Source organism: Pangasianodon hypophthalmus, chromosome 3, assembly GCF_027358585.1.
Source record: "Pangasianodon hypophthalmus isolate fPanHyp1 chromosome 3, fPanHyp1.pri, whole genome shotgun sequence".
Lineage (NCBI taxonomy): Eukaryota > Metazoa > Chordata > Actinopteri > Siluriformes > Pangasiidae > Pangasianodon > Pangasianodon hypophthalmus.
In genome coordinates, this window is record NC_069712.1 from 7,982,501 (window position 1) to 8,034,804 (window position 52,304).

At 37.5% G+C, this 52,304-nt stretch overlaps 5 protein-coding genes across 8 annotated transcripts; 3 read left to right on the forward strand and 2 right to left on the reverse strand.

Annotated features, from left to right (window-relative positions):
* Positions 1-1,163: 1,163 nt before the first annotated feature.
* Positions 1,164-15,003, forward strand: htra3a (HtrA serine peptidase 3a). Its single transcript, XM_026941359.3, has 10 exons — positions 1,164-2,160; positions 6,438-6,537; positions 7,831-8,053; positions 11,144-11,338; positions 11,433-11,465; positions 11,567-11,681; positions 11,843-11,902; positions 12,842-12,899; positions 13,473-13,568; positions 13,670-15,003. The coding sequence occupies exons 1-10, from the start codon at positions 1,740-1,742 to the stop codon at positions 13,839-13,841; spliced, it is 1,473 nt and encodes a 490-aa protein (XP_026797160.3). The 5' UTR covers positions 1,164-1,739; the 3' UTR covers positions 13,842-15,003.
* Positions 15,004-23,135: 8,132 nt separating this feature from the next.
* LOC113543287 (GTPase IMAP family member 7) lies at positions 23,136-24,803 on the reverse strand. Its single transcript, XM_053232869.1, has 2 exons — positions 24,746-24,803; positions 23,136-24,235 (listed from the first exon to the last, which is right to left on the reverse strand). The coding sequence occupies exons 1-2, from the start codon at positions 24,756-24,758 to the stop codon at positions 23,517-23,519; spliced, it is 732 nt and encodes a 243-aa protein (XP_053088844.1). The 5' UTR covers positions 24,759-24,803; the 3' UTR covers positions 23,136-23,516.
* An 85-nt stretch (positions 24,804-24,888) lies between these two features.
* On the forward strand, positions 24,889-29,287 carry LOC113543264 (GTPase IMAP family member 8). 4 transcript variants are annotated; one of them, XR_008301503.1, is made up of 4 exons: positions 24,889-24,997; positions 25,542-26,873; positions 26,973-27,127; positions 27,249-29,285. XR_008301503.1 is itself a non-coding variant. In XM_053232868.1 (2 exons), exons 1-2 carry the CDS (start codon positions 25,586-25,588, stop codon positions 27,056-27,058), a joined length of 1,374 nt encoding a protein of 457 aa, XP_053088843.1. In that variant the 5' UTR covers positions 25,084-25,585; the 3' UTR covers positions 27,059-29,287. The 4 variants fall into 4 exon arrangements, 1 of the variants encoding a protein (XP_053088843.1); XR_008301502.1 differs by lacking the exon at positions 24,889-24,997 and having other exon boundaries at positions 25,084-26,873; XR_008301504.1 differs by lacking the exon at positions 24,889-24,997 and having other exon boundaries at positions 25,084-26,873; positions 27,868-29,283.
* Positions 29,288-33,242: 3,955 nt separating this feature from the next.
* LOC128316999 (uncharacterized) lies at positions 33,243-36,311 on the reverse strand. The gene is made up of 2 exons (XM_026941398.3): positions 36,253-36,311; positions 33,243-35,726 (listed from the first exon to the last, which is right to left on the reverse strand). Exons 1-2 carry the CDS (start codon positions 36,263-36,265, stop codon positions 35,008-35,010), a joined length of 732 nt encoding a protein of 243 aa, XP_026797199.3. The 5' UTR covers positions 36,266-36,311; the 3' UTR covers positions 33,243-35,007.
* Positions 36,312-47,519: 11,208 nt separating this feature from the next.
* On the forward strand, positions 47,520-50,036 carry LOC117596357 (uncharacterized). Its single transcript, XM_053232870.1, has 5 exons — positions 47,520-48,317; positions 48,513-48,630; positions 48,710-48,805; positions 48,905-49,022; positions 49,321-50,036. The coding sequence occupies exons 1-4, from the start codon at positions 48,060-48,062 to the stop codon at positions 48,925-48,927; spliced, it is 495 nt and encodes a 164-aa protein (XP_053088845.1). The 5' UTR covers positions 47,520-48,059; the 3' UTR covers positions 48,928-49,022; positions 49,321-50,036.
* The last annotated feature ends 2,268 nt before the right edge of the window (positions 50,037-52,304 follow it).

Below are 52,304 nucleotides of genomic sequence, written 5' to 3' on the forward strand. Positions count from 1 at the left end.
ATCATTTGTTGTATGATGTGAGTTCCTGTGAATGCTCCTCATGTTCACTGTGTGTGAGAGTTTACTGGAAATGACACACACATATCAGCTTGGTGTTACATTCAACACACGGCTGTGGCTAGAGACCGTGAAGGCGAAAGAGCAAACTAAGCATTAAGCTGTGGTCACACTGGATTTTTGTGTTTTTGGAGCTGGTGATCATGAACAGTTCTGGTGTGATGTGTTTCTGGAGAGAACATACTGCTTTAGTGAACAGCTATCCTTAGCTACTTTGCTGTTTGTAAGAGATATGAGACATTATGTTGTCTAAACTTTGCTCACTGCCTAGTTCTGCTAGCTTGTTTGGTTGTTAAATGGAATATTATTTAGCAGTTTTTGTTAGCTAATTTGAGGACATACATATACAGAATGTATGTACATCTTGCTGTTATATAAAAAAGGGTGACCTGAAATGGTAGAGATATGAAGCTCCTCCATGTTCATCTAGATGAATTTGATGAAAACGAAATAGGAGGAAGTGGATGCAAAATCCTTTTTTCATACACCACTTCTTCTTCCATTCCAATGAATGGACTGTTTCTCCAGGTGGATTTTATTATTAGCATATAGTGTGACCATATCTTTACAGTGAAAAAAATCTGAATCATTACTTCAGAAACTTGGAAGAGAATTCAGTGAACAAATTTGACTATTCGAATGAGAGCATTACGTGTGTGTATGTGTATATTCTGTACATATCAGTCAAAATTTCAAGGGGAAGAATAACAGGGAAAAGGATTCATCTGAATGAATGACCCAGGAACTGTGAAATAGGAACTGCAGTTATCTGCCATAACGAGCCTAGAAAGAACTATTTGCATAACTTTCAGATTAGATGAAGCTAATAGCCCATTATTTCCAATTTATACATACCATTTCTTTTGGAGCAATTTCACCATAGTTGAACAGGATGAATGAATTATCCTAATTTGAAATCAAAACTTGGAAAGATGTTTCCTGGTTGGCAAAATGTGAAAAGCAGTGCTAAATGGCATTTTATCCCAAACAATAAAATGCAGTTTAGCGTACCTGCTTTGCACAGATTGTCATCATCATTTCACAAGAAATCAATCTACACCAAACCAAAAATGAAGTTAAACACATGTGGTGGTATTTTAGATGTTTTGAGAAGGATATCTTAGCGTGCCAGTGGAAGGATATTCATTTATCTTCAGTGAGCGTTTTATTCTGGTCAGGGTTGCGGTGGGTCTGGAGCTAGGAACACACTGTGAATGGGACAGCAGTTCATCACAGGGCACCATGCACACACGTTCATACGTTCATACATTCACCATTCTCAATTTATAAACATCAGCATGTTTGGAAGGTGGGAGGAAGTTGGAGAATCCAGAGAAAACCCATATGGTCACAGGGGGAACATGCAAAACTCCATACAGACAGCACCCTGAGCTCAGGATCAAACCAGAGGCACCATTTTAAGAAATGATTTCTCTAACCCTAACCCTAGATTTCTCACAAGTTGTATAGCTGAGCATTTGAGAAGGAGAGAAGAAACAGCTCTGCTTCTGTACTACAGGCGACACACAGTATGAAACGGATTATGAACGGTTTGTGAAGATGATTCAGCTTCACTCATGACTCTGGCTGGCACGGTGACTGTGCACGCGCTGATGTGAGGAAATGTGATTTCTTCACGGACTTTTCACCACACCACCTCAGTTCACTGGTCTGACCGCAGGATGCGCGCGTTGCTTTTCGCGGTGCTTTTCGCGCATGCCCTCGCAGGACCCGAAACGCGCGCGCCCTGCCCGGCCACGTGCGACATGACCAAGTGCCCGGCGCCGCGTGCTGCATGCCAGGGCGGGCGCGTGCTGGACCGGTGCGGCTGCTGCGCGGTGTGTGCTGCGGGGGAGGAGGGGGCAACCTGCGGGCGCAAGCGTGATGCTCCCTGCGCCTCGGGGCTGGAGTGCGTGCGCTCCGGGGCAAAGAGATCCTCTAAGGGGGTTTGCCGGTGTAAGAGCGGTCACCCGGTGTGCGGCAGCGATGGTAAGACTTATGAAAGCCCGTGCAGGCTGGAGGCGGCCGGTCGCAGAGCGCGGCAGCGGGGGAACGCTCCGGTAACGCGCGCGCACAAAAATCAGTGCGCATCTGCAGCTCCAGGTAGGGCACTGCTGGCTAACATTACTGTACGCGGTGCAAAAGAACACACTCCTTAATTTATTATAAATAAATAAATAAATGCAGTTAACAAATATTCAAAAATATTAATTTTTAATATGAATTAAAATTAAGTTTATTAATACTAATATATTATTTTAATATTATTTTCAAATAGTATTGAAATTAATATTATTTAATATTAATTATATAAGATGATATATATTTATATTATATAATCAATCTAACTTCTGTATCCTATTATCTATACTCTATAGCACATATTACTTTTGTATTATTTATCTACAAAATTCCCATGATGCTTGATGTTAGACATTTGCACTATTTCCAGTGACACGAACATTATGTCAAATAATAATGTATCATCTAATGTATCATCTAAAACGACAGAAATTTTTAGGACATACAAAAGCTGAATACAAAAAAACATAGTAATTTTATGGAGATTTTTTAAAAGACTAACTTTATGAGTAACTTTATGAGAATTTCAAACTAAAATATTTCATTAGAAATATATTTTGATACACAAATATATAATATATGAAAAGAAAGTATTCCACATTTCTTCAGAGCCATGAAGTGTGTTTATGCACCTAAAGCACATCTAAAATGAATCTAGAACATGGAATTGTAAACATTTGAATGTGGATTTCTGCCTGTAAAGAGATAAATACACTGGATATAAAAAGTCTACACACCCCTGTTAAAATGGCAAGTTTTTGTGATGAAAAAAAGTAAACCAAGATAAATCATATCACAATCTTTCCCACCCTCAGTGTGAAATTACGACATATAAAAATTAAGTGAAAAACAATCAGAAACACTTTGGGGAAAAAAAGGAAAAATAAAAAAGGTACAATAACCTGGTTGCATTAGCATGCAAGCCCTTTTATAATTGGGGATGTGACTGTGTTCAGAATGAACCACATTGAATGAATCACATTCAATCTCGTGTTCAAAAGTAATTATTATACAGCTGTCATCAGTAAAATTATTCTGATTAACCCCAAATAAAGACCAGCTGTTTCTGTAGGATTTTCTTGGCATCTTCTTGGTGTGCAAAGAGCTTACAAAGCCTTTACAGGGTCTCACTGTCAAAAGATATCGCTCAGGAGAGGGTTATAAAAGAATTTCCAAAACATTAGTTGTACCATGGAACACCATGAAAGCCATCGTCAACAAGTGGAGAAAATGGAGCACCACAGTGACATTAGCAAGAACAGGACGTCCCTCCAAAATTTACAAAAGGACAAGACAAAATCTTACCAGGGAGGCTTTCAAGAGACCTACGGCAACATTAAAGGAGCTGTAGGAATATCTGACAAGTAATGATTACGCTCTGCATGTGCCAACAATCTCTTGTATTTTTCTTCATGTCTTGGTTACGGGATAGGGTGGCCAGATGAAAGCCCCTTCTCACAAAAAACAACCAAGCTCAACTAAATCACCCCAAACCATGTGGAAAAATTTGTTATGGTCTGATGAGACCAATTCCACAAGGTATAATAATTCCATATTTCCAACAAGTATGTTAGGTGCAAAAAAAACCCACATCACCAAAAGAACACCATACCCACTCTGAAGCATGGTGGTGGCAGCATCATGCTTTAGGGCTGAGAACTGGGGCTTTTATGAAGGTGGAGGGAATAATGAATAGCTGCAAATACCAATTGATTTTAGTGCAAAACCTTCAGGTGTCTGCTAGTAAGCTGAAGATGAAAAGGAATTTCCCCTTTCAGCACGACAATGACCCAAAGCATACATCCAAATCGACAAAGGAATGGCTTAACCAAAAGAAGATCAATGTTTTTGAATGGCGTAGCCAGAGCCCAGACCTGATTCCAACTAAAAATCTGTGGGGTGACCTGAAGAGGGCTGTGTCCAGAAGATGCCCTTACAATGTGAAGGATTTTGAATGTTTTTGGAAGAAAGAGTGAGAAAATATTGCCAAGTCAAGATGTGCCACGCTGATAGGCTCTTACACAAAAAGACTGAATGGTGTAATAAAATCAAAAGCTTCTTCAACAAAGTATTAGTTTAAGGGTGTGCACACTTATGCAACTAGGTTATTGTAAGATTTTTATTTTTCCTTTTTTTCCCCGGTAAAAGTTTCGGATTGTTTTTCACTTTATTTGTATACTTTGCAATTGCACATTAAAGGTGAGTAAAGATCTGACATGATTTATCTTAGTCTCATTCTTTTACTTCACAAAAACCTGCCATTTTAACAGAACCGTAACCTTTTCTTGATTGAGGTTTTTGTTTACAGCATTCTTATTTCAGCCTCTTATTTAGCTTTGCTTGGGTGTATTGGCTGCTGGATTCAGTGCATACCAGAACTCAGAAACATTTTACTGAAGACTAAACAACAGTTAAACAAGCCAACTGACTGTCTCTGTCTGGGTTAAAAATGAACAGCTACACTTTTATTTTCCATCCAGACTTTCTGCATGTATCTTAAAATATACAGGTAAAGTAAAAAAGCATATGCAACAGAATAAAATATCACATTCGCATGACATGAGCAAAGTTTTCAGTTCAGTTTTACAGTTAAATTACTGTGTCCATGCATTAAATATTCAGACATCTTTTTCCAAACCCCTAAGCATTCTAGCCACTACACTTAATCAAAAATGTACCATGTCTAAAATACCATCTGAGAAGTCATATCATATAATCAAATTACGTATAATCAGTTATATAACCATATAAACTAATGAAAACCTCCAAAAGCACAAGTTCTTTGTTAAAATTTGGCAAATATGAAAGTATACTAAACCTACAGGCCTACAGTTTCACAGTTTCTGCACCACACTATTCTTTAGGAATGCAAGCAAATCCATATGCACCTCAGAAAATGGTCGTTGATCTCTAAAATGTTGCTGTATTTTTTTTTCTCTGACATGTTTACTGTACATATGGACTACACAGAGCATAATATGAGAGCAAAAACTTACTGATCAGCAGTACTTGGTGATGGGTTGAATAGAATATTACATTTATTGGCTGGGGAAAAGTTTGTTTTGGAGATCAAAAATATGTATGTCCAGTAAGGCATGGATGATTAACCCACAGGACAAATGCGTTAAACATTTTAAACGTTGCCATAACTATCAAAAGATCACTCAGTTTGCCAATCTGAGTATCACAGATACAGTAAATACAGGAGCCTAGATGCTGACACATAGCATGCAGAATAACCAGCAGCACTCTCAGTGTTCTGCACAAACAATACAGTGGATACAACAATTACTTGATAACCCTGAATTCATGAACTTGGTTGCATGAACTTTTCAGCATTAGTATGTAATAAAGAAAAGTGACTTTGTTTATGCTAAAGTCACAAAGCGTTAATTTATTGGTGAAACAATGTGGATAGGACACCCTTAGAATATAAAATGTGCTGAAATGAAATCTAACAAAACACATATGGCAGACATCAGCACTGTTTGCCAAATCTTTGAGATAAGAGGCAGTCCTATGTTGTTCCAGTTAAAATGATAAATTTTCTGTTATGGAGCTATACATTGTCCCACTATTTGCACTTTATGTAAACAGATATTGAATGATCCTGTACTGTTTTGTAAGAGAGCTCAGTATATGTATGTATGGGATATATTTACATATGGGATAAAAATAAAAATTGACTTAGCAATCCCCCACTGGTTAATAATACTGTATGTATTTGATACATATTTTAGAAATATACCAAATTGCTGACCAGTTCAGAATACTCTTATCATTTTCTGTTATATTTAGCTTTTTATTTTTACCGTATGTTCTCCCTATTTGCTCACTGCCACTAGCTAGTTCTCCCTTTATCACAGGATAGCTACTAACCAGGGAGGGTCAGGGATAGCACATGTTTCCTGAGAGACACATGAAGTCAGCCATTGCAGCTTTTCATACTGCTGCTCATGCTATAGTACATCATGGGGCAGTTAAGGAAAATGTTAACTGCCCTCTTCCACATACACTCCAATGCCCACAATTTGTTAGTGTCACCCTGATGGACGGGGAAGAGAGTAGCATTATCTCTCCCAACCTGAGAGCTGGGCCAGTTATGCTCTTGTGAAGTCACAGATGACTGTAATATTTTCAGGATTCAATCTCTTGGTGATGACATTCATCTTTTAGTATGTTGTTTAAAAGAAATGTGAAAAGGAAGTGAAAAATAGAGAGAGAGAAAAGTTTTAACATTGCAATCTTTAATGACTGGTGTATATTATTAAGATGTAAAATTCTTTCTGCTAGTATAGGTCCCACACACCACAACAGCCCCAGGTACAAGTTTAACTTCATCGCTGATGTTGTGGAAAAAATCGCGCCAGCTGTGGTCCATATCGAGCTTTTCCTCAGGTAAATACCACCTCTGTGCAAGTTGCTTTGGTCATTCTGCACTAAATATTGCTTCATATTACGTGGTTCACACAAATACTAGAAAATTTAGGAAACAAGTTCGTTCCTGTGATGAATTACGCTATAGCAGCTATAACAGTATAACAATATAACAGTTGCTCCCTCACCAGCCTCTTTTTTCTCTCTTTTGAAGTTAATACAACAACAACAACAACAAATGCAGGTTATGTTACTCATAAACCAGAAATCGCAAAGTCTTCTGTCCTAAAGCCTTCACTGTTGTGAAAAACCTACTGACTGTTATGACACTGGAGACTCCTTCAATACATGTTAAATAGTCCCTGTGAAGGAGATATTACTACAGAAACAATACCATATTAGAATGAGTGCAATAATATAAACCTGTGATTTAAATTACAGCCAGCGCTAATGTCAGAGCTGCTGCTAGAAAATTAATCACCACCTTCTGACCAATCAGCTGTTGTATAAAATGAGTTACTGCATCCACACAGACCTGTCTGTTCCCCTGCCCTAGTTTATATTACTTGTCTAAATGATAAATTCAGCCTGACTAGAAAATTGTTGAGGCATTGCTCAGTGAACATCTCTTGTGTAGTGGAAACAGCTGGTGGTTTGGTTTCCAGTTGTGCTTCCAGTTTGGTTTGATGGTTGAAAAGTATAAATAGAACAAGATGACTCTTGTAATGATGTAGCCATCGCCAAGTTTATGGTTGTGTGTTTAATTTCACATGATTGTTGCTCCAAGACTGTTTAGATCAGAAGCTAAAGCATCTAAATCCTATATTTTTTTAAAGTAGGGCAGTATTATTTACTCTTTTACACTTTACCTCAGTTACAGTTACAAAAAAACTAAAACTGGAGACTCCTTACATAAATATTGAAAATCTCCTTACAGAAAACTTTACAATTTCAACAAATATGTGATTTTTTGTTGTTAAATAACAGCACATTTTTTAATCCCTTATAATATTCTTAGATCATGTGGTCTCACAAGGCCCTTTGAATGAGTTGTTACTATAGAAACGATAACACATTAGAATGACTACATTAATATAAACCTGTGATTTGAATTAAAGCCAGCACTGCTGTCAGAACTGCTGTTATAGAAAACTAATCAACACCTTCTGACCAATCAGATTTGTGAGTTCAGCAGTGCTGTGGTCTAACTTTTCAAAGTCTTTATTCTAACTTTCCTTACCTTCGTGTTAAAATGTAACATGCTTATGATTTAAATTGTACAAATGGAGTCACTTCTTCAATGTTTGTGCCTAGCCATCCGCTGTTTGGCCACCACGTGCCGTTGTCCAGCGGTTCAGGGTTCATCGTGACAGAATCTGGTGTGATCGTGACCAACGCTCATGTGGTGAGCAGCAGTGCCACTACAGCGGGCCGACAGCAGCTTCAGGTGCAGCTTCACGATGGCAAAACGTACGAGGCCTCCATAACAGACATCGACAAGAAGTCTGACATCGCCACCATCAAAGTCAACCCTCGGGTAAGAGAAAGGTGGATTTACAGTAGGAATCAAATGAAATTATGGATCGACAAAGCTTTGTACTCAATCAATTCAAACCTTTTAAACTGTGTCCATCAAGGGGCATGAAAATAGGCATATTGTACACTACATTCGAATATTAAGAAGAATTAGCCTCCTAGTTTATCAAGTCAATGCTTTCTCTGAGTTTGTTCTTTAAAACTAGATTAGCCTATTTTAAAAATTATTGTTTCATGTTTAATAATTTTACACGAACATCTAAACCATAGCATTAATGTACAGTAAGCCAGGTCTGTCATGGTAGGATTATACAGTCATACTGATATCATTGTGACCCTAAATCGCACCACGCTATTTGGCTGTCTATAACACACTCATTATGACCACACAATATCTGAAGATCACAATTTCCCTACAATCACACCACATGAATGCCAAGCTAAGCAAGGCCTAGGTGTGAACCTGAAATGCACACTTCCTAAAAAGGCTTTACTTTATGAGGCTGTAAGGTTTCCTGGCACAGATTAATCTTTTCCCTTGAGACATTTATGGGTGTTAATGAACTTTCCACACGCACTGTATATTACCCGTCTATTATCAGCACCTCTGATGGCAATTCTCACATACTGTATACACCACAGCTGGCTCTGTGAGCTCACCTCTCATGCTCAGTGAGCTGGTTTATATCTCACTCCCCAAATTGTCTAGGCTACTTAGACATGTTAATGATGGCCTGCTACAGTGCTAGTATGGGAATTTTTAGAAATAAACACTTGAAAGTGACCAGTCTGACTGGGAAATGAACTAAATGTTTGGTTTATATTATTGGAGATGGAAAAGAGAGATTGTGTGAAAGTCTGGGATAAGAAAAGCAGTGGCGTCAGAGATTGTTCTTGCTTAAGAGTGTTAGCAGACCTCACAGAGAGTTTGTTTCTGTTTTCATCGTCATTTCTCCTCATATCTCTCTCTCATAGCCTTTTTGTTGGTTACAGTCTAACACCTCTTTCTTTCTGTTTTTTTTCCTTAATCTGCTTTCTCAATTTTAACCCTTACACTATGTATGGGTCAGAACGATCCATTTAATTTCTTAATTTTTAAGAAATGCAGACCATCTTACTGAGTAGGATTTTTTATAATGTATTTATCCTTTAAGATCTAGTTTATTTGAGGAGACAGAGAAGCAAGAGTGGAAGAAGATGTCATATTTATGCATAATAAATTGTAATTTGAAGTTCATGAACTGTCTTTGGAAGTTGAAAAGTCATGTCTCGTCTTTGCTAGTATTGCTAAAACACAGGGAAAATATTGTATATTATAAGAAACATTTAAAGTCAGGTCCATAAATATTGGGACATCGACACAATTCTAACATTTTTGGCTCTATACACCACCACAATGGATTTCAAATGAAACGAACAAGATGTGCTTTAACTGCAGACTGTCAGCTTTAATTTGAGGGTACATCCAAATCAGGTGAACGGTGTAGGAATTACAACAGTTTGCATATATGCCTCCCACTTGTTAAGGGACCAAAAGTAATGGGACAATTGGCTTCTCAGCTGTTCCATGGCCAGGTGTGTGTTATTCCCTCATTATCCCAATTACAATGAGCAGATAAAAGGTCCAGAGTTCATTTCAAGCGTGCTATTTGCAATTGGAATCTGTTGCTGTCAACTCTCAAGATGAGATCCAAAGAGCTGTCACTATCAGTGAAGCAAGCCATCATTAGGCTGAAAAAACAAAACAAACCCATCAGAGAGATAGCAAAAACATTAGGCGTGGCCAAAACAACTGTTTGGAACATTCTTAAAAAGAAGGAACGCACCGGTGAGCTCAGCAACACCAAAAGACCCGGAAGACCACGGAAAACAACTGTGGTGGATGACCGAAGAATTCTTTCCCTGGTGAAGAAAACACCCTTCACAACAGTTGGTCAGATCAAGAACGCTCTCCAGGAGGTAGGTGTATGTGTGTCAAAGTCAACAATCAAGAGAAGACTTCACCAGAGTGAATACAGAGGGTTCACCACAAGATGTAAACCATTGGTGAGCCTCAAAAACAGGAAGGTCAGATTAGAGTTTGCCAAACGACATCTAAAAAAGCCTTCACAGTTCTGGAACAACATCCTATGGACAGATGAGACCAAGATCAACTTGTACCAGAGTGATGGGAAGAGAAGAGTATGGAGAAGGAACGGAACTGCTCATGATCCTAAGCATACCACCTCATCAGTGAAGCATGATCGTGGTAGTGTCATGGCGTGGGCATGTATGGCTGCCAATGGAACTGGTTCTCTTGTATTTATTGATGATGTGACTGCTGACAAAAGCAGCAGGACGAATTCTGAAGTGTTTCGGGCAATATTATCTGCTCATATTCAGCCAAATGCTTCAGAACTCATTGGATGGCGCTTCACAGTGCAGATGGACAATGACCCAAAGCATACTGCAAAAGCAACCAAAGAGTTTTTGAAGGGAAAGAAGTGGACTGTTATGCAATGGCCAAGTCAATCACCTGACCTGAATCTGATTGAGCATGCATTTCACTTGCTGAAGACAAAACTGAAGGGAAAATGCCCCAAGAACAAGCAGGAACTGAAGACAGTTGAAGTAGAGGCCTGGCAGAGCATCACCAGGGATGAAACCCAGCGTCTGGTGATGTCTATGCGTTCCAGACTTCGGGCTGTAATTGACTGCAAAGGATTTGCAACCAAGTATTAAAAAGTGAAAGTTTGATTTATGATTATTATTCTGTCCCATTACTTTTGGTCCCTTAACAAGTGGGAGGCACATATGCAAACTGTTGTAATTCCTACACCGTTCACCTGATTTGGATGAATACCCTCAAATTAAAGCTGACAGTCTGCAGTTAAAGCACATCTTGTTCGTTTCATTTGAAATCCATTGTGGTGGTGTATAGAGCCAAAAATGTTAGAATTGTGTCGATGTCCCAATATTTATGGACCTGACTGTATATTATGTATATAATACAGTTATATTGCTATAAATATAATGACATGGCCTGGGCCAGCCATGTATAACAATGTACAGAACAAGTCTCTTTTTGTGTATGTCTATTTTTATGTATCAGAAAAAGCTTCCAGTTCTTCCTCTGGGCCACTCAGCTGACCTGCGCCCGGGCGAGTTCGTGGTGGCCATTGGCAGTCCGTTCGCTCTGCAGAACACTGTAACTACAGGCATCGTGAGCACGGCACAGAGAGACGGCAAGGAGCTCGGCATCCGGGACTCAGACATGGACTACATTCAGACTGACGCCATCATCAATGTGAGACTTCAGCCCAAATGCCATTTCTAATGTCAGCACCTAAATATTTGATATTTTTAACATTCTCTTTCTCCTATACCACTCTCTTGAGTAGTATGGAAACTCAGGAGGCCCACTCGTTAACCTTGTAAGTATTAACCGTGTATCAAGTTTCCATTTAACAGCAGCACAGTTCACTGTCACTACAGAAGTGATGTTCCATGACATTTCACTCTTTTTTAACCTCAGGATGGTGAGGTTATTGGGATAAACACACTGAAGGTGACCGCTGGGATCTCCTTTGCCATTCCATCAGACCGTATTAATCGATTTCTAGACGAATCTTATGATAAGCAGTACAAAGGTATGAACTCTGCCATAACTGCAGTGTAAATAATCAGAATTTTGTTTGTCATTCAGTCATTCAGATGATGCAGTGTAATCTGTCTCTGTTATAAACAAATCATGCAGTTCAGTAAAGTTGTCTATGAAGGATTTGAAATAAATCGCAAGTATCTGTTTCAGATAAACAGAGACTACTTAGGCTGCAGTACACGCCATCTCAGCCTGTGGTGTCTGACTCAGGTAGGAATTTATACTATATATTTTATTTCCTTGTAAGTGTATTTCAGCAGAGAGTTCATTTTTACAAAATGTAGAAAATGTGGGAAAGACTGTTGATAGTTGCTATAATGTGATAACAGGAACTAACTTGTTTCACAAAGGTAGCTACAAACAGTCAATAACCATGATGTATCATTTAGTAATATATTAATAATTGTAATTGTTGGCATGTCGCCGTTTCCTCTTATCACCGTCATAAGAACAACACACTTCAGGCCGTGCTGTTATAGAAAAATAATCCACTTCACGTTGGGCCATATCACACCACCCTGTCATTGATTACATTCCTATAACAGCACACCCCACTGTGTGTTATTCTGTACATGCCTTCTTGTTGAGACCATTAGCACCAAACTATTTGAAAAAGGGGAACATCATTTAACATTAAAAAAAAAATCTCAATTTTCAGATGTCTTATGTACTTATGTGCCTAGTTCAATGAAGAATCAAATTTACACAGTTTTTCACTTAACCAAATAAAGTCGATTAGATAAAACATGTTCGATGTCTGACATTTGCTTCTGCAGTTTTACACTAGAGATACAAGACTAACATACAGTAGCTAACAACTAATGGACGTTTGCTGCATCCAAAAGATTTTTGATCATCGCTACATATTTATATACTTGTTTCAAATGACATTGTTAAACTTTTAAATACCATTTTTAAATAAACAGTTCTGTAAATGATTAGTAGTAGTCTGTATATATAAATTTAAGTAGAACCTTGAACACTCAACATTGGACTCAACACTCAACATTGAATTTTTTCAAGATCATTTTCACAATCAATCTTGATCAATTTGGATTCATTCTATTGTCTAAGAAACACCTTCCAAACTTTTTTACTGGTTTTGCTTGCAACATTACTAACTAAGATGATTACTTACCTTGATTTCAGATGTAAAAGGCACAAAGAAAAGATTTCTTGGAATCAGAATGATCACCCTCACAAAAGAGTAAGTAAAACTACTAGTCATGATTGAATTTGCTATTGATTTCTTGAATCTGATTGGTTAGAAGGTGTATATCTATAAACAGGTTAAATGTACAGCTTGTTCTTTAATTAATACAAATAATGTAATTGTTGGGAAATTAGGAAAATAATCAACTTCGGGGTAGTAACAGTAACTCCGCTTCATGTTGGGCCGCCTCACCATCCCATCATAGATTATTTTCCCATAACAGCACTATATGGAGTGTTTTATTCATTATATAATACATACTGGATGTGTACAGCTTAATTAATGTAACTGGTTACATTACAAAGGCCAAGGTAAGATCGCAACCTTTATTTACAAAAAATGTGTGGACATTTTAATAGCTACAGGGTTATTTTGTTGTAATTCATATGAATAAATGTACATAAATCTATAATACTTCTGTTAGTTACTCTGTAAATGGTCATGTGCCAAATGCTGTAACTGTAAATTAAAGTTTTTTTTTGTTATATTGGGAAATTCTCTGTGTACTTGTTTTTTATGTTTCCTCTCTTTCTTTCTTTCTTTCTTTTTTTTTTTTTTTAATTTTAGCCTGGTTAAAGAGATGAAACAGCACGATCCATATTTCCCAGATATCAGCAGTGGAATTCTTGTTCATGAGGTCATTCCAGATTCCCCTGCGCAAAAGTACGTCCTAGACAAGATGCCAATTAAGATTTCTTTTTAAATCACAATTAACCAAACTATGAGAAAATTCTCATATATTTGTCATTGGTTTCTGTATTCAGGGGTGGACTTGAAGCAGGTGATGTGATTGTGAAACTAAATGGCCGTCCATTGGTCAGCACTGATGATATCCAGTTGGCGCTTCATGGAGACATGGCCCTTCTTTTGGAAATTCATCGTGGCAACAATAGTTTTCTATTCAACATTGAACCACGTGTCCTTGTGCAGAAATAAATAGTAAAATAAAGGTTTACTAGAAAACTGGTGTGGATTGAGACGACATTAGGTCAAGTCAAGTCAGTTGGCTTTATTGTCATTTCAACCATATACAGCTAGTTAGTACACAGTGAAACGAAAGAACGTTCCTCCAGGACCATGGTGCTACATCAAACAACACAGAACTACACATGTAGAGCCTACACATCTCTACATAAAGTGCACGTGCAAATGTGCGCAAACAGCACAAGACAGTACAATATCTACTAAAACAGGACAATAGGCACAGTTCGAGACAGTGCAGCACCGACCGGTACGCTGTTCTAGTATGAAAGTGTCAGATATAACAGTAGTGCAAAAGAATAACAATATAATAAATTGCTATGAATGTAAACATAACATACTATGACATAGTATTCGGCAAATAAGCTTATACCATATATGGGCTTGGCATTTGTTGGGGTAGCAGCCAGGTAGAAAGTATAGCAAGAATAAAGACAAGAAATTATATACAATATTTTATAAATACAATACCAGCAACAAAATGTAGGTACTAAATCCAGAAATGTGCTAAAATTGCAAAGGGAGTGGGATGGTGTTCAGTTGAGTATGAATGTGTGTGTGTGTGTGTGTGGTAGTGTGTGTGTGTGTGTGTGTGGTAGTGTGTGTTGAATTTAAAGTGCGATTGTTTTTTTTTTAATTTTGTATGGATGAGAAGATGGAGGCTACATATGAACAAGTGAACACTCACTGTAATTTTTCAATATTACAAAGTGCAGTTAAGATATGCCATGTATTAATGACCAGAGAACATCATTGTAAATGATGACTAGGAGTTTACAAGTTTCTCTGAATTCAACTGAAAACTCAGACTTTACATTATTTTATATTCAGATTTTGACATACAGTCATACAGTCACTGGAGCCAAATGTCTGTCTTTAAATCCTAAGTCCCCTCACTGTATTCACTACAAACTACCTGAAAATGTTCTTTGATATAACTTACGAAATACACTATTTTAAACATATTTTAAACTGACAGGCTGAGATATGTTCTTGGCTACATACAGTAGCATTGTAGTACAGTGTTAATAATTTATGTGCTGTTTATCACGCCAGTGCAAGCAGGTCTTTCTATATACACTAGCATGTATATTTTTTACTTGTTTTATATTACGAATAAAACCTTCTAGAATAAAAATGACTTTGTACTGTAATAATTATTTAATCTTATTTCCTTCCTAAACAGAGCAAACAATTAAAACAAAAAAATTCTGCATGACATGTTTTTGTACAACTTACCTTATTTTCCTGACATTTTTAGAGTAATGTTTATTAATGTTTCTTCTTCACCGAGAAGAAACACATCTTAAAACTTGTGTTAAGTTGTGTTAAGGTACTTGGAGAGAAAGGAGTGCGGTCTGGAAAAGCCTGCTTAGACACACAACCTCAAACCAGTTGAGCTGTTCTGGGAGGGGCTGAGTCAAAATGTTTGAGAGAAATACCCACATGCTGGGACATACTGCAAAAGGCAGATGCTCTGATTTAATAAAGGTTTGTGTGGGTAAAAACAGATGCAAACTAGAACAAGCCGATCTACTAAGACAGTCTAAAGAGGACTTTTCTTTCACATGAGTACAAAATGTAATTTTCATTCTCAGTGATATAAAAGGGTGTACAGATATTGTTATAATAAAGCCACCTCCTGTTTGGCTGTTTTATGTATATATCCTAAAGAATGATGCAACATCATATTTTATCTACTTACCTTTTTTCCCAACATTTTTAGAATAATGTTTAATTTTCACTGAGAACAAACACATCTTAAAACTTGTGTTAAGGTACTTGGAGAGAAAGGAGTGCGATCTGTAAGAGCCTTCTTAGACACACAACCTCAAACCAGCTGTGCTATTCTGGGAGGGGCTGAGTCAAAATGTTTGAGAGAGGTTTGAGAGTTCAAGAGTCTGTTTGCCATAATAAATATGAAATTTTGAGTGTTACTATGTTATGAAGCGGATCGATGGGCGAACTAGTGCGATGGACTGAAGCAAACAAACAAAAGTGCTAGGCAATACTTAGAAACATGAGACAGACAAATGGCATAAACAAGGCAATACTACATAAAAAAAATATGAAGCAGGCAGTGGTCAAGATACTAATCAAAACAGGCAGATTGCTGAAGTTTGGACTTGCAACAGATACAATGCTGGAGTGAGACTTCACAAGGTAACACTGAGAGTCTGGGTTATTTAAGGGGAGTAGTCTGATTGCAAACAAGTGAGTGTCATTAGTAATAAGGAGACTGTGAGCAGGGATGGGAGGTGATGAGGTCCGTCGTAGGGCACCTTTCACATTCACATCTAGGGGCAATTAATCTTAAATAATCCGCCTACCTGCATGTTTTTGGACAGTGAGAGAAGACTGGAGAACCCTGAGGACAGGAGACCATGGAGCTGTGAGCAAAAAGTTCTATAAAGTCATGACTTGTTACATGTTGCTTTACCAGTTGTAACTTTCTTACAATTTAAGTTGTCTGAGCTTAAGTATTACAAGATTTGATTGAGGTTGGGTTGCAGTCAGACCATTCTTTTTTAAATCACAGTAATGATCTGCATACACCATGCTCACACCTGATAACTATTGCTATTTGTGGTCCGAATTCAAAGTCCGAATGTTCACTTCCCTCTCTCTCTTTGCCTTTCATTCTTACATTGTAATCCTCTCATTCCTCAGATGATGTATAGGATCTACTTAGTAGCATTATTTTTCTTACTTTCCTTAGTGCCTTGATTTTATATTTTTGCTGTCTGTCTAAATTAAACAATATCTGGACACCCTTGTATATCACTGAGTGTGAAAATGTAATTTTCTCTCTCAGTTATTTAAAGGGGTGTCCAGATATTGTTATAATAAAGCCACCTCCTGTTACATATATCCTAAAGAATGATGCTCATAAGCTATTTCTTATCTCAAGTTTTTCCATTTAGAGTGAACTGCAGGCTAAATCTGAAGTTAAATGAAGAGTGCATTAAATCAGGCACTACTTTACATGACTTAGTGGTGTATGGCGCCCCTTAGTGACACCAGAAGTGACAGAATAAGCAGGTACAGTAAGTGGTATACTGTTTACAAATGGTAGTAACTGGTGCGGTGGTGGTGGAGGACTGTGGCAAAGGTGTGTATGCAAGTACTTACATATTTAATGTAAGTCTGACTTTATAAGGGTTTTCCACTGAATTGTACAGTACATAACACCCAGGTTAATAGTATAATGTCAATACCCAAAATAAATAAAGATACCTTTTCTGACTTCAGACCTGCATTTGGGTTAAAAAAAAAAAAAGAAAAAACAAAAAACTGCTAAAATAAAAAATACACAAAAGACAAAAGCACATTTTCTCTCTTTCACATACAAACATCACATATCAGTGTATAAGTTTTTCTTTTTTTTTTTTATACTTCAATCAACACTAAATTTCAGGCATCTAATATCTGAAGCAATGCTAATTTGAGTGGTTCATATCTGAACCTTGAATAAGGCCCTTAACTCTCACCTTTTCACATTTTCATACAGTTGCTTAACCAATGTCCTCCTTGTTCAGATACACACGTATAGGCCCATGTGCTAATAAAGTTTAATTAAACATATATTCAGCCTTTTTAAAGTTTACCTAGAGATTGAAAATAAGTGATTTTCAGCTCTGGATTTATGTCTGTTTAGATACATGACAGATAAGAATGGCCCTTGTATTTATTGTTGAATAAGATGGGATTAAGTTTGTCTCAGATTTTGACAGCTTCAGTAAAGTATCTGCTCAGGGCAGAAACTCCAATCTCCGTAGACAGGAGAAAGGACAATAGATTTGCCATACTATCATGGAGGACATGGAGGCATTTTTACTTGTCTGTCAATCATGTTGCCTGTCAACTACGCTAATATTCAGGAGTTCTAGCCCATGTATTTTTGGAGTTTGCATACTGTCACAACAACTATGGTATTTAATATTAAAATAAAGCAATATATTTTTATTGATATATAAAATGCAAATATTTTTGAATAGTAAAATAACCTTAGCTTTATACATACACAATACATGATTAAGTGATTAGTAAAGGAAAAGTGATTGCTCTTCATGGCAGCCGGTACTGTAAAAGTTTGAAGTAAAAGCAGTGGCAATTCCTCATAAAATGTACATTAATGTAATTTGTTTTAGTAAAACACTAATGGTTTTGAGAGCACATTTTAAGCTATTACAATGAGCAAAGCTTTAATATTCAGTATATACAATATGACCAGTATATGAATATGAGTGTCCAGAGCTTCGATTTAGAGATTAATTTTGAATAGATACTTGGACATGAAGAACTTCCTAACAGAGATAATACTTTTGTGTCCAATTAGAATTATAAAACTTAAGTTAACAAATAATGTATTTTTTAAAAAAAATTGGGATTAACAAAAATTTGGCTCTTTACATTCAGTATAATAGATAGCTGTCATAAAAATATATAAGGCACATTTAGCTATACTATACACTTATCATAAACATCATACAAAATCAGGTTTGTTTTGTGTACTTGTACTTGTAAAGAGCTTATTTTACTATTCAAAAAATATTTTCATTTTTTGAGTCAATAAAAGTTGTTTTAGTTTGAGAGAAATACTCAAAAAATACCCAAAGAGTTAAAAAAAAATTGTTTTAGTTGAATTAAATAGCATAGTTGTTGTGACACAGACAATATGCAAACTATTTTCACATTTGACCCAGTGACGGTTGTGTTGTCGGTACGCAAGAGATTTGAACGTGGTCTGAAGTTGCCGTGAAGCAGACAGATGGACACAAGTGCAGCTTTTCTGGTTTTATTAATACAATGTAGGAGACTAAACGAAAGGGCTAGTTAATACTCAGAAATGTGAGGCAGGCAAATAGTCAGTGGAATGGTCAATGTACATGTTCGGCAAACATGAACATACTAGACAATACTAAATTGATAAAAGTGAAGCAGGCTACAAATAAAACAGGCAGATAGCTAAGGCTTGGCCTTAGCCTTTTTTGGCCGTATTTATTTGTATTTTAGGTTTAGTTTCTTTATGCATTTTCTTCCTAAGCTTCTTCTAAAACAGTGGAATGATAGCTCATTTGTGGGCTATAAAATTTCCTTCTTACATAATTAAAGTTCTCTCACACACAACAGGATTCCTTACTCAGCTATTTTGTTATCAGGTTAAAGTGGGTATAAAATGCCTCCAATAAAATCTCCTGATAAGGATACTCTCCAGTGAGAGTTTGAACAAATAAAATACAGTCATGGGGAAAAGAAAGTACACCCTCCTTCAATTCTATGTTTTTACCAAAAAACCCACAACAGATTTCAATATGTAGTTCATTTTTCCCAAAAAGTAAAGCAACATTCAGAAACCAGTTGGGAAACCCTTCCTACTTCCACAATCATTAAGAGAGTAATTAACAGAAAGGTGTTACTAATGAAATGCACAAGATTAGTTAATCATCAAGAAGAGTGGCTACCTTTATAAAAGCAGACCTTTTGGCCATTCTGGTGGTGTTCTGGAGCACTCATGTGTGTGTCTGCATCATGCCAAGAAGAAATGACCTCAGAGAAGCAATAATTACTACTCATCAAGCTGGGAAAGGTTATAAGGCCAGCTCTAAATAATTTGAGAAATTCACCATTCTACAGTGAGAAGGACTGTTTACAAATGGAGAGCCTTCAAGATATTTGCCAATCTGTATTGGCCAAAAGTATGTGAACACCTGACCATCACACTTACGAGCTTGTTGGACATCCCATTCCAAAACCATGTGCATTAATATAGACTTGCCCATCCTATGACAGTGCCACATTTAAAGTCACTGAGCTCTTCACTACAACACATTCTACTGCCAGTGTTATGGAGATTGCATGGCTATGTTTTTATGCACCTGTCAGCAAATAGTGTGGCTGAAACACCTGAACTCAATAATTAGAAGGTGTATCTACATATTTGCCCCTATATGGTCAAACATATGTGGACCATAACATCCATATGTGTTTGTTGAACATCCTATTCCAAAACCATGGGAATTAATATAGAGATGGTCCATTTTTTACTGCTATAACAGCTTCCACTCTCCTGGGAAGGGTTTCCACTAGATTTTGGACTGTGGCTGTGGGGATTTGTGCTCAGTCATCCACAAGAGCATTAGCGAGATCAGGCACTGATATCGGGCAAGGAGGCCTGGGATGCAGTTGGTGTTCCAGTTCGAAACAAAGGTTTTCAGTGGGGTTGATGTCAGGGCTCTGTGCAGTCCACTCGATTTCATTCACAACAATCTTGGCAAACCATGTCTCTATGAACATCACCTTGTGCACAAGAGCACTGGTATGCTGGAACAGGTTTAGGCTAGCCCCTTTAGCTCCAGTAAATCGAAATCTTAATGCTACCGGATTCAAAGACATTTGAGATAATTGTGTGCTTAAAATTTTGTGGCAACAGTTTGGAGAAGGCCCACATATGGGTGTGATGGCCAGGTGTCCACAAACTTTCAGCCATATATGTAAAGACATAGTTTGCCAGGGTTAGAGTGGAAGTGGATCTCGAGTGGCCTGCATAGATCCCTGACCTCAACTCCACTGAACACCTTTGGGGTGAAAAGGCAGGCTGACTGCACCCCACCAGACCTCCTTGCCTGACATCAGTGTATGATCTCACTAATGCTCTTGTGGCTGAATAGGCAAATCCATGCAACCATGGTGAAGCCTTCCCAGAAGTGTGGAAACAGCAAAGGCGGAACTTTATCTGGACTGGGATGTTCAAAAAGCACATACGAGTGTGATGGTGAGGTGTCCACAAACTTTTGGCCAAATAGTATAGAGTATATATGTATAGATGAGGTTACCACAATGTTGTACTTTGTCAAAACACTGTTTTAGATACAAAAAAGTGTTAAAAATGGATAAGCTGTTAAGCATTGTAAATTAAGAGTTTATCATTACAACTGAATACATAAAACATACATATTAGGAGATTGCTGTCTGACACATGACTTGTTCCCTTAATATTTGACATTGGACGTGAACAACAGTCATTTCTCCTCATGTGAGTCACTGTTACATAAGTTTTTTTTCTAGACAGATTTTTTTTTCTTTTCCAGTAAGTAGATCATCACACTTCAATCACTTAGGGTAATAGAACAAAATGCAACTTTATAGTGTCATCACTTTATTGTCCAGAGATAGTGTATCATAGTAACAGTAACAGTATGGCCAATATAAAGTGCCAGTTCTGCCAAACAACCCCCAACTTGACAAAATATCTATAGTCCTTTGGTCAGTAACACATGGAAATAGACACGTGTACACAACTGATTCATCTGATAATGGCAATCACACTGTTATATGGCTGGCCTACATTGTATTCCCTAAAGTAAAATTTGTTCACAATTAGGGGTGTAATCATACACTTGTCATGATTTGATTCGATTCACTATATTTATGATATTCATATATTCAATATTCAATATATATTCATATATTCAATATTTCAAACAAGGTTTAAATGAAGAAAAATCATGACTGCTTCAAGACTTATTTTCATGTTGTTTTATTTTATTAAATATGATTTTCCAGTTAATACTAGACAATAATTTTATACATATTTTTTGAGGGGTGCAAGTTCTAAAAACCTGTGAAGTTTGAGAATAATATTTGAATATGTGCAGCTGACAAGGGTCAAGGTTGTAATCAGTGGTTTAATAACTGCTAGTTTAAAGGATTTAGGTACATGCTAAGAGAAGAGTTGACTATTATTAATAGAGATTTGATTGTTTCTGGTATTAAGGAAGCAAATGGCTCACACTTTTCCAGCTTGACATACAGGTGGTTTCAAGAAGTTTTTTCAAGACTTTAAATAGCTCAAGATGTCATCTATGTACATTTTAAATAAGAATTTTTGGAATAGTTCATTAATAAAGGCCTGAAAAAAAAAAACAGAGGGTGCAAGACCATGGCATCACAATATATTCATAATGACCTGTGTTTGTGGACGCTGTCTTCCACTTGTCATCCTCCCTGATGTGAATCAGGATGCGAATCAGGGTAGCAGAAACGGTTGTGTTACTCATGTGAGTCCCCGGACATGGGGTTGTTGGTGCTCATTGTTTCCCCCTACAGACTCAGCTATCTTCTTCCATAGCACTTTGACATTTGCTGGAGCCATTGTTTGTGGTTTCCAAGCAAATGACCCTGAGAAGCAACATCAGATTGGAGATCATGTACCTCTGCTGGGTCCACAGTGCTAGGCAATGCCTTCTGTAAGAAAAGGGCTCACAGAGGGAGAGTAAATATCCAATAATGGCAGGCAGAGCAGGGTCAAAACAATCAAGGCCCCTACAGAAAGACTTTAAAAAGCAGAAAAATCTAAAACATAATCAAAAGCATAGTCAAAGTACAGAGTAGATAACCTCAACATAAAAGGGCTAGGCAAAGGGAGAAACAAGGCAAGGTGTGGCAACGTCATAAAACTAACTAGAGCTACAAGTGCCCATAATGGCTTATCTAATCTTATGTGCCATAGAATAGAGATTCCCATAACCAGAGAAACAGGCTCCTGAGCCGAGGAGAGCTAACCTGTTATCTGACCTATTATCTGACCCCTACTGAAGCTATGCAGCTTTCCCTGTTGCTGGTCCTCTCTAGAATATGCATGTGCACCTCTAATGCTGCAATCTTCTCCATCAGAATCATACATGCAATATTATAGAGATTCCAGGCTTCTGAAATGTTGTCTCAATGAGAAGAGCTAACCTGGCAATGTTGAAAATATTATACTTAACCATTTGTTGAAGGTTCCTTGTGATGATTTCAGACAGATTTGCTCTAGATGGACTATGTTTGCTGCTTAAAAAAAACCTTTTGAAAAAGGAAATGCAGTGGTTGCAAAAAAGGAAAGGGAAAATGCAGCAACTGATACAGATTATATTGAATAGTGCAAAAATGACCGTTACTGATTTTCTGTTAGCCCTTCTTTTTCCTAGAATCATCCTATTGTACTTTCAGTTGGTGCTAAAAATAAAACCAATAACAATAGATTTAAGTTGAATTTAATATTCTTAGTCTGTGGCCCCTTGTATGCTCACAATAATCCTGTTGTGGTCTAGGAGTAATTTGAGAATTATACCCCTTGTGTACAGCAATACTGGCACAGTGGCCTAAAAAGTCCACAATATGACATAAAAACACTGCATAAGAATGAAAACACACATGCATGCACATGCACACACACGCACGGACAGATGTAGTGCTATTAGTTTCATTAAATGATTTATTTATTTGACACCAGAATTAACATTTGACAGAAAAATCCTTCAAAATTATCAGTACTTTCCTCTTTGAAACAGCTTAACACATCTTAAACTACCTTTTGGGTTGTAGGTGTGCTATTTTTGTATAGATTATACCACATTACAATATACATTATGCTACATGACATACATACATTTACGGCATTAAAAGACTCTCTACTTTTTTCAGTTGACCTGAAACATTCAGAATTCCTCCCTTAATTCTAGATAAACAATATACATGCTCTACAAAACTCCCCACATTTAGAATATACCACATTATAATATACAGTACGCTGTATGAAATTTAGACAGTAAGACACTCATAATAGAAGATATCATACATTCTCCACTATTGTATAATGCATAAGTTGCTTTTTTTTTGCAGTTTCCGCACTTGTTTCTCCAATTCTGCCAATCTTCGTTCCCTTTGTCTTTCATTCTCTTTTGCCTCTTTGAGCTCCTGCGCATATTTAAACAGTTCATAGCTATAGTAACTGTGATTGTTTTCACTCAGCATCTTGTAAACTTTCTTCAGGAATTCATCTATCTGGGTGTAGTCCTTTGACCTGTTGTTAAACACATGGCACCTCTGTTTGCATGAAGATATCAGGTCCTGAAGGTGAGGCCCAGCCTCATTGATGTATTGGTCTATGGTTTTATTGTCAAACTCAAGATCATCTCCATGAGTGAACACCACAATCATATGCTTGCACACATCACCACCAAAGATTTCTTGAAATTTCTTGACAGTGTTTCTCTCCTCTTCAGTGTGACGCCTCACATCAAGCAGAAGAAGAAAAGCATGAGGACCGGGAGCTATTAGCTGCATGCCTCTCACAGTCTCTTTTACAATGAAATCAGAAGTCAGTGTTGTGTCGTATAAACCAGGTGTGTCAATGATTGTAATACTTCGTTCGTTGATTACTTTTGTTTTAGATGTGCATTCCTTTGTAACAGATGTGGCTCTTATGTCAGACACAAATAGCTTCTCACCCAGAATGGTGTTTCCTGTGGCACTTTTGCCAACCCCTGTCTTGCCCAAGAGGACCAAGCGCAATGGATAGTTATCTGTAAGATGAAACAAAAATGTTTGCTGGTTTAGCTCATATTTTTGACAGCTAATTTGCAGAGTTTTCTAAATTAAGAATGAAAATAATGGCTCAGGCTATTTCCAGTTATGGTACATGCTCTTTTCAATTCCAAATGAGGATATTAATGCTTCAATTTGATGTAGCAATTTAAAATAAACTACTAGCATATTGTACCAAACCTGAAAAACCTAAATCGGCTTGTTTTATTTTGTCAAGGAAATAATCGTCTGCAACAAACTAACTCAATGTTTAGCCAGTAGAGTTTAGTGAGCTTATGAACACAACAATATGTATAATTTTGTACATAATGTTGTAAATGTCATGAGCAAAGTCGTACTGGATGCACTTGCTTTTTGAACTAGTAAATGTCTGATAATCATTAAATACATACATGTTAATGTTAAGGTTATTTTGTGTTGTTAATCATATTTGTGCTGTTTATAAAAGCTACATTTGCAAAATTGGCACCCTGACATTTCACACTTACCAGAGACAGCCATGGTAGTTGCAGCTGATGCAGCTGTTAGTGTCTGCCTTTAGTGTTAGCTTTGAAAATTAATTCTCTCAATAATTTTATGAGGTTTTTATAAATGTTGTGTCATTTTTTAACCCCTCCTATCTGATGTACTCCATAATAATTGGATATCTCAGATTGTAAGGCGGGACTCTTTAGAGCCTTAAATAGTCTCAGATTGTCTAGTGCTACTTATTTGTCTACTTCTGTCTCGACTTCACAAAGGTGAGTATGTTTTTTTTAGATTATGTCATATCTTGTGAACATACACATGCATTGGTTTAAGTGTTACAGTAATTTTGAAGAACAAAAAAAAAATGCTCAGCTGAAGTAACTAGAAAAAACTCTGCTTGAGTCATTATTACCTAGGCAGTTAAACAGTAAACACTGGAGTAATCCCCATTTCAGTGTATTCTCATTTCTGTAATCTCAAAAAAAAAAAAAAAAAGAAAAAAAAAAAAAAGAAAAATCCTCTCTATATTTTTTCTTTGTATTGAATTATTTTGGAGAGACCATTCTATTTTTGTAATTGTAAGTGAAATCATCTTGGTGAAAATTTTTTGGACTTATGTATGGGAAATGAAAATTTGGCTTAATATTTTAATCTGCATAGTTTTATCTGCTTACTTTATCAGAATTGTCTTTTGTATTCTTTATGCTAAATATATGAAAATATCTAGATGAATATTTTAAATGTAGGTATTCAGATATTTGAAATGTAACAATGAAAACAAAGAAAGAATATAAACAATTCTTAATATTTTCTCAGGGACATTTCTTCAAATCATTGTGATTTTGTATCACTGTGGTGCAATGTCTGCAAAGGCACAGGAAACATTTATTGATACAGTACAGATTGTTTTAATTGGCGCTACTGGCTCTGGTAAGAGCTCTTCTGGAAACACAATATTAGGCAAAAGACTGTTCAAATCAGAGGCATCTGCAAAGTCTGTGACACAGGAATGTTTAACTGCTACAGAGATAATCAATGGCTATCAGGTTAAAGTAGTGGATACTCCAGGCTGGGACTGCACTGAACTCACTGAACCTGAGATCATGTCCCAAATAAAACAGGCTCTACAATGTCTTAATGGACCTTACTCCTTTCTCCTGGTCATACGTGTTGGCTCTATGGAATCTGAAGAAGAAATTAGTAAAATCTATGAACTTAAAAGGGTGCTTGGACCCTCCTTTCTGGATCATACCACAATCCTGTTTTCACGCAGTGATGACCTGGAGGGGAAAGCTTTTAAGGACTATATTAAGGAAGGAGGTAAAGAGTTCCATGATCTGTTAAAGCAGTGTGGTGACAGACACCACTGCTGGAACAATAGACAAAACACATCTGATGAGACTGTGAAAGAACTGCTAAAGGATTTGAAAAAGACAGAGACAATAAATCTAAATTCAGTGAAGACTTCCCAAGGCAACATGAACAACAACGAAGAAAACCCTTCTGCTTGTTCCTCTTATGGTGAGCAGAGAAATTGGTCAAGAGATTTAGAAACACACATGTCTAAAAATCAAATCAGAGTTTTATTCCTTGGAATGAACAGGGTTGGAAAAACCTCAAGCATGAATATCCTTCTTGAAAAATGTGTACAAAGTGGAATCGGAGGAGATGCAGTTTATACACACCTTAGCTCTGGACTGAGTCTGAAGCTGTTAGAATCTCCTGGCTTTGATGATAATCCGGAACGAATCCAGAAGGCCATCTCCAAATCTGTGTCCAACTGCCATCCAGGACCTCATGTCATTATTATAGTGCTGAGAGTGGAGCGCTTCACTCCAGCAAGAAAGACAGCCATGAAACGGGTACAAGGTTGTCTTGGAGAAAATGCCAGAAAACACACAATGATTCTGTTCACTGGAGAGGATAATTTGGAGGGCAAACCCATTGACCTCTTCATTCAAGAGAATCAGCATCTCAAAGAATTAGTGAAAATACACAAGAACAGATATCATGTGCTAAATAACAGAGACACCAGCAATGAGACTCAAGTAGATGAACTGCTGAAGAAGATTAATGACCTGTACAAACAAAATAATAAAGAATTTTACACAAAAGAGCAAGAATCTCCAGATCCTGATCACCAGACAGGTACTTTTTTAATGGGATTACAATGAAAAGTTATGGGAATATTCGACATGTATGCACAGATATTATTAATTAATTATTTTTTTTTTTTTAATTTAACAGTAATGCAGTCTGTAAAGGGAAGGTGGGAAACAGATGTAAAATGTCACACTTCCAAGAGCACTGGTGTGAATTGCCCTATAAATTGACAGAAATGATCATACATTCCTTTTAGCAAGAACAATCAGGATTCATCCAGGGATGTCTGATTACTCCAAGTATGTATAAACCTTTGCTTCTTATGATTATTATATGTTTTTTTTTTTTTTTTTTTTTTTTTTTTTTACATTACTCTTAATATGATTACATTCAACAAAACATATTTCTGATCAATTTCAGAGATGCAAGTAGCTTGGCTCCATCATGTACATAATACGTAGAAGAGCATTTACACCATAATATATATTGCAATGAGTCCCTCCAAACCTTCCTAAAAATGCTTGAAGACACATTTTTTTTCTGAACATCAGCTCACTGATGAGTGTGTGTGTGTGTGTGTGTGTGTGTGAGAGAGAGAGAGAGAGAGAGAGTGGGTGTGTACTATACTATATATTGCTATTCATACCTGTTCTTTGTTGCTGTATGATTACCTTTTTACTGTAAACCTATGTACATTGCAGCTTCTTGTATTACTATAGGGTGTGATAGCATAACTATGTAAACTGGAGTTTAACTGCTTGTTTTATAATTAAAGTTTGTAGCTTTCATTCAACCTTATTTTAGATGTTATGGTTAGTTGTGGCTTGCAGTGTTCACCCAATGGCTATTTTTACATTTTAAAATAGGGCTGGGATATATGATCCAATAAATCCCTTTCTAGATTTAGTGATGTCCTTGATTTATGATGCTTGGGTTTTTATTATTAATCATCAAAATTATAATTTTTTTCTTAAAGATTAAGCTATTCATTTTTTTGTACTGTGTCTCGTGGCAATACATGCACACCCGAATTTGTCAGATTTGCTCAGAGAAGATGGAGAAGAAAACCATGGAGATATGTTTTTAAATCTTTGCTTCTGGAGTTCAACACTAGATGGAGTCCTCGAATTATGCTCCTGATGTTGCTCCTCCTCACAGAGACTCAATGACACTGATTGTTTAGTCCGTCCTCAATATGTCTCACTTTAAAGTTATGTTTTTCCCTTAAACTGCTGACATTTGAAAATGCACTGCTATGATGGTAGCTCAGTAAGTATACAGTATACAGAAGAATGTAACTCAAAGAGAAAAAGTAAATTAAACGTGTACAGCATGTCAACTATTTATTGTTATCCATTTGTTTTTAGTGGTGTGAGAATAACTAGTGCTAACTAATGATGCATTATATGTTACATATTTCTGGAAATACTGTGCTATATTACTGTTGAAGATCATTTTTGTCAAGTTATTGGTCCATTCTATTAGATGTCTTGACACACACACTGAAGTGCATGTGTTTTGTTGTGCTTTAAATATGCATCTGTGTCTCCCAGCTCTGTGAGGAGAGTATGCACAGTCTGAAAATTGGGACCAGCAGATTTTCTTGTTCATTTATTTGCTAGGATCTGTCATACATGCACTTTTATCTAAAAGTCCACCCTGTGAACAATTATGTTGTCAGCTGATGTTTAACTGTTTTTATTTGATTATAAGCTTAGGGCATGGTGGCTTAGTGGTTAGCACTATTGCATTGCACCACCAGGGCTGGGGATTTGAATCCCTCCTCCGCCCTGTGTGTGTGAAGTTTGCATGTTCTGTGCTTTGGGGATTTCCTTCCCCAGTCCAAAGACATGCGTTGTAGGCTAATTGGCATTTCCAAATTGTCTGTAGTATGTGATTGGGTGTGTGAGTGTGTGTGCGATTATGCCCCAGGGGTGTCCCCTGCCTTGTGCCCCAAGCTCCCTGGGATAGGCTCCAGGTTACCCCATGAACCTGTGTAGGATAAGCAGTATGGAAAATGGGTGGATAATATTATAAGATCATAGGCATGAATCAATCTCCAACAAATAAACCATTAAAAGTAGTTCATTCCAGGCTGACTCCATGTTTTATTAGTTCCAAACCTCAATAAAATCACTTGGAGGACATTCAGTTAAATGAAAAGGTTTTCACCCCCTGATTTCTATGTGAAAAATTGAAGTGTACCTCAATTTTATGGTTTGTCTATTTAAGATGATCTATTTTATAGTTTTATATTCTCATAAATAGCAAATTCTTTGAATTGCTTTATAGCAAAGAGAACTTTTGAATTTGCTCTTTCAATGGGTTGAAATAAAGATACAAGCACTTTATAGATTTTAATTTCTTTATACACATAATTTTACACTGGATTTCATATGAATAAATGCAAATAAATATATAATTACTTGTTTAAGTCACTCTGGAAGGGTAGAAGGGAAGCTAACCCTGCCCCAATTATTATTATTATTATTATTATTATTATTATTATTATTATTATTATTATTATTAATTGAATAACAATTATTATAATTATTATTATTATACTTATTATTGTTTATTATAAGTAATTTTTCTTGTTATATTGGAAAATTCTCTTTGTTTTTACAGTTTATAGTTACTTGTTTTTATACAGTTTATTACTAGTTTATTTTTCTTTAGCCTGGATAAAAAGTTGAGAGCAATTAGGATTTCTTTTTTATATCTCAATTACCCAATCTATGAGAAATCTCATATATTTGTCATTGGTTTTTATATTTGGGGTGGACTTGAAGCAAAAAAAAACCCCGAAAAAAAAAAACCCAAACCAACAAAACAAAAAACAGATTTTATTGGTTAGATGACATTAGGCCTTAATGGAATTTAAGATACAATTTTCATTCCAAACTCCATAGCGTATGGATGAAAATTAAAATGGAAGCTACATAAGAAAGACTAAATTCTGACTGGAAACATTCAATATTTAAAAGTGTAGTTATGATATATGATCAAAAAAGGGCAGTTGTAAATGATGACTAAGAATTCAACTGAAAATACAAAATATTTATTTAGTGCGACTGGACATATCCAGATTTTAAAATACAGTCCTACAGTTAGTCAAATTCAGTCATTTTGATTATGGCATCCCATCTGCGGGGCATGTATGCAAACCACAATTTCCATGATCCTCAGCCCATGACCTTATCACCTCCCATAAACAAGACAATACTAAATCAGAAAAATGTGACGCAGGCAATGGTCAAAACACTAATCCAAAGATAGCTGAGGCTTGGCTGCTGCTGTGACTGGAGTGGTGCTCAGTGAACTTGGCAATGGTGTATGCACCAGTATATAATTAAAAAAGTCTGACTTTATGAGAATTTGCCAATAATTGATATATTATATATACATATATGCCCAAAATACCCAAAAATGAATAAAGACATCTTTTTTTAAAAGACTTTTTTAGCTTAAAAATATCTGCATAAAAAAGACAAGCATAGTTTCTCTCTTTCACATACAAACAGCACATATCAGTGTATATCATTTTTACTTCAAGCAAAACTAAATCCAGTGCATTCAAAACACTATAACTTGGGGCTAATCTAATAATGCTAATCAGGCCTCAGGTCCAGAGCAATGGTAGTGTAGTGGCTCATATCCCAGGAATTCCAAATCACCTTCATTTAAGCCTATCTTTAAATTAAAGAATAAATATGAAGGCCATTCTTATCTGGTGCATATAAAAAGCCATAAATCATGTAACTCGGAGAAATGATTCGAAGTGTGAGGTTTGGGAGGACATTTAGGAGGGTTGTTTGGGTATCTCTTATGCACTCACTAACTGGGCTTCTAGAGGCATGTCCTGGAAGACCTCTGGATTTGTATGTTTCAGCAGCCATTTCCTGGAAGCACATCACACGTGCACACACATACACACGTGCACACACACACACGCGCACACACACACACACACACACACACACACACACACACACACACACACTCTCTATGACATTTCACTTTGCTTGTCTCTTAACCCCATTCAGTTTATATTGTTTTTTCACTTCTTTTGCAACTCATGAGTGTGTTTCAAATAAATTTAATGAATCCAGTAATGCATAACACACACAACACACTCGACTTGAACTCGCAATTGAACCAGGACAGTGTAAGCTGTGAGTGGCTTATACTTTATGTCTTACTTTTATTTTGGTGCATGGTGTGGAAGCGGCGTGTGCAAAGTTGGGCAGGAATGTTTATGTAGATTTATGAGACGAGCAAGCAGTTTAGATAATTTCATATCTATGCACTTGGAAAAATTTTAAATCAAAATTCATTAAATTTATATCTGTAAAAGTAAAACCATACTACTGGTTTATTGTTCGCTATAGGCACTTCTACTATTACCTTAAAAAGGGCAACTCAGCTGGCCGGTAGATGTCCATAAATTCTAATCTAATGGGTGAATTTGGAAAAAAAAAAATCATTGAAATTCTTTTGAAGGTGAACCAATTAGTAAGAATGAACACAATCATCATTTGTATTTCATTGTATGCCTGTTAAATGGATAAGAATCACAACATTTAACAAATACTTGATAATGATGGATGCTACTACTTGGCTATATAATATACAGTACATACATACATATATACATATAATAGATATATACTATTAATTGTATTGAATGCCAAGCAGGTAGAACAGTACAATTACTTGGATGAATTTAATAGACTAAACAGAATAAAGTAGCCTACTTACATAATTTCTTACACAGAAACCTATCAACAAAGTGTCCTAGATATAATATAAACCATATTCTTTTAAACCCTGGTGGAATTGTTTTCCGTCTGTTGGTGTTTTAGGACTGTCATGCCACTAAACTCATCCATCACAGTCTGCTGTGTTATTGGTGAGTCCTGATTGGTCAAGAGCAGCATGCACAGTGCACATGCTGGGGTACCTGTATCATGCGTCCACTGCGTGTTGGGGGGAGGCAGCAAGCATGTCACACGTCTTTTGTAAATTAATAATACTTTAAATAGGCAGTAGCACATTCCAAACTAGAAGGAAGGAAAGAAAACAAAGTACCCGATTGTAGACTACACAAAGAGACTCTCAGGAGAGTATGCCACTATTCACATCAGCGCAACAGGAGTGTAATCTGTTTGATGATTTAGATTCCTTGGCGTCCACATGTCCACACTCACACAATGGTGTTTGCTTCCTTGGAATGGCCCGGGACATTGTTGCAATCATTTATTTTGGCACCATTGAGAGCATTCTCAGCGGCTGCATTATAGTCTTATAGTCTTATAGTCATTACTTTTATATATCAAAACTTTTTTTTGCCCTGTGTATATTTTGAATTTGCATATTTGTATTTTTTTGTTTATTATATGTTAAAAGTTTAAATATGTCCAGTATTTGTTAGTGGAGCTACCAAAAGAATATCAGTGTGCAGTTTTCCAAATAAAGACTTTGACATTTGACTTTGTCTTAATACTTTTACAACACACCCAAATGCACAAACACTCCCTCATTTATATTCCTGACTCTTGGTCACTATCAACTATTCATTATATTTAAAAAATGATAATGTATTTAAAAGCTTTCAGTGTAAGATTATTAAATTGATTCACATTTTTAATTTTCAAAATAATAAATCAGTTTTTATACACTACACAGTCCACTACATGTGGTCTGATATTGAGTTTATTTCCACTAGCAACAACTGGTATGTCATGAAAAGAAATGAGCTTTGTCTGTTGTGCATTAATACTATTCGCCAATCATATTGGTCAAGGCACCAAAGCCAAAAACAGAAAGCATGGAAATCAACAATCACAGCAATTGCTAAAAAATTTATTAAATATATATTTAAATAACTAGTATTGTTTAATATAACATCAGTTATTTTGCATCTGTATGCAGTATTTCCTTTCTTTTTTGGTCTAGTTGTTTGTTCTAGTTATCCAGATCACCCTCTCTAAGTAGTTTTCTGTTTGTTTGGTCTGTCTTTCAGTGTGATTGCTGTGTTCTCACCTGCTCAAATGAAGAACACCAAGGGGACACCAGGTTTCACTGAATGCTGATTATATGAAAGAGATGAACAAAATCTAATTGGTGAATCAATTTTAAAAATCCCTCCACTCACACTGGCACACTGCTACCAATAACGGTGTATCATCAAGCGGCAGTGTATCGATAATACCACAAGCAAGACAAAGACAAAACATCTTGCCTGGCCCTAGCCTGTAACTTGATAGTGGGCATACACTAAGTCTTCTAAACACTTTGGATTATTTTGAATCAGTGTGTGTAATATGTACAAGAGAGCACAACTACCACCACTAGTGATGTAATTGAAGTATCAGTGGCATTCATGTGGCCGAGGGCAACCTGTTTGTAATGTGTCATGTTAGGTAAGTGTGTTAGCATAAATACTAACACGTAACACATTTATAAATAATAAACACATTTTATAGAGTTACAACCTGGAATAGAAATGGACTTTATCGAGGTTATATACAGTTAACGTTCACAAAATATTCTGGATCAATACAGTTTTTTTTTTTTTTTTAAACACATAAAAAACATAAAAGCTGTGATTGCCTAAGTATTAATCCCTGTTGCTACGATACTCCAAAATTAATTCCAGTGCAACCATTTGCCATCCAGAGTCACATAATTAGTTGAATGGAATCAACTTTTATAAGTGTCCCATAATCTTAATATAACTACCCCAGTTTATTAGTGAACATATCAATATCAAGCAACATCATGAAGAGCAAGAAGCTATCAAAACAAATCTGGGCCAAGTTCTGGAAAAGTATATACAGTTTGTAATATGATCAAAATTTTCCTCCCCATCTTGTATGTTCTCATGTCACCTGAAACCACTTAAACTGCCATTTGGATTGTAGGCACTTCTAAAATAAATACCCCTTATATTGTTTGTACAACATTAAATTATATTACATGATACATTACATACAGTGCTGGACAAAAGTCTTCAGCATGTAAAGAAATGCTGTAAATCAAAGTTGCCTTCAAAATAATGAAATTTAACATTAAAATTAAATGAAACATTAATTGAACATTATTTCTACATTAAAAGAAAATGTACTATAAAGAGCAGTATACAGTATTAAACTAACAAAAGGCCAATATTTGGCCTGAGAACACCTTGTCTTTAAAAATGCATGAGTAGAATATTGGTTGGTAAGTTTTTCTAAGAATTTAAGACTTTTGCACTTGCTTCTGTTTTGCAGGAATCACTGACAGCCAGCATTATTTTATAGTGGACTATTACATGATATGTTACTTTCTTTACTGACATACAAACATTTTTCAAGTAATGTTGGGACTCAGTATTGCAGAAGTCCTAAAATAAACAACTAAGATGAAATTTGTATAAAATAAGTAGGCTAACTAAGACTTTTGCACAGTACTGCACATAATCTACCACATAATGATAACTTTCCTCCCTAATCTGTCATTAAATAGTTTGAAAACTGATTTCCCCCATACTGAAGTTTTCCTCTCTACTTTTATCAGCCAATTTGAAACATTTTATAACCAGGCATTTTAGAAAATTCATCCCTGACACCATTATCCAAATTACACAGAAAGAAAGATAAAGCATTAGACTTTCAGCATATCTTTCTCTCAGGATGCTGTTCACTGATTGATGGATAAATTCAAATGCAAACTTGTCATTTTTGACAATGTGCATTTTACTAATGAACTAATGATTTTTATAAAATCTGGTGATCTGTAAGACAAAAATTTCCCTTCATGTTACACAGTACTCTCCCTTACAATTCTGTATGTGCTGTAGTACTTTCCCTTAAAACATCTTGAAACAGCTTGAAACTGAAATTTGGGTTGCTGCTGTGCTAAAATAATCTCTCGTATATAGAATATACCACATTGTAGTATACAGTATTCTATATGATATACATAATCAATAGTAAAAAAAAAACAGATCATCAATGCTTACAGTAACACCTGAAATCAAATACAGTTAGATGGAAAGATCCTTATAATTGTAGAACTTTAGAACAAAGAAAATTTATCAGTATCTTTGTTTTTCTTAACTACATACTTCAAAATTCATTTTTTTATATTCTCTTATTTTGTCTTTCTAAAGGATATTATTATCATACATTCTCCACTATAGTATAATGCATAAGCTGTTTTTTTCATTCATAGCCCGCACTTCACTCTCCAAAGCTGCAAATTTTTTTTCCCACTCTCTTTGATTTGCTTCCGCCTTTTTGAGAGCTTCTGCTGTTGTAAACAGTTCATAGCTATAGTAACTATGATTTTTTTCACTCAGCATATTGTTAATCTTCTGCAGGAATTGAACTACCTGCGTGCGGTCCTGCGACCTGTTGTTAAACACATGGTACCTCTGTCCGCATGTATATATCAGGTCCTGAAGGTGAGGCCCAGCCTCATTGATGTAGCGTTCTATGGTTTTATTATCAAACTCAAGATCGTCTCCATGAGTGAACACCACAATCATATGCTTGCACACATCACCACCAAAGATTTCTTGAAATTTCTTGACAGTGTTTCTCTCCTCTTCAGTGTGACGCCTCACATCAAGCACAAGAAGAAATGCATGAGGACCAGGAGCTACCAGTTGCATGCCTCTCACAGTCTCTTTTACAATGAAATCAGAAGACATTGTTGTGTCGTATAAACCGGGTGTGTCAATGATTGTAATACTTTGTTCGTTGATTATTCTTGTTTCAGATGTGCATTCCTGTGTAACAGACATGGCTCTAGCTTCAGACCTGAATACTTTCTCTCCCAGAATGATATTTCCTGTGGCACTTTTGCCAACCCCTGTCTTGCCCAGGAGGATCAAGCGCAATGGATATTTACCTGTAAGACAAAACAAAATGTTTGAAGATAGGTTAAGTCATATTTTTCATATTCAACATGTATATAATAAATTCGATATATGTTTGAATTTGTTAATCATGTACAGTGTTTTTTAAATCAAGATTTAAAATAAAAGCTTAAGCTATTTGCATACTGTAGTTACGGAGATGTTCCCATCTTCCCAGACAGGGATATTAATGCTTTAAGTTAATGTAATAATAAACTATTAGTAGATTCTTCAAAATTGAAAAATAAATAGGCAATAAACAGACTCAAAAATTTGCCATAGATTGCAGTAAAACTATAAGAACATGAGCCTAAATATCATGTATAATTTTGTATATAATTTTGTAAATAACAATGAGCCAAGAAGTAATAAATGCAATTGCTAGAAACTTTTTGATCTGTTTAATGCTTGATAAACATTAAATACAGCATGCTAGTACTAACTTTATCTTATATTGTATGTGATGCTGTTTATAAATGCTACATTTACAAAATTGGCACCCTGACATTTTATACTCACCAGAGACAGCCATTGTTGTTGCAGTTGATAGTGTCTTCCTTTAGTGTTAGTTTTTAAAATGAATTTCTCAAATGTTTCATAAGTTTTTATATACTGCTGTGGGATTTGTAAACCCCGCCTACATGATATACACAATCATAATTGGATAAGTCAGCTTGTGATGCTGGACTCTTTAGAGCTTTAAATAGCCTCAGCCTCATACCACTACTCATTTGTCTACTTTTCTGTTGACTTCACAAAGGTGAGTTTTATTTTTAGATTGTGTCATGTCTTGTGAACATACCAATGCTCTGTTTCTATGTATTACAGTTAGTTTTAATATAGAAGAACAAAAATGCTCAGCATAGGTTACCCCACTAAAGCAAATTCTGGTTGAAATTTCCCAGCTTTACAGAAAACACTAGAGTAATGTTTTGTTGATATTACCTCTGTTCAGTGTGTTCCCTTTTCTGAAATCTCCGAAAAAGTGATCTAGATGAACATTGCAATGTGGGTATTCAGATATTTGAAATGTAACATAAAGAAAACAAAGTAGCAAAGAAAAATATGAAAACAATTCTTAATATTTTCTCAGGGACTTTTTCCTTCAAATTGTTGTGATTTCATATTACTGTGGTGCAATGTCTGCAAAGGCAAAGAAGACAGTTACTGATCGGTCAGTACAGATTGTTTTAATTGGCGCTACTGGCTCTGGTAAGAGCTCTTCTGGAAACACAATATTAGGCAAAAAAGAGTTCAAATCAGAGGCATCTGCAAAATCTGTGACCTGCAGCTGTGAAACTGCTACAGGGACAATCAATGGCTGTCAGGTTAAAGTAGTGGATACTCCAGGCTGGGACTGCACGGAACTCACTGAACCTGAGATCATGTCCCAAATAAAACAGGCTCTACAATGTCTTAATGGACCTTACTCCTTTCTCCTGGTCATACGTGTTGGCTCTATGGAATCTGAAGAAGAAATTAGTAAAATCTATGGACTTAAAAGGGTGCTTGGACCCTCCTTTCTGGATCATACCACAATCCTGTTTTCACGCAGTGATGACCTGGAGGGGAAAGCTCTTAAGGACTTTATTAAGGAAGGAGGTAAAGAGTTCCGTGATCTGTTAAAGCAATGTGGTGACAGACACCACTGCTGGAACAACAGAGATAACAGAGCTGATGAGGCAGTGGAAGAACTGCTAAAGGATTTGAAAAAGACAGAGACAATAAATTCACATTCAGTGAAGACTTTCCAAGACAAAATAAACAATAAGGAAAAAAAACCTTCTGCTTTTACTTCTCATGGTGACAAGCAAGAAATTGCACTGACTAACAGAAAGAGGTCAAGAGATGCAGTAGACCTAGGAACACATATGTCTGAAAATCAAATCAGAGTTTTATTCCTTGGAATGAACAGGGTAGGAAAGACTTCAAGTATCAATACCCTTCTTGAAAAATGTGTACAAAGTGAAATCGGAGGAGATGCAGTTTATACACACCCTAGGTCTGGACTGAGTCTGAAGCTGATAGAATCTCCTGGCTTTGATGATAATCTGGAACAAATCCAGGAGGCCATCTCCAAATCTGTGTCTGACTGCCTTCCTGGACCTCATGTCATTATTATAGTGCTGAGCGTGGAGCGCTTCACTCCAGCCACAAAGACAGCCATGAAACGTGTACAAGACTGCCTTGGACAAAATGCCAGAAAAAGCACAATGATTCTTTTCACTGGAGAGGATAATTTGGAGGGCAAACCCATTGACCTCTTCATTCAGGAAAATCAGGATCTCAGTGACTTTGTGCAAATACATGAGAACCGCTTTCATGCACTCAACAACAGAGACATCAGCAATGAGACCCAAGTGAATGAACTGCTGAAGAAGATTAATGACATGTATGAACAAAATAATAAAGAATTTTACACGTACATGCAAGATTGTCGAGACTCCAATTACTCAAAAGGTAATATTTAAATTTAAAAATGGGATTACAGTTACAACTTATTTGAATATTTGATAGTTGTGTGAACAGTTCATCACATTTTTTTAACAGGAATAAAGTCTATAATAGGCAGCAGCAACAGCAATATAAAAGAATTTCCAACTGTCCTGCAGAATGCTGCTACCTTGTTTAGCAAGACTACTGGTCTCTTTTTGAAGAAGAATACTCAGGCTTCACCCGGGGATGACTGATTAGCCCAAGTATGCATGAACTTTTGCTTCTTATAATTATGACTATATACATTAGTTTTTTTTAAAAAATCTTAATATGTGTACATTTAACACAAAATAATTTTGATTACTTTCAGTGATGCAACTAGCTCAGCTCCATAACAAACATTCTTCTACTAAGTTGAAGAAGAGTATTTGCACCACAATGCTGTAATAGTTCAGACAAAACCTTCATAAAAACACCTAAAGTCACAACTCTTCTGAGACCACCTCAACATTGATGTAAAACCACCATCAGCTCGCTCCCTTTGAGTGTGTGTGTAATGTACTATATATTGCATCTCATGCTTGTTATTTTTTTGCCATATGATTACTTTTTTATTGTAAACCAAAGTGGCTTGCATTTTCTTGTATTACTCTATTATTAGTGTGTTATTATACATCATAACCCTGTCAACTGTAGTTTACATGCTTGTTTTGTGATTAGTGCTTGTAACTTTCCTTTGTACTATAACTTTAGGTTATGGTTAGTTGATGATCACTCAACAGCTATTTTGTACTTGCTTCTACACATGGATAGTTTGTTGTGCAAAATGTTAACAAATTAACTTCAAGTGCAAAGTATTTACTTTTAATCCTTTACACAGGATGCAATTTGTACTTTTTACTTGTATTATGTTTTTCAAGTGGGACAGGAAACTATGATTCAATTATTTCTTTCTGGATTTAGACATATCTTTGATTCATGATTCTTGAGATTTTGTTATTAATCAGCCCCAATAAAAACAATTTTGAAAACTTTATTTGCTCATTTTTTGCTTAGTCTAATAGCAATAAATATACAAGTGTGTCAGATAGAGCAGAAACCAATTCTTCTTTTTAACACTTATACTTGTTGCATGAGCTCCACCATGTGGATATATAATCTGCTGCCATCTGAAGACACACTGCTGTGAGGGTAGATCGGTAAGTATAGAGTAGCTAAAACACAAAGTAAATTAAATAAAAACAGTTAAACAGAGTCTGGCAACATAGTTGCTCACAAGGAGGACTTGCTCATCCAAACCGGGTGGAAAAAGACCAGGTGATTTTTTTTTCTAATCTTCAACTTTCCAGTTTGGGTGAGTCTGTGCCCATGATAGACTCAGATTCATGTTCTTGGCTGACAGGAGTGGATCCCAATGTGGTCTTCTGCTGCTGTGGTCTTCTGCATCCATCTCAAGGTTCGATGTTTTGTGCATACTGAGATGCTTTTCTGCCCGACACAGTTGTAAAGAGTGATTACATCGGTTGCCATATCCTTCCTGGCAGCTCGAACCAATCTGGCCATTTTCCTCTGATCTCTCATCAACAAGGCGTTTCCGCCCACAGAACTGTCACTCACTGAATTTTTTTCCCACACCATTCTGTGTAAACAACTGTGTTGTGTGTGAAAATCCCAGGAGATCAGAAGTTTCTGAAATACTCAAACCATCCCATCTGGCACCAACAACCATGCCAAGATCAAAGTCACGGAGATCACACTTTTCCCCCATTCTTATGTTTGATATGAACATTAACTGAAGCTATTGACCTGTATCTGAATGATTTTATGCATTATGCTGCTGCCACATGATTGGCTGATTGGATAACTGCATGAATGTGCAGGTGTACATGTGCTCCTAATAAAGTGGATGCAGTGTATGTGTTACAGGTCCCGGGTGTGGCGACCTGTAAAATATAGAATAGGATAGAATAGAATAGATTTTTATTGTCATTGTTTTGAACAACGAAAGACTGTTTAGCAGCTCACAAGGTTTTGGCATAATTGACAAATACAAATAAAAAATAAAATAGACAAGATGAGAGGTATTCCAAAGGTAATATATACAATGGTTAGTGCAAAATATTGTAGTGTACACTGGAGCAAATTAAACAAGAACAACAGTGCAGAATACAGTATACATAGTGTTGCTGTATACTCTATGAATGTATATCAGGATATATGAATAATGAACATAAGTGTAACAGTATAAGATTTGTGTAAACATATGAGAGGTATTTACAGATTAGTGCAAATATGCAGTGTGGTGTGTGCATGTGTATTATTGTACTTGTAGACCTGAGACAATGGTTTATTGTTTGATAATGCTTGGGAGCAGAAGGAGGGAAGGAGGAGGATTTATGCATTTGACTGCCTGTGGGAAGAAACTGTTCTTTAATTTGTTAGTCCTCGTTTTGATTGTTCTGTATCTTTTCCCAGAGGGCAGAGGGGAAAACAGGTGATGTCCAGGGTGAGTGGGGTCCATTATGATACAACTGGCTTTCTTTCTGAGACGGCCAGTGTAAATGTCTTTGAGGGGAGGTAGTGTTGTGCCAATGATGCGCTCTGCCACCCTCACCACCCGCTGCAGATCGTTTTTATTCTCTTCTGTGCAGCTGCTGAACCACACTGTGATACAGTAGGTCAGAAGGCTCTCTATTGTTGACTGATAGAAATTGGTCAGCAGGTGATGAGGGAGGTGCGCCTGTTTCAGTTTCCTGAGGAAGTACAGTCTTTGCTGTGCCTTCCCCACCTGATGGGAGATGTGTGCGGACCAGGTGAGGTCGGCTGAGATATGCACACCAAGGAACTTAAAGCTCTCTGGCCTCACGACTGCCTTACCCTGTATGCAGAGGGCAGAGTGCTCAGTACGCCTTGATCTTCTGAAGTCAATTATAAGTTCCTTGGTTTTGGAGATGTTTAAGTCCAGATTATTGAGGGAACACCAATTTGTCAGATGCTGAACCTCCTCCTTGTAGGCTGTTTCATTATTATCTGTAATCAGTCCCACTATGGTGGTGTCATCAGCAAATTTGACAATGGTGTTGGTGTGTGAAGAACGAGTAGAGGAGGGGGCTGAGGACACACCCATGTGGTGTGCCAGTGTTCAGGATGAGAGTTGATGATGTGTGACCTCCCATCCTGACATTCTGAGGTCTGTTGTGCAGGAAGTCCAGTATCCATGTGCACAGTGAACTGCCTAGGCCCAAGCTGCTCAGTTTTTGAACGAGTTTGTGGGGAATGACTGTATTAAAAGCTGAACTGAAATCCACAAACAGCATTCTTACATAAGTGTTTCCGTCATCCATGTGTGTAAGTGCAGTGTGGAGAGTTTTGATGACTGCATCTTCTGTCGATCTGTTTGCTCTGTAAGCAAACTGGTTTTGGTCGAGGTCGGCAGGGATGACAGTTTTGATGTGAGAGAGTATGAGTCTCTCAAAGCATGGTGATGATAGGGGTTAGTCAGGCAGTTGATGATAGTCATTCAGGCAGTTCACTGTGGTTTTCTTTGGAAATATAGGTGTAAATATAGGTGTATTGTTAGAGAAGTGATGACAGGACGGGTCTTTCTCCACATTGCATTTATTAAACATCATCCAACAGATAATGTATGCAATGTACACAATGTGTGCATAACTGTCCATACAAAATAAATATTCATTTTATACAAACCAAGTATATGTACTTATTGCATAGATTTCCCTCAATAACTCTCTTAATCACAGCTCAAGTACACATTACTACACCTTCAGAAGTGCTTAGTGTTTCTATAACTACGAGTGCAATACACAGGATTACTCAGCTGGACTGAGCTTATTTAAATCTGGAGCTTTAAGTGTAAGCTTTAAGTGTACATTAATCACTTTTAACTTTAAATTCAAAATACATTGTACAGATAAATCCCCACTATTTACATTCACTCCTCATTAATTTCCATCATAGAGCTCGGTGAACCAATGCTACATTTTGATAATCAGGCATCAGGTCTTACAAAGTGAACAGGAGCAATACACAACGTTATACGCAACAATAGTTTGTTAAATACACAGTGCATTACTGAAATAAACCCACTCGGTGCGTCGACCGGCATCTCGCGAGATGTCGCGTAACACCGCGAAAGTACGCGTGCGCGGCTTTCCCGCCGTTAGCTACCGCGGCACTTAAACTTAACTTGGTCAATTCAGCATAACGGTTACACAAATGACCACAATAATATCTCCAACTAATAAAGAGGTAAAACTAAGCTTTTAGCTGCTAATCCTGACAGATTTAATAGAATACTAACCTGTAAAATATAGGTGTATTGTTAGAGAAGTGACGACAGGAGCACATGGTTCATTCTCCAAATGTTGAAGGAACTCCACTGATTCTTCTAAAAGTTTATGGTTATAATGGACAATCTAGGAACAAAATATTGCTGGAACAAACTTCAGAGACTATTAGTGAACTGAAAAGACTTTTCTCAACTGATAATATTTTAGTGGGTGGAGACTTTAACTGTGTCCCTGATGAATGGATGGATAGATTCCCAACCAAGTATGCTGATTATGAATACAATCAAAATATTACTAATTTTTGTGTTAATAATTCCCTAATAGATGTTTGGAGAAATGTGAACCCGGAAGTAAGACAATATTCATGGATTAGACCTAATGGGAGTTGCAAATCAAGATTTTTGGTTGATAACACAGGAACTCTTAAAATATGTTTCACAAGCTAACATTTCTGCAGCTCCTACTACTGATCATTGTATAGTTACTATCACACTGATGCCTGACACAGGAATAATATTTAGACAAAAATACTGGAAATTCAATGCAAATTTTCTAAATGATGAGCAGTTTTGTAATATGGTAAGGAAAATATTATATTCAATCAAGACAAATGAAGAGATTGACTCATGGGGAAAGAAGTGGGAATTTTTTAAATATAAAGTAAGAAAATATTCAATTGAATATGGTAAAAGATTGTGTAAAAAGCAGAAAGAATTAGAGAGACAGCTGATAAAAGACATTAATGATTGCTGTAAGAAGGATCTGTCCATAGATACTAATAGGGAAGAAATGATTAGATTACAATCTAAATTAGATGATTTGTACATGAATAAGGCTAAAGGGGCACATATACAATCCAGAGCAAAATGGATTGAAGATGGTGAGAAAAACAGTTCTAATTTTCAACCCAGTCTCACGGCAGTTCGTGATATAGTCACGAAATTTAATCTATTAATTCCATTTAATGTATTTCAATAGGAAATATCTTTCGTGCCCTCCACCACATTTTTCTTTTTGCCATTGGGTACCACAGACGGTGTTTTTTTTTTTTGATTTGTTATTCATTATTTTTAATATTCAAGCACTATTACTCAACATTTAATCAGGAGATTTTACCCTTGTTTTTATTGCTTTACATTCTGTAAGCTACTCGCTATTATAAACCATCGTTAGTGGTTGCTTGCAAGCAAATATACTATACATATATATATACACAAATGTACGAGACTGCGTTAATTAGAGACACACACATTTATTACAGTATAGAAATTACAAAATTATATTTTCTGCCTTATTCTCTGATAAAAATGGGGGAAAATATTACATTTGGCATTTCTGTCAGCATTACCCATTATCCTCAGCCTCCGGAGCCAGGCCGCGGCAGAGGGTGAATTCTTCTCATTGCGCTCAAACCACTGTCCAAGTCACGAGCTCATTGCTAATGATCACGTTTTGTTTAAATGTTGTAACTGATGCCTTTCTTTGCCATTAAACTCACATGGTTTAAATGTTAGAGCAACAATTAATACCTGACCAATGGTTTACTCCTTATCAGCGAATAATAATAATAATAATAATAATAATAATAATAATAATAATAATTATAATAATAAAAAACACGTGTGAAATTAGCCTTGCTAAATGGGGCTAGCTAACTAGTTAATAGAAAGAAATCCAACGCACTTCTTTCGGTCCAAAAAGTTAAAAAGTCTTTATTCACTTCTTGGCCATCATTACTTTTAACAGAAACATAACTAAAACACTGCACACTGATGCATTTTGGCCTTCAGCCTTCCTCAGAGTGTGCGTGTAATTAACAGGTGTAGATATAATTAGTCAGTGAAGTTGGGAGAAATCAAAAGAACCATTACAGGGGGACCTACAAAAATTAAAAATATAAAATAAAATATAAAATAAACAACTATAATAACAATATAACAAAGTTACTGCGCATAAAGTTTCCTTTAAATCTGGGATGAGGAACCCCAGAAGCATGCTACATGCCTTTTAACTGTCATACAGGAAATTGGAAAATCTTGATTTTTTATTAATTTACCTTAAGTATTTATAAGAAAATGGAAACCTCTCACTATTGGGGTACACTTTTTAAACCTTATTTTAACATAACTACTCTACACTACATAATTAACATTTTCTGTTCTCCCATGCAGATCCTGTCAAACGAGTCACCTGTCCGAACCTCGATACACCTGATTTACCGAACCCAAAGGCACTTTTAAGAGCCAACCTCTATCTATCTATCTATCTATCTATCTCTGTCTAACTCTCACAACCTCTGTGTATACAGTACATCTGTCTGTTTGTGTCTGTCTGTCTGGCTGTGTGTTCATCTGTCTGTATCTGTTTGCGTTGCAATGGCCACCAAACATAAACTTGACGCACAGAATCCCCACTACCAAGAGGGGAGACGCATGGCATGTGTAACTGAGGGAATATATTTTGGAAAAATGGAGCTTCATCCTCCCGAGTTACAGAGTCTTGGAGAATCTATGGCAAGGCTCATTTAAGCCATTAAACACCTTACTAACACACTATGTTGTTTTCTCCTTTCACTAATCACCTGTCTTTTGGATCCAGTACCTTTAACATCAGTCTTACAAGAAATATTCACTCCAACACACAGAAAGCAGCTGTGGAGAGGAAACGTGCACGCTCTGTAGGAGACCCTCCACAGACCTCTAAAAGGGAGTTTTTAGGACATGGCAAGCCGAGGGGGAGGCAAGGAGGGCGACGCCAAGCTTCAGCTACACGTTATATCAGAATTATTTTACATTTGTAGGAATTTACTATGTAAATATTTGACCAAATCAAATTAGAACACTGTAATTGATTGTCGAGAGTTTAAAATATTCCAATATCTAAAAAAAACATTAAAAAAGTACATAAACCTTTCAGTGGCACTATAGTAGAAGACATTACCAAGTACTTAACAGAAATATGTCTGATCTCATAAAGTGTTCAGTTTTGGCTAAAAAAAAAACATGCAGTGATAGCCTAACATGTTTTTATTCTTCTATGTACTGTTTTACAGTCACACACACCTCGGTTGAGTGCTCCCTGTCATCCAGTGTGGAGGTTCCACTTACTGTACCCTCAGCAGAACTAAATCCTCAACAGCAATTTGGTAAATCAAAGTGATGAATTTAAGTTTAAATCTAAAATCCATGTGTAATTAAAGTAATTCCCCTTAGACAAAACTGCCTGTGCAGTAGATGGATTAAGAACACAATTTAGTAAAGATTTAGGCTAGTTTGATACTGAATCATGGTGTTTTTATTTTAAATATTGATCAGTTGACTTTTAATTGGTCCTCATCTAAATTGTCTCACAGCTTTATTTCGTATTTTCTTTACAGAAAAAAATATGGAGAGGCTTTCTGATGTTTTGGCGTCATATCCTTCTGCTGAGCCTCAAAGAAGCTCTGCATCATCGTGGTCTTTTCGTCAGCAGAAAGCCTCAGAGCGCTGGAAAGAAGCAAGACCATACCACCTAAAATGCCTTATTGCAAAAGAGGCTGTTGGTCATCCCTTGTGTTGGCTTTGCCACGAGCCTGCTGTTATTAGGTTGGTTTTCAATAATATTAAACTTTAATTACCCAGTGTAGGCTTTCTGAGAATTAATGCTCAGTGCCCTGCTTTATAGGCTAGGATGCATGTGTTTTGGGGTGGGATAAAACTTGGATACCCAGATGAATCCACATTAATGAGAAAAGTAAATCTAGGACTTTCTTGCTGTAAGGGGACAGCGCTAAACACTGAGCCACTATGCAGTACTTTACAATAAAATCAAACCTAATGTCTAACTAAATTTGGAATAGCTTTAATTGAGTGTGTTGTACTTTATATTATTCACCTGAAATAATATATTAGTATTTTTATTTTATTTTCTCCCTAGGTGCAGAGAGTGTCTTCCTGAGGAGTGGTTCTGTGGAGACTGTGATGTACTGCGTCACAAAAAACAGCCACTCCACAACAGGGAATGTGTGATTCATGGGTTTTTTGAAGCCATGCCTCCAACCTCATGTGTCATTAAAGGGATAGATGGATATTGCACCCATGAGCAAGGTATTTTCTCATGAAAGCCCTCATTTTGCTGTTCATGTGTGTCTGCAACCAGTTACAGATCATCTAAATTAGTGGTTTTCTTTCTTTTTGCCAGCCTGCATTTTGCCAACTGTGAAGGTGCCAGACTGCTCCTGTGAAGGCACAAACGTCACTGTGTTACCAGGCAAACCAGTGATTTTAATTACCATCAATGGTAGAAAATTCATTATTCAGATATATTTTGTAGATTTGATGTTTTTCCCACTAGTGTGCTGTGGCATTGTGCTTACAATTGCAGTTGTGTCAAAACCTATGGTATAACACATGGTATAGCTGTTGCAAAGCAGTAACATCATTTGCATCCTTCCAGCATGAAGTCCAATCAGCACAGCTGTTTGGAATTTAGCAAGTTAGACAAATGTAAACAATGTGATACTACTCAAGTAGTTAGGTACGAGTGCTCTACTGGGATTATAGGAACTTGTACATTGTCTCTCAACCATTCACAATGTGCAGAATTACATAACGGTTGTAAAATTAAGTATGTGGTATATGTGTATTTATTATAAAAAAAAATTTTTTTTTTGTTCCAAGGGCGTTTTGACTTGCATCAGCCACTATATGTTTGTCAAACGTGCCAGCATCAGTGGACCCCTGACTTGAAGGACCTCCTTAGGAGTGGATATTGGCCAGCCTCTGTCACCAGTTCCACACTTTATACACTGGACCTCCTGAGCTCCTTTCAGGAACTCAAGGTCATCTCTCCGGGATTCTCTAGACAAGCCTTCGCAAAGCTGCTGGAGCATCGCACTAAGATTGGAGGAAGAGTAAGTGTAATTGTTTTACCATATTATGAAATTGCTTTCCATAAGCAGACATCATCACATATTCTGTTTCATTTACATTTACATTTACATTTACGGTTTCATTTTATATATCTTCCAGTCTGGACATATCAACGGCGATACACTACAGCGCAGCTTCTTAGAGTTTTCATATGCTTCATTTGAGGAAGACCAGCTCTGCTGTGGTGATCCTTTCACCTGCCCAGCCTGCACGCCGGAAATGTTGGCTGTTTCAGCCGATGGAAACAGAAAGCTATATCGCTTTTGCCGAGACACAAGGTGATCTTTTGTTTCAGTCTTTTTATTGATTTATTTATTTACTTTATATATTTAATGGAAGTATTTACTATTTTTCTTTCTTCGTCGGCTCTGATGATCCTGCCTTTTTTGAGGGGCTCTTTGTGGCTGAAGATGTTGCGGTGTCTAGATTTGTGGAAACCATACAGAAAGCAGTGAGAAATGCAAGTTTCTCCCCTCTTCAACTACTTCTGCCAACCAACTACTCCAAAATCAAATTGAGAGAAAAAATGCCATATATTTTATGACAGCATTGCTTTTATTTGATTTGTTGTGTTTGTTATGTGTGTCAGGGAAAAGGCACATTTGGGGACTCCCAGTGGACAGCAGCGAGGGAGACCTCAAGGAGGGCTTCCAAATTGGATGAAGAGACGATGGAGGTTGCAGTGTGTCGCCACGGATTCCTTCTGAAAGCTCTTAATATGTACAGGGAGGAGATATTTGCCTACCCTCTGTATCTTCAGAAGGAGCTCATGCCAGCCAAGGCGCAATTCTTTGCAATGGATGTGGCTTGCAAATATTGGCCATACTTGGAGAAAGCTGCTAGTGTCCTTCCTGCTCTTCAGGATCTGACCACAATGAAACCTTTCCTCAGTGTGATGCATGCTCAAGCCCATGCTACTAAGTGTGAAGTATGTATAATATTTTTGCATCATATGTACATTTGTAATGTTTACAAGCACATTAATAATGTGAAATTGAAGTGAAGGGCTACACTATACTATGTAGCCTTTTTGCTTAATCATTTCTTATACAGATTGTAAAGCCCTTTGAGGCAAATTGTGCCCATTTAATTAAAGTGAATTTCTTTCACCATTTACTAATAGATTAAATGGAGTGGTAGGAACCAGGAAGGAGCAGGGACAACTGCCGGTGAGGAGGTCGAGCAAGTGAACAGCTACCTCTCATGTTGTGCCCTGACAACCAAATATATGTCCAAAGCAGGTAATCAGATTGTTTGCAATATTCTTGCATTTTTTTTTTTCAGATTAAACATCATAACCTCATTATATGCTTTAAACAGCACGGGTGGACATGCTTACATTGCATGCAATGGGGTGGAACCACAAAAAAAGTCTCTCTCTACATCAGTCACTTTATTTCAACAAGATATGTGAAGGTAAGTCTCCTATTAATTGTTTTGTGTTTCCTTTTGTTGTGTGCACTTGGCCTGTTTTTAATCGTACTAAGTCCTGATTATTGTATAACTGTTTATCAGACTTGTCAGAGACTCCGAGATGAAACGGCAAGGCTAGCTGAATTAAAAACTGAGTTACTTTGCACAGATCAAGTGGTGTCACAGCGGCTTTCTGATGTGAAGGAACGGGCAGCTGGCGGTAAGCATGACCAGATAAAAGTTCATGATCATAGGTATGACAATAAAACCATAGAACGCTACATCAATGAGGCTTGCAAGGAACCACTGACGATGGTTTATAATAGCGAGTAGCTTACAGAATATAAAGCAATAAAAACAAGGATAAAATCTCCTGATTAAATGTTGAGTAATAGTGCTTGAATATTAAAAATAATGAATAACAAATCAGAAAAAAAAACACTGTCTGTGGTAATCATCATGGTAAACATCACCAAAGATTTCTTGAAATTTTTTGACAGTGTTTCTCTCCTCTTCAGTGTGACGCCTCACATCAAGCAGAAGAAGAAATGCATGAGGACCAGGAGCTACCAGTTGCGTGCCTGTTTTACAATGAAATCAGAAGACAATGTTGTGTCGTATAAACCGGGTGTGTCAATAATTGTAATACTTTGTTCATTGATTATTTTTGTTTCAGATGTGCATTTCTTTGTAACAGACATGGCTCTAGCTTCAGATCCGAATACTTTCTCACCCAGAATGGTATTTCCTGTGGCACTTTTGCCAACCCCTGTCTTGCCCAGGAGGACCAAGCGCAATGGATATTTACCTGTAAGATAAAACAAACTGTTTTAAGGTTTGAACACAGGCATTCACAGAGAAGAGGTCTATTCCTAGTTGAGGCCAAACAAAGAGTGCATGTGAGGTGTGTGCTTATGGAGTGGAGTCCTGATGAGTGTGGTGATTGGAGACAGGTGGTGCTGATTAGAACTCTGGGGAGAGAGGGCGCTGACTGTTGGTGACAGAGCCTGGTGTTCCTGTGATATTACCCCCGACCCCCCCAAGGTCCGCTCCTGAGGACTGCTGACCTCGACGCTGCGGCCGACCCCTCTGACGTGGAGCTGGGCACTGGGGTGTGAACGGTGGAATTCCGCCAGGAGGGCCGGGTCTAGGATATCCTCCCTGGATACCCAAGATTGTTCTTCAGGCCCGTAACCTTCCTAGTCTATGAGGTATTCGAGGTGACCTCTGCGGCGTCGGGAGCTCAGTATTTTTCTGATGGCATATACTGGCTTGTCATCCAGGATCATCGGGAGAGGAGGATCGTTCACAGGATCAGGCTCTGTGGAGGAATCAGAAACAAGAGGGTGATATGGTTTGAGAAGAGAGACATGGAAAGTAGGATGAATTTTGTATTGAGGGGGAAGTTGTAACCGATATGCGACAGGGTTAATCTGTTGTACTATGGGGAAGGGACCAATGAATCTGGGACTTAGCTTTTTGCAGGACAGGCGCAGTCGGATATCCCTTGCGGAGAGCCACACCTTCTGCCCGGGTTGGAATTTGGGCGTTTCACTTCTCCAAGCATCAGCGTGGACTTTCTGATGGCGCACCGCCCGTTGCAGGTGGTGATGAGCTGCTTCCCAGACCCTCTACCTCTCCTGGAACCAATGGTCAACTGCTGGTACCTCTGATGGTTCCCCAGTCCATGGGAAAAGAGGGGGTTGGAAGCCAAGTACACATTGAAATGGGGTTAGGCCCATGGCAGGTTGACGGAGGGAGTTCTGTGTGTATTTGGCCCAAGCGAGGAACCGACTCCAGGAGGTCTGGTGGCTGTGGCAGTATGTTCGCAGGAAGTGGCTAATTTCTTGGATCTTTCTCTCGGTTTGGCCGTTGCACTTGGGATGGTAGCCAGAGGACAGGCTCACAGTCACACCAAAAAGATTGAAAAAGGCCCCCCACACCCTGGAAATAAACTGGGGGCCTCGGTCAGAAACAACAACTTCAGGGAGGCCGAAGTTCCTGAAAACATGGTTAAACAAGAGCTCCGCTGTCTCCAAGGCGGAAGGGAGGCCTTTTAAGGAAAGAAAAGGACAGGCTTAGAATCGGTCAACAACTACCAGGATACAGGTATAACCATTGGAAGGAGTCATCTCGGTCCCAGGGTGGCCAGTGCCTAGGGAGTCATGCACGGATTTCATTAGTGTATTTTGTAAGGAACTGGGGACATATCTGCAGTTTTCGGGACACCCTGGTGGAGCTGGTTCCGTGGCTGCTGCCTCGGCTATTTCCTCGTCCAGGGACCAGTGTATGGGACTCACCAATACCTTTGGGGGCAAGATGGGTTCTGGTTCATCAGGGGCATGAAGACGAGAGAGGACATCTGCTTTCATGTTCTTGGTCCCTGGACGTTAAGAAGTAACAAAGTTAAATCGGGTAAAGAAGAGGGCCCACCTGGCTTGTTAGGATTCAGCCTCTTGGCCTCACACAGATACTCAAGGTTTTGGTGGTCAGTGAGGACAAGGAAGGGATGCTGAGCCCCCTCCAACCAGTGCCTCCACTCTTCCAATGCCAACTTGATGGCCAGCAATTCACTGTTCCTGATGTCAGAGTTCTGCTCTGCTGGGGTGAGTTTTTTGGAAAAATAGGCACATGGGTGGATATGTGAGGGATTCCCCTGCTGCTGAGACAATACGGCACCCACTCCAGAGGTCGAGGCATCAATCTCTACCACGAAGGGCTTTTGCTTGAGGAGGGAGGTAAGTGCAGTGGTGATAGAGCTGTAATTTATGATAAACTGACGGTAGAAATTAGAGCAGCCCAAGAACCTCTGGAGCTCTTTAACAGTTGTGGGTATTGGCCAGGACTTGATAGCTTGGACCTTCCCCTTATCCATCCAGACGCCTCTGGCAATAATCTGATAACCACGGAAGGTAGTCGTGGGTTGGTGGAATGTGCATTTCTCTGCCTTAAGGTAGAGCTGATGGTCCCGGAGTCTCTGGAGGACCTTCGACAAGTGCTGGAGATGTCCTGCCATATCTCGGGAGTAGACTAGGATGTCGTCGATGTACACAAGGACAAAGCGGTTGATGTACTCTCGGAATACCTCATTTATGAATCCCTGGAACACAGAGGGGGCGTTGACAAGACCATAGGGCATAACTCGGTACTCGTAGTGGCCAGTGAGGGTAATGAACGCAGTCTTCCACTCATCCCCCTCTCGTATCTGGATGAGGTTGTATGCACTGCGAAGGTCCAACTTGGTGAATATCCGGGCACCCCGGAGTTGTTCCAATGCTGCTGGGACAAGGGAAAGTGGGTAACGGTATTTTTGTATCCTTGTACTGGTTATAACAGGCAGGATATAGTTGCTTTATAGGGCTTTCTATGGATGTGGTACAGACCGGGAGGGGCTGAGGACATAGAGGGAAACATTCAGGGACTTCACTGTAGGACTTCGCCCATGGACCATGAAATTATTGGATTGTGTCTTACTAACCAAGGCCGTCCCAGCAGGAGATCA

What these genes read in the sequence shown, in the direction of transcription:
- htra3a (XM_026941359.3), top strand. Translation starts at nt 1,740, where the DNA reads ATGCGCGCGTTGCTTTTCGCGGTGCTTTTCGCGCATGCCCTCGCAGGA. An exon ending in TTATGATAAGCAGTACAAAG is followed by an intron (nt 11,682 to 11,842) that starts GTATGAACTCTG and finishes TATCTGTTTCAG; the next exon opens with ATAAACAGAGACTACTTAGG. An exon ending in CCAGATTCCCCTGCGCAAAA is followed by an intron (nt 13,569 to 13,669) that starts GTACGTCCTAGA and finishes TTCTGTATTCAG; the next exon opens with GGGTGGACTTGAAGCAGGTG.
- LOC113543264 (XM_053232868.1), top strand. Translation starts at nt 25,586, where the DNA reads ATGTCTGCAAAGGCACAGGAAACATTTATTGATACAGTACAGATTGTT. An exon ending in AGATCCTGATCACCAGACAG is followed by an intron (nt 26,874 to 26,972) that starts GTACTTTTTTAA and finishes TTAATTTAACAG; the next exon opens with TAATGCAGTCTGTAAAGGGA.
- LOC117596357 (XM_053232870.1), top strand. Translation starts at nt 48,060, where the DNA reads ATGGAGGTTGCAGTGTGTCGCCACGGATTCCTTCTGAAAGCTCTTAAT. An exon ending in CAAATATATGTCCAAAGCAG is followed by an intron (nt 48,631 to 48,709) that starts GTAATCAGATTG and finishes TGCTTTAAACAG; the next exon opens with CACGGGTGGACATGCTTACA. An exon ending in TTTCAACAAGATATGTGAAG is followed by an intron (nt 48,806 to 48,904) that starts GTAAGTCTCCTA and finishes ACTGTTTATCAG; the next exon opens with ACTTGTCAGAGACTCCGAGA.